This window comes from Ursus arctos, chromosome X (assembly GCF_023065955.2).
Source record: "Ursus arctos isolate Adak ecotype North America chromosome X, UrsArc2.0, whole genome shotgun sequence".
NCBI classification, from domain to species: Eukaryota; Metazoa; Chordata; class Mammalia; order Carnivora; family Ursidae; genus Ursus; species Ursus arctos.
Genome location: NC_079873.1, coordinates 43,224,153 through 43,296,241, shown reverse-complemented (window position 1 = coordinate 43,296,241; position 72,089 = coordinate 43,224,153). Strand labels below are relative to the sequence as shown.

At 41.9% G+C, this 72,089-nt stretch overlaps 1 protein-coding gene, 1 non-coding gene and 1 pseudogene across 3 annotated transcripts; 1 reads left to right on the top strand and 2 right to left on the bottom strand.

The window, feature by feature from the left end:
* Nucleotides 1-27,031: 27,031 nt before the first annotated feature.
* LOC130544748 (60S ribosomal protein L26-like) lies at nucleotides 27,032-35,845 on the top strand (annotated as a pseudogene).
* Nucleotides 35,846-35,863: 18 nt separating this feature from the next.
* LOC130543600 (melanoma-associated antigen D4) lies at nucleotides 35,864-43,477 on the bottom strand. Of its 2 annotated transcripts, none has more exons than XM_057311581.1 (13): nucleotides 43,351-43,477; nucleotides 42,156-42,366; nucleotides 41,046-41,879; nucleotides 40,445-40,648; nucleotides 40,277-40,340; nucleotides 39,951-40,030; nucleotides 39,470-39,561; nucleotides 38,755-38,834; nucleotides 38,628-38,670; nucleotides 38,136-38,198; nucleotides 37,056-37,170; nucleotides 36,287-36,717; nucleotides 35,864-36,095 (listed from the first exon to the last, which is right to left on the bottom strand). In XM_057311581.1, the coding sequence occupies exons 2-13, from the start codon at nucleotides 42,363-42,365 to the stop codon at nucleotides 36,086-36,088; spliced, it is 2,226 nt and encodes a 741-aa protein (XP_057167564.1). In that variant the 5' UTR covers nucleotide 42,366; nucleotides 43,351-43,477; the 3' UTR covers nucleotides 35,864-36,085. The 2 variants fall into 2 exon arrangements, with proteins under 2 accessions (XP_057167564.1, XP_057167563.1); XM_057311580.1 differs by having other exon boundaries at nucleotides 42,156-42,396; nucleotides 43,351-43,458.
* Nucleotides 37,419-37,548, bottom strand: LOC130544255 (small nucleolar RNA SNORA11). The gene has a single exon (XR_008960420.1). It is a non-coding gene; the product is annotated as a small nucleolar RNA SNORA11 (small nucleolar RNA).
* Nucleotides 43,478-72,089: the final 28,612 nt, after the last annotated feature.

Sequence of the window (72,089 nt, the reverse complement as noted above, 5' to 3'; positions counted from 1 at the left end):
TAATAGTAGGAAACCTTGGGGTGCCTGGGTGTCTCAGTCGTTAAGCGTCTGCCTTCGGCTCAGGGCGTGATCCCAGGGTCCTGGGATCGAGCCCCGCATCGGGCTCCCTGCTCCGCTGGGAGCCTGCTTCTTCCTCTCCCACTCCCCCTGCTTGTGTTCCCTCTCTCGCTGGCTGTCTCTCTCTCTCTCTGTCAAATAAATAAATAAAATCTTAGAAAAAATAGTAGAAGACCTCAACACTCCACTCTCAGCAATAGACAGATCATCTAAGCAGAAGATCAACAAAGGAAGAAGAGCTTTCAACGACACACTGGAACAGATGGACCTCATAGATACATACAGACTTTCTACACTAAAACAACAGAATACTCATTCTTCTCAAACGCACATGGAACTTTGTCCAGAATAGACCACATACTGGGTCACAAATCAGGTTTCAACCAATACCAAAAGATTGAGATTATTCCCTGTGTATTTTCAGACCACAATGCTTTGAAACTGGAACTCAATCACAAGAAAACATTTGGAAGTAATTCAAACACTTGGAAGCTAAGGACCATCATGCTAAAGAATGTTTGGGTCAACCAGGAAATTATAGAAGAACTTAAACAATTCATGGAAACCATTGAGAACAAAAACACATTGGTCCAAAACCGATGGGATACTGCAAAGGCGGTCCTAAGGGGGAAATACATAGCCATCAAGCCTCACCCCAAAAAATAGAAAAATCCTGAATACAAAAGCTAACCTTACACCCTAAGGAACTGGAGAAAGAACAACAAATAAAGCCTAAACCAAGCAGGAGAAGAGAAATAATAAAGATTAGAGCAGAGATCAATGAATTAGAAACCAGAAATACAGTAGAGCAGATCAATGAAACTAGAAGCTGGTTCTTTGAAAGAACTAATAAGATCGATAAACCACTGGCCGGACTTACGCAAAAGAAAAGAGAAAGGACCCAAATTAATAAAAATATGAATGAAAGGGGAGAGATCACGACTAGCACCAAGGAAATGGAAACAATTATTAGAAATTTTTACCAGCAACGATATGCCAATAAATTAAGCAACCTGGAAGAAATGGATGCCTTCCTGGAAACGTATAAACTACCAAGACTGAAACAGGATGAAATTGGCAATCTGGATAGAGCAATAACCAGTAACGAAATTGAAGCAGTGATCAAAAACCTCCCAAGAAAGGAGAGTCCAGGGCCTGATGGATTCCCAGGGGAATTCCACCAAACATTCAAAGAGGAACTAATACCTATTCTCCCGAAGCTGTTTCAAAAAATAGAAACAGAAGGAAAACTTCCAAGCTCGTTCTATGAGGCCAGCATTATCTTGATCCCCAAACCAGGCAAAGAGTCCATCCAAAAGTCTTCACTGTTGTATAATTTGTTGATTACTGTAACTTTATAGCAAGTCCTGAGGTAGGGTAACATACCCGGTCTTTTTCAGGAATGTGTTGGTGATTCCAGATATTTTGTTTTTCTACATTTTTTAGTCAATTTGTAAATTACTTTAAAAAGTTTGCTGCAATTTTCATAGGGGTCAAAATGAACCTGTAGATCAGTTTAGGGAGAAATTATATAAAAACTGAGTGTTTTAAAAAAGAGACAAACCGAAGCACAGACTCTTAACTCTAGAGAACAGAGAGTTACCAGAGGGGAGGTGGTTGGGTGGATGGGTAAAATAGGTGAAGGGGATTAAGAACACACTTACCTTGATGAGCACTGTGCATATATGGAATTGTTGAATCACTATATGTGCACCTGAAACTAATAGAACACTGGATGTTAACTACACTGGGATTAAAACCTTTTGTTTTTTTAGTCTTTCTGCTTTAGTCTTTTACTTAGGTCTTCCAAACATTCTCTTTGTGATATTTTGTAGTTTTGGTGTGGGAATATTGTACACTTTTGCTACATTTATTCTTAGATATTTGGAGTTATTTGATACTGTATTGACTGCATTATTTTTTGGAGTTAATGATCAATCATGCCTAAGTGATAAAGCCTCCATAAAATCCCAAAAGTAGGGTGTTTGGAGAACGTCCAAGATTGCGAACACTTCCACACGGGGAGAGTGATGCATCCGAACTCCACGGGAACAGAAGCTTCTGTGGTCGGGACCCTCCCAGAACTCTTCCTCCTACGTAGCTTTTATCTGGCTGTTCATCTGTATCCTTTATCATGCCCTTTAATAAACTGGTAAACATAAAAAAATAAACTGCATTATTTTTTAATTTTTTTAAATTTAAATTCAATTAGGCAACGTATAGTACATCATTAGTTTTTGATGTACTGTTCCACGATTCATTAGGTGCGTGTACCACCGAGCATTCATCCCATCATGTGCCCTCCTGAACTGCATTTCCAACTGGTTATTATTAGTATAAGAGACAGCTGCTTTTTTTAATTGACCTTCTATCCCGCAACCCTATTTTTTAAATTTAAACTTTGTTAGTTAACATACAGTGAAATATTGGTTTCTGGACTATAATTCAGTGATTCATCACTTACATACAATACCCAGTGCTCGTCATAACAACTGCCCTCCTTAATACCCTCCTGCAACCTTGTTAAACATGCTTGCTGTAGGGAGGATTTTTTTTGTAGATTGAACATGCTTTCTACGAACAAAATCATGTATTCTGTAGATAATCACATTTTCACTTCTTCCTTGCCAATATTTATAATTTTTTTATTTTAATTTTTTAAAATTATATTATGTTAGTCACCATACAGTACATCCCTGGTTTCTGATGTAAAGTTCGATGATTCATTAGTTGCGTATAACACCCAGTGCACCATGCAATACGTGCCCTCCTTACTACCCATCACAAGCCTATCCCATTCCCCCACCCCCTCCCCTCTGAAGCCCTCAGTTTGTTTCTCATAGTCCATAGTCTCTCATGCTTCATTCCCCCTTCTGATTACCCCCCCTTTCTTTATCCCTTTCTTCCCCTACCGATCATCCTAGTTCTTATGTTCCATAGATGAGAGAAATCATATGATAATTGTCTTTCTCTGCTTGACTTATTTCACTTAGCATTATCTCCTCCAGTGCCGTCCGTGTTGCAGCAAATGTTGAGAACGCATTCTTTCTGATAGCTGAGTAATATTCCATTGTATATATGGACCACAGCTTCTTAATCCATTCATCTGCTAATTTTTCTTTCATTTCCTTGTCTTATAGCGCTGATGTGGACCTCCAGTACGGTATTAAATAAAAGAGGTGTTCCTGATCCTATGGGGTAAACACTTAGCCTTTTATGATTGAGTATAATGTTACACATAGGTTTTTCACTGCTGTCCTTTGCAGTTGAGGAAGTTTCCTTCTCTTTCCAATTTTCTGAGAGTTTTTATCATGTATGTGTATTAAAGTATGCCAAAAGCATCTTTTTTATCTATTGAGAATGCCATATTATTTTTGTTTTTATTCTGTTGAGATACATTACATTACTCGATTTGTAAATGTTCAAGCCACTTAACATTTTACCTAGTTCACACGGGCCTCATAAAACGACCTGGGACATTTTCACTTCTAATCAATTTTCTGGAAGTATTTGTGTAGAATTGGCACGATTTCCTCCTTAAGTGCTTAAGAGAATGTACTGGTGAAACTGACTGGGATGGAGTGTGCTATTTGGAAAGCTTTGATTATGAGTTCTATATGGGACCATTTACATATTCTATTTTTCCATGTATCGGTTTGGTTAAGTTTGTATTGTTTTAAGGAGTTTTGCCCTTTCCATCTAACTGTTCCAAATTGTTGTTATCCAGTTTTTGTGGTATATTTAACTTTCTTTTAAATTTCTATAGGGCGTAGAGTAATGTCACTTTTGCATTTCTTATGATTTTGAGCCTTTCTCTCTTTTTCTTGATCTGTATGTCTCAGGTTATATAAATTGATTAATATTTTTAAAGAACGACTTTTTGAATTTGTTGACTTTCTGTAGTTCTTTGTTTTTGTTTTGATGATCTCCACTGTTATTTTAGGCATTTCACTCTTCTATTTACTTCGGGTTTGATTTTCTGTTCTTTTTTTAGTTTCTTAAGGCGGAAGATGATCAATTTAAGATGTGCCCCACAAATTTAACTTCTATTCCATTCAAAATATTTTATAAATTCCCTCGTGATTTCTTCTCAAGAAGATTTGTTTTGGATTGAACAAACCTGAGCCTTTTTCTATTGTTCTAATCACACACTGATTCATACAGAGGTTGGCAGATGTGGTATTTACAGTCATAAAGGGAAAGAATATGTTCTGTCTCATTTTTAAGCCGCATTAGTGAGTTGTGATTGACATACAAAATAGCTGTATATATTTAAGGTATGTAAGTCGATTAAAAATTTCTTAGAAAACGTACAAAAGGAAGAAAAGAGAATACGAAGCACCAACCTAAAACATGTCAACCTGTACAAAGATATTTAGAGGAAGAGGAGCCCATAACTAAGTCAAAGGGTAGGATCCACGCAGGAAGGGAGAAAACCAGAAGAGAGTGGTTTCATGAAATTCAAAAGATATCAAAGAAGAGGAAGTAGGCAGCATGTTTAATGCTACGAAGAAGTTAAACAGAAGCGGAGGAATGATACTTTGATGTGCCATCATGCTGGTTGTTAAAGAACATGAAAAAAACAAGTTTAGAGGGCAAAAGGGGGTGCAAGACGTGTTGGAGGGAGAGGGGAGAGAGTGGAGACAGCCCATTTATACAACTTATCATAAGGGCTTTGCTGTAAAGGGCAGCAGATATGTGCAACGATAATGGGTAAGGAAATGTAATCAAGGGAAGGTATTTGTTTAAATTGGAGTATAGTGGAGCATGATTGTACGCTGATGGGAATAACCACTAGAGCAAAAGAACATGAGGATGCAAGAGAAACTGATTACCTGCAGGGGGTTAGATCTTCTCAAGGGTCAGAATAAAGATGAGATCAACTGGAGATTCTGGCTTTGTTAAAATTATGACCCACCTGCCCCAGGCTTCATACTCTTACTTAAAGACATGCTGATACTTACACCCTTGTGTGTATGGCCAAACTGAGAATGAAGGTATTAGCAAACCAGTATTGGCCAGAAGATCAGGGAATGAGGTTTGAAGTCTATGAGATCCAGACTGAGTACTGGAGGTTAATGTAGAACGACTCATTTAAATGTTGAGAAGCGTATTGGTTCGGGGTTACTGTGTGCCACTGCTATTTCTGGGACGTGTGTGTGTGAGTGTCTTTGTGTGTTTGTATGTTCAGAGTCAGGGGGTTGGAGACGTGGAAAGATCCCACTGTTAAGAAAGAAAGAAATCCCTACAATGAAGGAGAGAATGGAGGGGACTTTCTCTTCCTCAAGGAGACAAAAGGGCAGTCCTTAAGACAGAGAAGAAAAGCTAGGAACAGGGATCCACTCAGAGTGGATTCTCCCCAGAAGGCATAACGTTTTGTGGGGGAAGCAGGAGATGGGCGATTTTCTGTGGGCTCTAAGAACATTGATATTTAGCCACCATTTCCTAGTAGTTTTGTTCCATATTATAATTGTCTCTAGTTCCTCTAGTTACTTTTCACCTGTCATTAAAATCTGCTGCTCCGAAAAAGTCTAGAGTGGTGTTTGGCGGGGGGGGGGGGGGTGATTTCAGGAGAAGGGCATCAAGAAAAGCATTGCTTTCCTTGAACTACTGTTCCACTTTGGTCCTACTCCAAGGGAATCTCCTGCTGGACATCCAGACAGAGACCAGCATCCAAGCAGATCTGGAATCCCCTGAGAGGGGTTTGAGACATAGAGGAGTGGCTGGCAGGTGGATAGTGGCAGTGGATATGAAGCAAACTCCCTTTATAAACATAAACTGGGTGTCTCAAAAAGACCCTGAGGTCAGTGGAAGGGGCAAGGCTTTGGGTTTTGTCCCCAGTGTGCGTTATTCAATAGGAGTGGAGATGAGATTCCTCAGATTTTTTTTTTTTTTTGACTGAGGGATTCCAGGACATGGGAAATGGTGGACAGCCGGGACCCAGGAAAAGAGAGTGAGGCTGGACAAATGGACTTCCAGAGATACCTAAAATACTGGGAAGGAAGGGAGGGGCAGATGGGACATTCCTTCAAGTTTTGTGCTGTCTCTCCTCACAAACTGGTGCCCCGGGAAGTCTCGTGCCTGCCTGGCACCATGCTCGCCCAGCCTCTGAAATGGGGAGATAATGCAAAGGAAGAAGTTGGCTACTCCGGAGAAGGGGAAAAGGAAGAGGCGTTTCGGTGCTTTTGCTATATTCCAAAATCGGGAGACTGGCAGAGACCTCCCTCCTCTGAGTCTCTCCAAGGCCCTGGTAGAACAGGGGCAGTGGGGCAGGAAGTAGGAGCCTTATTAACAGGTCTCATGGTCTGGGTACAGGTCTCCCAGGCCAAAGAAGAGAGGAGGAAGTTGTCTTTACTGAGTGACTCCCCTACTGTGGATCATGGATCTTTTCTGGAAGCAGTACTTCTGAAATCTGGTGGGAACTGAGGTTCATGTCAGAAAATGGGGCTACTGGAACCCCCCGTCCCCCCATAACGTGATAGAGGCTACAGGGTAGGATGAGGAGAAGTAAGTTGTGGGGCAGGAATCCTGGACTTCACAGGCATGGTTTGGAGGTAAAACAAATTATTGGTAGGGCGGCGGCTAAGGGGCAAGGAAGCCTAGGTCTCCCAACCATGTGGGTGCATTATGGAGAGGTAGAATTTCTGAGTTCATATTGGGACTCTGCAATTTCTGTTCTCCTCCACCAGGCATGGGCGCAGGGAAAGATGGAACTAAATAGACTGCACTTTTAAATCCCTGAATAGGGGCTTATGTACCTCCGAGGAAGACACATTTCTCTGCCTTTCTCTTTGTCTCATTCTTAGTCCCTAGACGTGACAGGAAACAGCTTGGTTACCATGGGAACTGAAGCTGAGTAATGCATTGGACTGTGGGAGAAAAGCAGAGGTGGTCCTGACATAAAGGCCCTCAGGGGAAGAGATTTGAGCAAAGCACTCATATTGGAAGAATTCATAATTTCCACAGGTAGGTCGTACCCTGCAATTACTATTACAAAGAAAACACACAGGTGCGCGCATGCGCACGCACGGACACACACACACACACACACACACACACACACACACACACACACCATTCTCTGCATCATGCTTCAGGCCCACAGGATTCTTGTGGGTGAGGCAGTGTTATGACCACTTCAATATACATCAGCACCCTCTTACCTTTCCCTTCTCCTCCCTCTCTCCTACCTGCATTGTCTTTCAGTTTCTCCTCCTTCTGTCATCCTCTATCCCTTGCCTCTTCTCTCCCTCCTTGGGTTTTCATTTGGGTCCTCCGTTGTTCTGCCCCCCTTCCTTCCTCCTTCTCTCTATACTTTGTTCTTCCTTGCACCATCCCTCCCCTGCCCCCACCCAGCCACTTACAGAGTGACTAAGAATTAATTCATCCAATTATGATTGGCCTAATATGGCCATGCATATTGAGCTTTCAGCCTAGTAGGTCAGTGCATCATAAAATGAATCACAGGCATCATTGTTACATTTGCCAATTTTGATAAGTGTTATGGAATTAAATGACGAGGAGCTACGACCATGAACAATAGTGGAACTAATTTGCATGGTGGGTTCGGTGGAAGGAATGTCACTGGCATTTGGCGTTCTGCCACCCAGCATTCTCTTATTGCCTCCTTAGGTAACTAAGTGTCTTCCCCTTAATGTTGGGGGCAACTATCCTCTTCCATCATTTACAGTATGATGGGACTCTCATGATGGGACCTAGGTATCCTGCCCTCCACTACCCAAGGTGTGAACATGAAGTCCGACTGGATGCCCCCTCATTGGGATCTAGCATGCACCAAAACAGGATGAGGAGCTGTTTCATCACTTCGCTGGACGCTTGCTCCTGTTTCCAAGTGCCCTAGAGGCACCTTTGTTCATATCCATCATCCATTCTCTTTCTCATTCTTTGTTCTTCCATCTAGTCCTCCTTCTGCTCTCCCGGCTAGATCCTTTTCGTTAGACGCCTAACCCCACAAGGACGAGAAGGATGGGTGAGGAGACAGTGACTATATAGTATGAGAAGGTGGAAAGCAGACAGATGAGTGATGTCTGAATTAACCAATTTACAAGCATTCAATCCTAACCCACCAGGGAGGAAACCTCCAAAGCAATGGTCTTTAACCTCCCTCACCAGACCTTCAAACTGTTTGTGAGATTGGCAGTGGCGTGTTCCCCTGCAAGTTAGGGCTACTGGTGGGGGTTGTAAATTACATGATTGCTCTAAAGACACATTTAGACACCCAGAACCCCTCTCAGCAACCTCTGGCTGTGCAAATTGCTTTCCCCAAACCCTTGGGAGTTTGAGCAAACACTTACTCCCTGGAGGGGATAAATGGATGATTAATGGACTTTGGGATCTCAGCCTCAGGTGAAGGCAAGCATCCAAACCCAATATAGGGATTTAAGTAAAAAATCTACATAACAGTTTAATTCCTAGCCACATTCCCAACTTGTACAAACCGCTGGCATCTTGCCTCTTTCCATAGATGCCGGAGCTCCTTCCCTGAGAAATCACAAGAGCATCACAAGAGGAGAGATTTAATAATTACAGCAGGCAGAAGTTTCTGGAGTTTTCATCTTAGTCAGTTCAAAATATTTTCTAATTTCACCGTGATTTCTTCTTAGAGCCCTGGGTGTGCAGGAAGATATTTCTTTACAAACATGTGAGGGATTTCTCTAATGATTTTGGTTATTAATTTATAGCTTCATGGCATGGTGGTCAGAGACTATACAAATCACCAAAGAACCAGTTCTTTATGTACACTCCTGGAACTCTACTTATTAAACATCTTTCTGTAACTTTTCAGTGCAGTACAGCACCAAAAGGGAATTGCATGAAACACGAATGTACCACTCAGCAAATTATTATATCACAAATATCTGAGAAACTACAATCCAGGTCAAGAGATCTGGCATTGCCAGCAAACCAAAATCACCCTTATGCCTTTACCTAGTCACTGCTATGAGCCACCTCAGCAAGTCTAGCCAGTATTTTGACTTTTAACACTGTAATTGTGCATGCTTGTGAATTTCATGGCACATGATAAATGCAGTCATTATAGCACATAGTCTTATAATCTAGCTTTCTTTCGGCAACATTATGTTTTTCACTTATACCTCTTCTTTTTTTGTTGTTTGTTAGCTGAGTTCATGTATATTCATTACTGAATAATATTTCGATTTGTGTAGATATACTGCAAATTTTGTACATTCTATTTCTGATGGACACTTCAGTAGTTTCTGGTCCTGAAGTATTAAAAATGTTACTGTGGAGAACATTCATATACATGTCCTTCGATTCACATGTGTATGCATTTAGGGCTATACTGGCTGGATTATCTTTGTTACTTTTTCTTCCCTTATGGCATTGTTTGTAGTGACAGTGGATAACCTACTCTTTTTTGTGATCTCGGAGGGGGGGGGGTGGCTTTCAATATTTCATGATTAAGTGCAATGGTTTGGGTGGGCTTTTATTTTTTTTTTAATTTTTTAAAAAAAGATTTATATATTTCCTTGAGAGAGAGAGAGACAGAGACAGAGAGGGATCGCACACTCACGAATGGGGGGAGGGGCAGAGGGAGAGAATTTTCAAGCAGACTCCCCTCTGAGCCTGGAGCCCAAGGCGGGGCTTGATCTCACAACCCATGAGGTCATGACCTGAGCCAAAACCAAGAGTAGGATGCTTAACCGAATGAGCCACCCAGGTGCCCCTGTTTCTGTAGACTTTTCAAAGATATTCTGAGTGGTTTAACAGAGTTCTCTATTATTCCTAGTTTGCTTAGAGGTTTTATCATATTTTTATTTAAAATAAAGTTCCGACGTTATTGGCATATAATTGACATATAACATTGTGTAAATTTAAATAACATGATGATTTGATACACACACATATGTGAAATGATTACTACAATAAAGTTAGTTAACAACTCCTTCACAGCACATAATTACAGTGTTTTGGTGAGAAAATGTAAGATCTTTTTTTTTTTCCTCTTAGCAACTTTCAAATATATGTAACAGTATTGTTAACTATAATCACCGTGCTGAATATTGGAGCTCCAGAACTTTTTCATCTTATAACTGAGAGTGTGCATCCTTTGACCAACATCTCCCCACATCCCCCACCCCCCAGAACTTGGCAAGCACCATCTACTGTCTGCTTCTGTGTTTGGTTTTGTTTTAGATGCCACATGTAAGTGAGATCATACAGTATTTGTCTTTGCCTGTGTGATTTATTTCACTTAGCATAATGCCCTCAAGGTCCTTCCATGTTGTCACAAATGGCAGGATTTCCCTCATTGCTATGACCGAATAATATCCCACTATAAAACCTTTTATATCCACTCATCTGTCCATGGACACTTAGGTTGTTTCCAAGTTTTGGCTATTGTGCATAGTACTGAAATGAACATGGGGATGCAGATACCTCTTTGAGATGGTGATTTTGTTTCCTTCAGATATAAACTCAGAAGCAGAACTGCTGGATCATATGGTGGCTCCATTTTTAACTTTTTGAGGAACCTCCACATTGTTTTCCATAGCTCCTGTACCAGTTTACATTCCCACCAACAGTGCACAAGGCTTCCCTTTTCTCCACATTGTTGGATGTTTAGTTTTTAAAAATCAAATTCATGAAGTACGTTCTTCTGCATCTATAGGGAATATAACAAGTTTTTCTCCTTCATACATTAATTCCGTGAAATACATTTATTTTTCAAGTGCTAAACCACTCCATTTCTAGGATAGTCCTGACTTTCTTGTGATATATTATCCTTTTAACACATATAACTGGATTTGTTTTCCTAGTGTTTTATTCATGATTTTTCCTTCTATGCTTGTGTGAAAGATTGGCTTGTACACTTCATCTCTTATAATGTTCTTATAACATTAAGGCTTCATAGAATGAGATCAGAAGTGACTCCTCTTGTTTCTATTTCCTGCCAAGTTGGTAAAATTGACATTATTCCTTCATAAAAGTTTTGTAGAATTAATTGGTGGGGTCATCAGAATATGGACATTTGTTGTTATTGTTGTTGTTGTTGTTGTTTTCATCAAATTTCACATATTTGGTATTTTGAGGATAATTTGTTGTTTTTGTGTCATCTGTCTTTTCTTGAAATTTGTACATTACATCTAAACCTTCAAATTTATTTACATACAGCTGCAGGTGATTTCGACTAATGATCTTTTAATATCTTCATTGTCCATAGCTATGTCTCCTCACTTGTTCCAGGCATTGGTTTTTAGATAACATCTCTCTTTTTCTTTCAGGCCCACAAGGATGATGATCAATTGTGTTGTCCTTCTGAAGAACCAACTGTGGCTATTTTGTTTTATCTTTAACTTATTAATGCCGTTGTCCTTATTTCATTTCTTCTGCTGTCTTCGAGTTTAATCTGCTGTTCTATTAAATTTGTGAAATAGATGCGCAGGTTATCTATTTTTATTGCCTTTCTTTTTTTGTAGTATACACATTAAAGCATTATCTCACAAGTTTTCATTAATATTCAGGTAAAATATATGTATTTTAAATTTCATCAACCTTTTCTTCTTTGAGCTCTGGGTTAAATATCCTCTAAGGAAGGATATTTCTTAATTTAAAAGTCCATGGGGGATTTTCTCGTTATCACTGGTTATGAATTTAAAACTTCATGGCTTGTAGTCAGGGAATCTAGTCATTATTATTTCACTGCCTCAAAATTTGCTGAGACCCGCTTTATGGTCAACATGTGGTCAGTTTGGGGAAATATCAATAGCACGTGAAAAGACTATGTATCCTGCCATTGTTGAGTGCACTGATAGAAATGTATTCATTCAACGAGGCTAGCATTACCCCCATGCCAAGACCAAACAAAGACACCACAACAAGAGAGAATGGGTGTCTCTGATTAACATAGATGCAAAAATCCTCAGCAAAATATTAGCACACCAAATCTCACAATACATTAAAAAAATCAATCACCACGATCAAGTGGGATATATTCCCAGGATGCAAAAACAGTCCAATATTTGCAAATTAATCAACATGATACATCAAATCAATAAGAGAAAAGTTTAAAAACCATATGATCCTTTCAACAGATGCAGAGAAAGCATTTGACAAAATACAAATCCATTCATGATAAAATCCCTCAACAAAGTAAGGTTAGAGGGAACATACCTCAACATAATAAAGGGCTTATAGGACAAACCTACAGTCAACATCACACTCAATGGGAAATACTGAAAGACTTTCCCCTAACGTCAGGAACAAGATGAAGATGTCCACTCTCACCACTTTTATCCAACCCGGTACCGGAAGTCCTAGCCACAGCAATCAGACAACAAAAAGAAAGACAAGGCATCCAAATCCATAAGGAAGAAGTAAAACTTTCACATTTGCAGATGACATGATATGATATATGGAAAACCTGAAAGGCTCCACCAAAAAACTGCTAGAACTAATGAACAAATTCAGTAAAGTCCCAGGATACAAAATCAATGTACAGAAATCTGTTGTGTTTCTATACGCTAATAACAAAGCAGCAGAAAGAGAAGTTGAGAAAACCATCCCATTTACAGTTGCACCAAAGGAATAAAATACCCAGGAATAAAGAACCAAAAAGGTGAAAGACCTGTACTTCTGAAAACTACTCTGAATTCAAGTTCTATTACAGTGCAGTAGTAATCAAAACAGTATGGTACTGGTACAAAAATAAGAGACACAGATCAGTGGAACACAATGGAAAGTGCAGAAATTAACCCACGGTTGTATGGTCAAGTAAAGTATGACAAACATGGTGAGAGTATACAATGGGGGAAAAGACAGTCTGTTCAACAAATGGTGTTGGGAAAACTGGACAGCTACATGCAAAAGAATGAAACTGGACTGCTTTCTTAGCCCATACACAAAAGTAAACTCAAAATGGATTAAAGGCCTAAATGAGAGACCTGAAACCATAAAAATGCTGCAAGAGAGCACAGGCAGTAATGCCTGTGACATTAGTCAGAGCAACATTTTTCTAGACATGTCTCCTGAGGCAAGGAAAACAAAAGCAAAAATAAACTATCAGGACTACATCCAAATAAAAAGGTTCTGCACAGCAAAGGAAACAATCAACAAAACTAAAAGGCAACCTACTGAACAGGAGAAAATATTTGCAAATGATCTAGCCAATGAGGGGTTAATAGCCAAGCTCTATAAAGAACTTCTACAAATCAACACCTGAAAACCAAATTTAAAAATCCAATTTAAAAATGGTCAGAAGACATGAACAGACATTTCTCCAAAGAAGACATCCAGATGCCAACAGACACGTGAAAAGATACTCAACATCCCTTACCATCAGGGAAATGCCCATCAAAACTACAATGAAATATCACCTCACACCTGTCAGAATGGCTAAACAACACAGGAAACAACAGGTGTTGGTGAGGACGTGGAGAAAGGGGAACCTTCTTGCACTGTTGGTGGGAACGCAAACTGGGGCAGCCATTCTAGAAAACAGTATGGAGGTTCCTCACAAAGTTAAGGGTAGAACTACCATATGATCCAGCAATCAGACGACTGGATGTTTACACCAAACATACAAGAACACTAATTCAAAGGGATCCTTAACCCACAGTTATAGGTGTTATAAAGCTATGTTTATTGCAGCATTACTCACAATTGCCAAATTATGGAAGCAGCAAAGGAGCAAAGGAAACAAAAGAGCAAAGGAAAAAGCGAGCGAGTGAGCAAGAGAGAGAGAGAGAGGAAGAGAGAAACCAAGAAAGAGACTCTTAACTATAGAGAACAGACTGATGGTTACCAGAGAGGAGATCAATGAGAGGATGGTAAAAATAGGTGACGGGGATTAAGAGCACACTTATCATGATGAGCACTGAGTAATGTACAGAATTGTGGAATCACTATATTGTACACCTGAAACTAATATAAGAGTGCATGTTAACTACACTGGAATTAAAATTACAAAACTATATATATATATATGTGTGTGTGTGTGTGTGTGTGTGTGTGTGTATATATATATATATATATAGCCAAGTTTCTTCATTGTATTTTTCAAAATTTTATAACTTGGCAATTTTTATCAAAATGTTCTGTCAGTCACTGAGAAAAGTGTTTGAAAACCTCCCACTGTGATTAGGGATTCACATATATGTCCTAGCAGCTCTGTCAAGGTTTGCATTATATTTTGAGACCATGTTATTGAGTGCAAACAGGCTCATAACTTTTATTTCCCTGGTGAGTTGGAACTGTTGTGATTATTAAGTATCCATCTTTACCTATTGTAATGCTTCTTTGCCTAAAAGGTCAAAGTTTCTGATGTAAATAGAGGTACACCAGCTTGTCTTTATTAATATTTTAAGGTGTATGTTTTTCTAATTTGCAATGTTGAAATTTTCCGTATAGTTATAGCTGAAGTACATCCTTGTAAGCAGCATGTGGTTGATTTCCGTCTTCTTCTCCTCCTTACCCCTCCCTCATCCTGCTCCTTTCCCTCCTCCTCATCCTTCTGCCTCCAGACTGTTAACCTTTGTCTTTTAATTGGAGTATTCACCTTTAAAGGGATTATCGACACATTCAGGTTTATATCTACCACCTTACTATTTTCTATTTCTCCCGCTTGTTTGTGCTCTTTTATCTCTTAGGTTTTGCCTTCTTTTGGATTAGTTTTAAAATTTGTCTATTTTCCACCTCTATCACCTTGATAGACATTCACCTTTTCATTGTTCTTTTAGTGGTTATATGGAGACTACTACATGCATTTTATTTATTTTATTTTATTTTTTATTTTTAAAGATTTTATTCATTTATTCGACAGAGATAGAGACAGCCAGCGAGAGAGGGAACACAAGCAGGGGGAGTGAGAGAGGAAGAAGCAGGCTCATAGCGGAGGAGCCTGATGTGGGGCTCGATCCCATAACGCCGGGATCACGCCCTGAGCCGAAGGCAGACGCTTAACCGCTGTGCCACCCAGGCGCCCCACTACATGCATTTTAACTTGTCAAAGTCTAATATAAATTGATCCTTTATGTCATCACAGAAAATGTAACTACCTTAGAACACTTAGTGCACATTTACCCTCTCCTTACTTTAATATTATGGCTGCCAATTTCATCACTCGTAGTTAGACACACACAAACACACATGGTTTTAACCTCAAAAGACATTATTATTTTGAGTATCATTTTATAAAACCAGTATCATTTAAATATACCCACACATTTATCCTATACGTCACTCTTCCTTACTTCCTTTTCTTTAAGTTTGATCAGGGGTGGTTCTTTTTCTGTTTAGAGAGTACACGTTAAGTACTTCCTTTAGAGCAGATGTGCAGGTGAAACATCCCTTTTCTAATTTAAATTAATAGATTTTAATGTTTACCTCAGTTTTGTGCTTAGAACAGAATTGTTTGGAAAGCAGAGGCTTCCTGCACACTCCTTCTCCCCACCACCTGCAGTCTGCTCTTGGTTTCCGCTATCTTCTATTACTGTGGTCCATCCGTTACAAGTGATGAATCAATCAATATTGATTCATGATTGTTAAAATCCATAGTTTACATCCCGGTTCCCTCTTTGTGTTGTATTATGACAAATGTATAATGACGGATCTATCATTACTGTAACATAGAGAATACTTTCACTGTCCTCAGACTCCCTTTTGCTCCATTTATCCTTCCTTCCTTCACTCCCCCCAGATCCTGGCAAGCATTGATCTTTTTAGGGTTTCCATAGTCTTGCCTTTTCTGACATATCATATGTGGTAGTTGGCATCATACAATAGGTAGACTTTTCTTCTTCCATGCTGCAATGCGCTTTTAGGTTCCTGAATGTCTTTTTGCAACCCGGTAGCTCTTTTGTTCTTATCCCTGAACATGGACATTATATGGGTGTGCCACAGTTTATCCACTTAACTCTTGCAGGTCGTCTTCTGTTTCAGCTTTACTGAGCTATGGTTGACAAGTAGTAATTGCATATATTTAGGTGATATAATGTAATGTTTTAATAAATGCAGTGGAATGACTACCATCACCAAACTAAGTAGCATATTTACTTTTTTTTCTTTTTAGTGGTGAGAACACTTGGTATGTACTCTCTCAGCAAATTTCAATTATATAATACGTTGTTATGTACTGTAGTCACCATGCTGTAAATGATTGCATTCATGTTTTAACAATTATGAATAAAGCTGCTATAAATTTTTGTGTGCAGGTTTCAGAGTGGACAAATGTTTTCAACTCACTGCGGTAACTACCAAGAAGCATGATGTCTGGATCATATAATAGGAATATGAAACATTCATTGTTTTGTTTGTCTGAAAATGTCTTTATTTCCCCTTTATTTCCCCTTCATCTTGAAGGGTATTTTTCCAGGTTATAGAGCCCTAAGTTGGCAGTTATATTCCTTCATCACTTTGAATATATCATCCTGCAGACTTCTGGACTTCCTTGTTTATGTTGAAAGTGAATTGTCACTCCCATTGTCCTGTTCTGAAGCCCATGCCTTTATTTACCCTGGTTGCTCTCATGATGTTCTCTTTCTTTGCTTTTGTTTGTTTGTTTGTTTTGTTTTGACAATGTAAGTTTAACAGATGTTTACTTTAGAATTATCTTGCTTGCGACTCTTAGTTCTCCTTGAGTCTTGAGCAAGCTGTCATTCATCAGCTTTGGAAACACCATTCCCTTATCTGTTCAAATATTGCCTAGGCATTTTTCTCTGTTGTCTCATCACTTAACTCCAGTTAAAATATGTTACACCTGTGTTAGCCTCTGCATGCACTGATTCTCTTCCTACCCATTCTGTATATTCCATCATCTTTTCTCTATATATTTTATTCTGGATATTTTTATTTGATCCATCATCTAATGCACCAATCTTTCTTCACCATGTGTTACCTTTTGAAAATGTATCCAATACAATTCTTGCTTTCAGATACTTTCTATATGTAAAACAGCTATTTATTTTTTGTTCTGTTGAGACACACGTTACGTTCAATAAACTATACCTACATAAGTGTACAGCTTGGCGATTTTTGACAAACTGAAACATGTGTATAACTACCACCAATGTCAAGATAGAGAACATTTCCAGTGCTCTAGAGTTCCCTCCTGTGCCTTCCAAGTCATTCTCCTTGCTCCGCCTCCAGCCCTGGGCAACCACCAAGCTCCCCTGACTCCTTTGAGTTTTAACTTCTCAAGAATTATATGCCAAATGAATCAGAGAGCATGCAGTACAGTTTCCAGTCTTCCATGTAATACTTTTGATACACCCAAGCACTGCGTATGTTGGCGGTTTGTTCCCTTTTGATACTTTGTATGGATATTCCACAGTTTGCTGTCCATTCACCAACTGATGGACATTTGGGATGTTTTTGGTTGGGGGTCATTACGAATAAAGCTGCTACAAACATTCACATATGGGGTTGGTGTGGACATATGCTTTTCTTTTTCTGAATTGAATGCCTAGGGGTGAAATGACTGGACTACGTGGTACTTGCATGCTTAACTTAGTAAGAAACTGCCAAACCTTTTGAAAAGTGCCTAGACTTTACACTAACATGGATGAAAACCATACCTTACCAGGCCTTGTCATCATTGTCAGCCATTTGGATGTAGCCCTTCTAGTAGTTGTGGTATGCTATCTCCTTTCGGTTTTAAGTTTCCTTTTCTTGTTGACTAGTAATTTTAAACAATTTTACATGTGTTTAATTACCTTACATGTATCGTCTTTAGGGAAATGTCTGTGCAAGTATTTTGCCTATGTTTAGAACAAGTTATGTGTACCCTTGATTGACTTGAAAGAGATTTTTATATATACGGATATACAAGAATGTTCTGTATTATGTAAGTGTTTTCCCTCTCTGGGACCAGATTTTCTTTTCTTTTCTTTTTTAATTTAAATTCAATGAGCCAAGGTATAGAACATCATTGGTTTTTGATATCATGTTCAATGATTCATCCATTCAGTGTAACACCCAGTGCTCATCACATCACGTGCCCTCCTCAATGGCCATCACCCAGTTATCCCATCCCTCTGTCCATCTCCCTTTCTGCAACCCTCAGTTTGTTTCCCAGAGTCAAGAGTCTCATATGGTTTGTCTCCCTCTCTGATTTCTTCCCATTCAGTTCGCCCCCACCCCTATTGTCCTTATGCACTATTCCTTAATGTTCCACATATGAGTGAAACCATATGATAATTGTCTTTCTCTGCTTGACTTATTTCACCTAGCATAATACCCTCCAGTTCCATCCATGTTGATGTAAATGGTAGCTATTCATCCTTTCTGATGGCTGAGTAATATTCCGTTGTACATAGGGGCCACATCTTCTTTATCCATTCATCTGTTGAAGGGCATCTCGGCTCCTTGCACAGTTTGGCTATTGTGGACATTGCTGCTATGAACGTTGGGGTGCATGTGCTCCTTCTTTTCACTACATCTGTACCTTTGTGGTAAATACCCAGTAGTGCAACCCTACGACCCAGCAATTGCACTATCGGATTTTATTTTCTTAACAAGATCTTCCAAAGGGCAAGTTTTAATTTGCCTTTTGAATTTTTTTATAAAGGCAGTTTACCACTGTTTTCTTTTTTTGTTCATGCTTTTTGTGTTGTAAGAAGTCTGATTTAACTCCAGTTAACAGAGGTTTTTCTCCTGTTATCATAACAAGTTTTATACGCTTATTATCCATTTTGGGTTATATTTGCATGTGATTTGAGGTAATGTGAAATTCCGTTGTTTTCCACATACATATTAAATGTTTCTTAAATTATTTATTGAAAGCCAGTTTTCCCTCATTGGATCACGTGAGCTCCATTGTTGAAAATCAATTGCCCATACATGTGTACATCTATTCCTGGACTTCCTATTTGTTTTCCATTTATTTATATGCCCATATTTATGCCAGTACCACACTATCTTGATGATTGTAGCTTTATAGTAACTTACGAAGTTAGGCAGCATGAGAAATCCAAATATATGCTTCTCTTTCTCGATTGCTTTGGCTATTTGAATCCTTTGTATGGCAGCAAAAGTTGTATAATCACCTTGCTGCTTTTTAGTCATTTGAATTGCTATGAATCAATAGGTCAATGTGGGGAGAATTTACATCTTGGCAATATTGAGTCTTAAAATCTATACACATCATCTATCTCTTCATTCATTGAGATCGTTTCAAATTTCTCTCAGCAATGCTGACTGTGTTACGTTTTGCAGCTTCACATGTATTTTGTTATAGTCACCCTAAGAAGTTCATGTTCTGCATGTATTGTAAATGATATTTTTTAATTCCAATTGTTTATTTTTAGAATAGATAACTATAATCCATTTTTGTTTATTGACCTCAGGTTCTGCAACCTTGCTTATCTCACAAGCAGTTTCTAAATATTTTTCAAACGAGTGTTCTTTTAGGACTTTCTATGTATATGATCATATCACCCATGAACGAAGTCAATTCTACTTCTTTCTTTCCACCTTGTATGCCTTTTTAAATTGATTTTCAAATCCTGCCTTAATGCACTAAGTCAGACTGCCAATTGGTGCTGATTAGGAAGAGTGAGAGATCTTAGAGGGGAAGCTTTCAGTTTTTAACAATGAAGTATCTTTTAGGGGTACTGGGGTGGCTCAGATGGCTAAGCATCTGCTTTCGGCTCAGGTCTTGATCTCCAGGTCCTGGGATTGGGCTCCTGGCTCAGGCTCAGCGGGGAGTCTGCTTCTCCCTCTGCTTCTCCTCCCTGCTCTCTCTCTCTCTCTCTCTCTCTGTCTCTCACAAATAATTAAAATCTTTAAAACAAACAAACAACCCCCCCCAAAAAAACAGTGAAGTATGTTTTAGATGACCTTTATCAGGTTGAGGAAGTTTTTTCCATTCCTGGTTTCCAGATAATTTTTAATCTGAATAGGTGTTAAACTTCGTTGAATGCCTTTTCTGAATTATATGAATCACATATTGCAGCTATCATAAATGACCACATACTTTATGGCTTAAAACAACACGAGTGTGTTATCTTACAGCTCTGGAGGTCAGAAGTCTAAAACGGGTCTTACAAGGCCAATGGCCTGTATCTATGTGTCTACGGTGTTATGTTCGTCTGAGACCCCTAGGGGAGAAATTGTTCCTTGCCTTTTCTTTTTTTTTTTTTTTTTTTAAAGATTTTATTTATTTATTCGACAGAGATAGAGACAGCCAGCGAGAGAGGGAACACAAGCAGGGGGAGTGGGAGAGGAAGAAGCAGGCTCATAGCGGAGGAGCCTGATGTGGGGCTCGATCCCAGAACTCCGGGATCACGCCCTGAGCCGAAGGCAGACGCTTAACCGCTGTGCCACCCAGGCGCCCCGTTCCTTGCCTTTTCTATCCTCTAAAGGCCACCTCTATTCCTGGGCTCCTGCCCCTTTCTCTATATTCAAGGCCAGCAGCATAACACCTTCCAATCACTCTCCTCTCTGACCCCTGCCTCTGTTTTCACATCTCCTTCCCTTCACTGTCAGGTTCCTGCTCCCCCTTTCTAAGGACCTTTGTAATTCATTGGTCCACCCAGGTCATCCAGGATAATCTCCACACCTCTCCACACCTCGAGATGCTCAACTTAATCACATCTGCAAAGCACCTTCTGCCATGGAAAGCAACAAATTCACAGTTTTCAGGGGTTAATGCATGAATATATGGGGATGCCATTATTCTGTCTATGACCTGCATCCATTTAGATGATGCTACGGTTCTCTTACTAGATTACACATCCATTAATAACGCTATGTTTGAGAGAACCTACATTTTAAGAGACACCTCATTTTGTCATAAAGAATTGCTTTCATATATGGCTGGTTTCAATTTACTAACGTGTGCTAACATTTTTTGTGTCTATGTTTTCGAGGGATATTGATTCGCAGTTATATTTTCTTGTAATGCCCTTGTCTGGTTTTGGCACAAGGACACTTCTTTTAATTCATTCATTCATTCATTCATTCACTCATTTATTTACTTTAATTTATAATAATATTTTTATTATATTATGTAAGTCACCACACAGTACATCCCTGGTTTTTGATGTAAAGTTCCATGATTCATTAGTTGCGTATAACACCCAGTGCACCATACAATACGTGCCCTCCTTACTACCCATCACCAGCCTATCCCATTCTCCCACCCTCCTCCCCTCTGAAGCCCTCAGTTTGTTTCTCATAGTCCATAGTCTCTCATGCTTCATTCCCCTTTCTGATTACCCCCCTTTCTTTATCCCTTTCTTCTCCTACCGATCTTCCTAGTTCTTATGTTCCATAGATGAGAGAAATCATATGATAATTGTCTTTCTCTGCTTGACTTATTTCACTTAGCATTATCTCCTCCAGTCCCGTCCATGTTGCTGCAAATGTTGAGAAATCGTTCTTTTTGATAGCTGAGTAATATTCCATTGTATATATGGGCCACATCTTCTTAATCCAGTCATCTGTTGAAGGGCATCTCGGCTCCTTCCACGATTTAGCTATTGTGGACAATGCTGCTATGAACATTGGGGTGTCTATGGCCCTTCTCTTCACTACGTCTGTATCTTTGGGATAAATACCCAGTAGTGCAATGGCTGGATCATAGGGTAGCTCAATTTTTAACTTTTTAAGGGACCTCCACACTGTTTTGCAGAGCGGCTGTACCAATTTGCATTCCCACCAACAATGTAGGAGGGATCCCCTTTCTCCACATCCTCTCCAACAATTGTTGTTTCTTGCCTTGTCCATTTTTGCCATTCTAACTGGCGTAAGGTGGTATCTCAGTGTGGTTTTGATTTGAATTTCCCTGATGGCTAATGATTTTGAACATTTTTTCATGTGTCTGTTAGCCATTTGTTTTTTTTTTTTTAAAGATTTTATTTATTTATGTGACAGAGAGACAGCCAGCGAGAGAGGGAACACAGCAGGAGGAGTGGGAGAGGAAGAAGCAGACTCCCAGCGGAGGAGCCCGATGTGGGACTCGATCCCGGAACGCTGGGATCACGCCATGAGCCAAAGGCAGACGCTTAATGACTGCGCTACCCAGGCGCCCCTGTTAGCCATTTGTATGTCTTCATTGGAAAAGTGTCTATTCATATCTTCTGCCCATGTTTTGATTTGTTTATTTGTTTCTTGTGTATTGAGTTTGAGAAGTCGTTTGTAGATTTTGGATACCAGTCTATTATCCGTAGTGTCGTTTGCAAATATCTTCTCATATTCCGTGGGCTGCCTCTTAGTTTTTTTTGACTGCTTCCTTGCTTTTGCAGAAGCTTTTTATTTTGATGACGTCCCACAAGTTCATTTTTTCTTCTGTTTCTCTTGCCCTTGGAGATGTGTCATGAAAAAGTTGCTGTGGCCGATGTCAAACAGGTTGCTGCCTATGTTCTCCTCTAGGACTTTGATGGATTCCTGTCTCACATCGAGGTCTTTCATCCATTTAGAGTTTATCTTTGTGTATGGTGTGGGACAGTGGTCAAGTTTCATTCTTTTGCATGTAGCTGTCCAATTTTCCCAGCACCAGTTACTGAAGAGACTGTCTTTTTTCCACTGGATGTTTTTTCCTGCTTTGTCAAAGATTAGTTGTCCAAGGAGCCGAGGGTCCATTTCTGGGTTCTCTATTCCGCTCCATTGGTCTATGTGTCTGTTTTTGTGCCAGTACTATGCTGTCTTTGTGGTCACAGCTCTGTAGTACAACTTGAAATCTGGCATTGTGATGCCCCCAGCTTTGTTTTTCATTTTCAACAATTCCTTGGTGATTCGGGGCCTTTCTGGTTCCACACAAATTTAAGGGCTGTTTGTTCCAGTTCTTTGAAAAATGTCATTGGTATTTTGACCGGGATAGCATTGAAAGTGTAGATTGCTCTGGGTACCATGGACATTTTAACTATGTTAATTCTTCTGATCCATGAGCACGGAATATTTTTCCATCTTTTTGTGTCTTCTTCAATGTCTTTCAAGAGTGATTTGTAGTTTCTAGAATATAGATCCTTTACGTCTCTGGTTAAGTTAATTCCAAGATAACGTATGATTTTTGGTGCTATTGTAAATGGAATGGATTCCCTAATATCTCTTCCTTCAGTCTCATTGTTTATGTATAGGAATGCAGCTGATTTCTGAGCATTGATTTTGTATCCCACCACATTACTGAATTGCTCTATAGCTTCTAGTAGTTTGGGGGTGGAGTCTTTTGGGTTTTCCATATAGAGTATCATGTCATCTGCGAAGAGAGACAGTTTGACTTCTTCTTTGCCGATTTGGATACCTTTTATCCCTTTTTGTTGTCTGATTGCTGTTGCGAGGACTTCTAGTACTATGTTGAATAATAATGGCAAGAGTGGGCATCCTTGTCGTGTTCCTGATCTTAAGGGAAAGGCTTCCAGCTTTTCCCCACTGAGAATGATATTTGCTGTAGGCTTTGCATAGATGGTTTTTATGAGATTGAGGAATGTACCCTCTATCCCTACACGCTGAAGGGGTTTAATCAGGAAAGGATGCTGTATTTTGTCAAATGCTTTTTCTGCATCTACTGAGAGGATCATATGATTCTTGGCTTTTTTCTTGTTGATATAATCTATCACACTGATAGATTTGCGAATGTTGAACCTCCCCACAAGGACACTTCTAGCTTCACAGAATGAATCGTGAAGTGTTCCTTCTTCATTTTTCTGACCGAATCGTATAAATTTGGCGCTATTTCTTCCTGAACTATTTTGTAGAACACACCAGTGGGGCCAACTGTACCTGGAGTTTCCTTTGTGAGAAGGTTTTTAGGCACAGATTCTATTTCTTTAAGAGATATAAGGGTATTCAAGCATTCTGTATTTTCTGGTATGAGCTTTAAGAGATTGCATCTTTGAGAGAATTTGTCCATTTTATCTATGTTGTCAATTTTTTGGTAATGAAGTTGTTCATAGTTTTCCCTTATGATCGCTTTAGTGGTTCTGCACTCTAAAGTCATGTCCCCTCTATTATTCCTGATACCGGTCATTAGCGTCTTAACTGTTTTTTCTTGATTAGTCTACGCAGAGTTGTATCAATTGTATTAATCTTTTCAATAAACCAGCTACTGGTTTCATTCCATTCTCTCGGTTGTTTTGTTTTCTATTTCATTGATACCCTTAAATTTATTTTGATTTAAATTCAATTTAGTTAACCTATGGTATATTATTAGGTTCAAGGGTAGAATTCAGTGATTCATCAGTAGCATATAACACTCAGGGATCATTACATCAAGTGCCCTCCTTAATGCCCATCACCCAGTTACCCCAACGCCCCCCCTCCTCCAGCAACTCTCAGTTCCTTTCCTAGAGTTAAGAGTCTCTTATGGTTTGCCTCCCTCTCTGTTTCTGCTTGTTTTATTTTTCCTTCCCTTCCCCTGTGTTCATCTTTCAATTTCTTAAATTCTACATATGAACGTCAGCTTCTGGTAGCCTTTTTGCTTCCTTCTTTCTACTTCCTCTCAGTTTATTTTTATATGTTTTTGTAGCATCTTAGTTTTGTATTTTATTGATGATAAACCTTTCTTCTTTCCTAATATAAATGCAGAAAGCTACAATTTTCTCTCTCAGTAGTGCATTAGCTGAATCACACAGAAGTCGACAGGATGTGATTACGTTTCTCTTCAGTTCAAATGCCTTTCAAATTGCCCTAAGTGCCTCGTCTTTGGCCGTGTGTTATTTTGAAGTCCGTTGGTTAATTTCAAAGTTTTGTGGATTCTCTAGAAATCTTCTTGTTATAGATTTCTTGTTCAATTCCATTGTTCCCGGAGAACAACCTTTACATGGATTTTGGTCCCTCTTCTTTGATGAAGTATTATTTTATAATCCACGATAGGCTCTTGCTTGGTGCATGTTCCATGTGCTGTTAAAGCAAGTGTGTATTCTACTGGTATTGGGTGGAATGTACTATAATTAAGTCGAGTTAGCTGAGAGTGTTGTTAAAGTCTTCTTTATAATTATCAACCTATCTATTTGTTATATCAATATCTGAGAGAATTTTTGAAATTTCCAACCATTAAACAGATTTGTCTGTATGTCTTTTAAGTTCTATCAGTTTTCACTTTATGAAGTTTAACGTTCTATTTTCCAGGGCCTCTGATGATTGTTAGGCCTTCCTGATTAATTGGTGCTTTTATTGTTATTAAATATCCCTGTGTATCATTAGTAATACTTCTGGTCACGTTGCCTGATTTCAAGCTACATTACAAAGCTGTGATCACCAAGACAGCATGGGACAGGCACAAAAACAGACACATAGGTCAATGGAACAGAAAAGAGACTAGTAAGGAGGGCACGTATTGCATGGTGCACTGGGTGTTATACACAACTAATGAATCATCGAGCCTTACATCGGAGACCGGGGATGTACTGTATGGTGACTAACATAATATAATAAAAAATCATTAAAAAAAAAAAAAAGAAAAGAGACTTCAGAAATGGACTTTCAACTCTATGGTCAACTAATCTTTGACAAAGCAGGAAAAAACATCCAATGGAATAAAGACAGTCTCTTCAATAAAGGTGCGGTGAAAATTGGACAGCTATATACAGAAGAATGAAACTGGACCATTCTCTTACACCATACACAAAGATAAACTCTAAATGGATGAAAGACCTCGGTGTGAGACAGGAATCCATCAAAATCACAGAAGAGAACATAGGTAGTAACTCCTTTGACATCGGCCACAGCACCATCTTTCATGACATGTCTCCAAAGGCAAGGGAAACAAATGCGAAAACGAACTTTTGGGACTTCATCAAGATAAAAAGCTTCTGCACAGCAAAGGAAACAGTCAAGAAAATGAAGAGGCAACCCACGGAATGGGAGAAGATATTTGCAAATGACACTACAGATAAAGGGCTGGTATCCAAGATCTATAAAGAACTCAAACTCAACACCCAAAAAACAAATACTCAAGTCAAAAAATGGGCCGAAGACATGAACAGACACTTCTCCAATGAAGACATACGAATGGCTAACAGACATATGAAAGAATGTTCAACATCATTAGCCATCAGGGAAATTCAAATCCAAACCACATTGAGATACCACCTTAGACCAGTTAGAATGGCAAAAATGGACAAGGCAGGAACCAAAAAATGTTGGCGAGGATGTGGAGAAAGAGGAATCCTCTTACACTGTTGGTGGGAATGCAAGTTGGTACAGCCTCTTTGGAAAACAGTGTGGCGGTTCCTCAGGATGTTACAAATAGAGCTACCCTATGACCCAGCAATTGCACTACTGGGTATTTACCCCAAAGATACAGAGGTAGTGAAAAGAAGGGGCACTTGCACCCCAATGTTCATAGCAGCAATGTCCACAATAGCCAAACTGTGGAAGGAGCCAAGATGCCCTTCGACAGATGAATGGATAAAGAAGATGTGGCCCATATATACAATGGAATCTTACTCAGCCATCAGAACGGATGATTACCCAACATTTTCATCAACATGGATGGAACTGGAGGGTATTATGCTAGGTGAAATAAGTCAAGCAGAGAAAGACAGTTATCATATGGTTTCAGTTATTTGTGGAACATAAGGAATAACAGGGAGGACATTAGGAGAAGGAAGGGAAAAATGACAGGGTGGGAGAAACAGAAGGGGAGATGGACCATGAGAGACTATGGACACCGGGAAACAAACTGAGGGTTTTAGAGGGGAGGGGTGTTGGGGGATGGGCTAGCCTGCTGACGGGTATTAAGGAGGGCATGTATTGCATGGAGCACTGGGTGTTATACAATGAATCGTGGAACACTGCATCAAAAACTAATGATGTACTGTATGGTGACTAGCACAACATAATTTAAAAAATGAAATTGTTCTCAGGAAAAAAAAAAGTAATAATCCTGGTCCTAAAATTTAACTTAGCCATTATTAGAACCTTTTTTCTTATAATTTATGTTCACATGGCATCTCTTTTTCAACCCTTTTACATTTAACCTATCTCTGTCTCCATATTAACGTGAGTTTCACTCTTCCCTTTTGCAGCCATCACTGAAGTGCCAGCAGCCATCATGAAGTTCAATGCCTTCGTAACTTCTGACCAGACCGAGAACCAGAAAAGGCATTTCAGGGTACCTTCCCACATTCACAGGAAGATTATGTCTTCCTGTCTTTCTAAAGAGCTGAGACAGAAGTACAACCTTCAATCCATGCCCACCTGAAAGGATGATAAGGTACAGGTTGTGCCAGGACACGACGAAGGCCAGCAAATTGGCAAAGTAGTCCAGGTTTACAGGAAGAAATACGTTGTCTACATTGAATGAGTATAGCGTGAGAAGGCGAATGGCATGACTGTCCATGTGGGCATTCGCCCTAGCGAGGTGGCTATCACTAGACTAAAACTAGACAAAAAAACACAAAATGATCCTTCAAAGTAAAACCAAATCTCGCCAAGTAGGAAAGGAAAGTTGCAAATATGAAGAAGAAACATTGACAAGATACAGAAATAAAGTAATCTTATATAAGACTGTAAATAAAAACAAAGTGAAAAAAAGTGAGTTTCTTTTTTTTATAATAAGACTTTTTTTTATTATATTATGGTAGTCACCATACAGTTTCTATTCAATGGCATCTTGTGGTGTCTTGTAGCTCTCCTGCCTAGCAATCACTGCCTTTTATTAGGAAAGTTTAGAACATATACAATTAGCTTAAGTATAGGTATGATTGGTTTTAACTTCATCCTCTTATTTTGAGTAACTTTATTTCTCTTTTTCTTTCCTTCTTTCTAGCTTCCTTCCTTCCTTTCTTCCTTCTTTTATTTCCTTCTTTCCTTTGTCTTTTCATTCTTTCTTTAACCCAATTCTCTCACCACCTCATGTATAACTGAAGTATTTATCGTTTCCTTTTCTTTTTTTGAAGTATTTTTCAGTATTCCAATTTTAATCCACATCTTGGTTTAATACTTATTCCTTTTGTTTTATATGTAAGTGGTTCCTGTAAGGATTATATTATACATAGTTAAAATTAGGCATTTCACCTTCAATGATAAAATTTTTCTTCATGTACAAAGTGAAAACTTATATAGTATGCTTTTATTTCTACACTCTCATCTGTTTGCTTTTGTTTCCCTAGACTTTCTTTATACATACCTTGTATTCCCCCACAATGCATTGTTATTGGTTTTATAAACATTCAGTTAACTTTTTTTTAAAGATTTACTTATTTATTTATTTATTTGACACACAGAGAGAACTAGCACACCCGAGTAGGGGACTGGGCGGGGGGGGGGGGAGGGGAAGGAGAGGGAGAGAGAGAATCTCAAGCAGACTCCCTGCGGAGCATGGCGCCTGATGCAGGGCTCAATCTCAGGAGCCTGAGATCATCATGACCTGGGCCAAAATCGAGAGTTGCACACTTAACCAACTGAGCCACCCAGGTGCCCCAACACTCAGTTAACTTTTAAAGAAAGTTTTTGAAAAGTAAAATAATTAACCCTCCCTACATTTACGATTTCTATAGCTATTCATTCATTTGTGTTCATCTGGGTTGACATTTGGTATGGTTTTCCTTAATGCTAAAAATATGTATCAATATTTTCTGTAGTGGAGTATACTACTGTTCAATTCTAATAATTTTTGGTTGAAGAAAACGATTTTGCCATTATTTCTTTAATTGTGTTTTTAAATTCAGTGACATAGACTTTTCTGGACCTCCAGTTCCAGGGATTTGAACACATGTATAGATTCCTTTTTTTTTTTTTAATTTTATTTATTTATTTATTTATTTATTTGAGAGAGAGAGGGAGCAAGAAGGAGATCATAAGTAGGGAGGAAGGGTAGAAGGCAAAGCAGACTCCCCACTGAGCAGGGAGCTTGATACAGGAGTCAATCCCAAGACCCTGGGATCATGACCTGAGCCCAAGGCAGACCCTTAACTGACTGAGCCACCCAGGTGCCCAAACATATGTGTAGATTCTTGTAGCCACCATCACAATATGATTCAGAACACTTCCATAACCTCCAAGAAGTCCCTGTGCTATCCCTTCATAGTCACACTCTCTCTCTACACCTAACCAGGGCACCACCAACTTGCTCTCTTTTAGAATAGTTTTGTCATCTCAAAAAAGTCATGTAAATGGAATCATTAAAAATGTAACCTTCTGGGACACCTGGGCGGCTCAGTCAGTTGCGCATCTGCCTTCGGCTCAGGTCATGATCTCAGGGTCCTGGGATAGAGCACTGTGTCGGGCTCCCTGCTCAGGGGGGAGTCTGCTTCTCCGTCTCCCTCTAACCTGCTCGTGCTCTCTCTCTGTCTCTCAGTCTCTCTCTCAAATAAATAAATAAATAAATAAATAAATAAATAAATAAATTCTTTTAAAAAATCAATTAAATGTAACCTTCTGAGCCTGGCTTCTATCACTAAACACAATGCTTTTGTGTTTCATCCAAGTCGTTGACTGTATCGATACTTCATTCCTTTAGACCACTGAATAGTATTTAATTGTATGGAAAGAATACACTTTGTTGCAGGGTATTTGAGTTGTTTCAAGTTTGGGGTGACATGAACAGAGCTGCTACAAACATTCACTTACAGGTTTTTGTATGAACTCAAGTTGAAATTTCTCTAGGAGAAATACTTCAGAGTCAGATTGCTATGTCCTACGGCTAAGCCTATGTTTAACTTCATAAAAAGCAATAACATTGTTTTCCAGAGTGGTTATACCACCTTGCATTCCCTCCAGCAACATGTGGTGAATCCAGTTGCTACCCATCCTCAACATCATCTGATATTGTCACGTGTTTGTGTTGTTTTTACTTGCTTTCTTTTTGTAATTTCGGCAATTTTAATATAGGATTACCAGTATCTCACCATAGTTTTAGTCCCTATCCCAGCCAGTGAGTGTGCTTATCTGTTTATGTGCTCAATTGCCACCTGTATATCCTTTTTATTGATGTATCTGTTCAAATATTTTCTCCATGCTTTTCTTACTGTTGGGTTTTGACAGTTTCTCATCTACTCTGGATACAAGCCCTCTGTTGTTTAGGTAATTGTAAATACATTCTCCCAGCCTGAGATTTTTCTCCTCAAACCCTCAATAGCATCTTTCACAGAAAAACAAAAACAAAAACAGGGTGGGGCAGGGGGGTGGGTGGTGGTGGTGGCAGGGTGGAGTTGTTCTTCTACCTCGAACATCTTTCTAAAAACCAGGTTGAAGATTTTGTTGTTTCCTTTTAAAAGTTTTACAGTTTCATATTCTTGATTTATATCTAAGATTTATTTTTAGTGAGTTATAGTATAAGATGTGAAATCCTTTTCTTTTAGATGGACATCCAGTTTTTTCCACACATTTGTTGAAAAGTTCTAAACGTAGGTAATGTGATTCCTCCACATTTATTCTTTTTTTTTTCATACTTATTCTGGCTATCTTTTTTGTTTGTGTGTTTGTTTTTAGTATCCATGTAAGCTTTAGGATCAGCTTGTCTATGTCTAGAATGCATCCTGCTGCTGGGATTTTTATTGGAATTACAGTAAGTCCAGAGATCAATTTCAGATGAATTGACATCTTTACTATGTTAAATATTCTAATCTATGACCATGGTCTGTTCCTCCATTTACTTAGGTCTTCTTTTGGTTTTTTTTTCAGCGTTTTTGCTGTTTTTAGCATATAAATACCCTGCATCATTTGTTAGATTAACATCTAAGAATTGACTTTCTTTTTTGAGTGGTAAACCTCTTTTCCAACACTTCTTCGGTAGTGTATTGAAATATGGTTGATTTTGGTGTTTTAATCATCTACCCTGCACTCTAGATTAATTCACTTATGAGTTCTAGGATATTTTTGTGTAACTGTATTTTAACAGAGACAATCAAGTTGTCTGTGAATAGGGGCCATTTTGATTTATATTATTTGCTTACCTTTTTTTTTTTGTATTTTGTTTTTGTATTTTATTTTCGTATTTTTTAAACAATATTTATTTTGTTATATTAGTCACCATACAGTACATCCCCAGCGTTTGATGCAATGTGCCATGATTCATTACTTGCATATAACACCCAGTGCACCACGCAATATGTGCCCTCCTTAATAACCATCACCGGCCTATCCCAATCCCCCACCCCCCTCCCCTCTGAAGCCCTCAGTTTGTTCCCCAGAGTCCATAGTCTCCCATGGTTCATTCCCCCTTCTGTTTACCCCCCCTTCATTCTTCCCTTCCTTCTCCTACCAATCTTCCTATTTCTTATGTTCCATAAATGAGTGAAACCATATGATAATTGTCTTTCTCTGCTTGACTTACTTCACTTAGCATAATCTCCTCCAAAAGATCTTATTTACTGACTTGAGATAGAGAGTGAGAGCTAGAGAGAGGGCGAGTGCGGGGCGGGGGGCCGGGTAGAGGCAGAGGGAGAGGGAAAGGGAGATGCCCTGCTAAGCACGGAGCACTGACCTGGGGTCTATCCCAAGACCCTGAGATCATGACCTGAGCTAAAGACTCATGCTTACCTAACTGAGCCTCCCAGGTGCCCCGCCGTTTTGATTTAATCGACTGATTCCTGCCACCCCATGAATGAATATCCAAAGCATTGAAGCAGGGGAAAAGAAGGCTGACATGAAAGATTACGTACTGCATGTTTACATGTATAACAGACTCTAAGAAAGAGAATTCTAATCCATAGTGTTATAGAAAGAAGGTCAGTGGTGGCCTAAGGCTGGATGTGGATGGTAGGAATTCACTGGGAAGGGGTGCAAGGGAACACTATTAGACGGTGGAACTGTTCTTTTACTTGATTGAGGTAGGAGTGACAAGGATGGTAGGTAGCATTTGTCAAAGTCCATGGAACTATCCATTAAATGGGCATGATTTTGTTTGTGAATTAAACCTCGGTAAAGCTGATAAAGAGAACCCGTTGTTAGGTTGATTTGGAGGACCTCAGGTTGCTAAAAGGCAAAACAGAGACCTGTGGTAATGAAAACTTTCAGCACCTTATCATCATTCATAGGTACTTGTGAGCACCAAGCAGAAGGCTCTAGCCAGCCTCTCTCCCTGCCCCCCCCCCCCCCGCCACCACACAGATGAACAAAGCGTGCTTCAGAACAAGAATTTGGACTCCATCTCCTGGGAAACGTCCTTCTGCATTGATTTTTGGCCTTAACCTTTGACCCCACTGCATTCCAACCTTGTGCCTTGTGCCCTTTTTTCAGATTGAGGGGGGAGAAAGCAAGAGCAGGAGATTTGCGAGGGTGGCCTGATCATAGGGGCCCTTCCTCCATGGTGTCCCCGTTCCAGTTGCTAGGACCCCAAAGTTTTCTAGACAGCTTCAGTGACAGGCTAAAGCATCATTTGCAGGTGCTGCTCCCCCACAAGGCACATGTTTATCCAGCTCTCAGGTATCTCAGATTCCTGGCTAAAGGCAATGAATGGGCTAGTGGTAGTAGAGCTCCATCTTTCTATTTCTTCCCTCTCTGCTTTCAGAAGGCTCACTTTCACCCGGACCTTGTCTCTGACATCCCCTCCCCCGAGGCAGCATGAGGTAGCAACATGCTGTAATTCTCTAATGTTTTTCAAAGGCCGTGTACAAATTCAGACTTCCATGGACGGTACAGGGGAGTTGCTTGGTTCCACATCCTCTTCAACTCTAGCCCCACCGTCTTTGTAATTTTCTTCTTTCCTGTGGTCATTGGGTGTGTACACTGCTTTGTATTTCTGGAGCTTTGCAACCCATAGATATGTCAATTACTGCCAAATAAAATGGCATGTGTTGGCTGAACCATAGACTAAGTCAGGAAGCCTGGCAAGGAACCGTTGTGTCACCTTCAGGTGTGACAGCCCATTTCTGACATGGATGCTGAAGCGTTGGCATCTTGGGAAACTGTGAGGCTGTGAGAAGAGTGTTCAGAGTCATATTTGAAGTGTACGATGTCCTGCAGGTTTGTATCATTTCTACGATGCTTGTTTCCAAATAAAGGGCACGTGTAATATGGAGTCATCCCAAATTCAAACCCGGGGAACTTGAGAACTTGACACTGGTCAAGTCATTTCTGTCTGCCTGGTCCTCAGTCTCCTCTCTGGAAAAGGGGATGGGGTTTGGGGTGAGGGTTCTTGTGCTACTAGATTCCTGATAACTTCCAATCTCTATCGCTCGGTATTGTCCTTGAGACCGTGAGGCAAGCGCTGTAAGTAACCCTACCTGCGCAGATGAGGAAATGGAGGCTCTGAGAGGTGAACTGACTTGCCCGAGGTCACGGGGCTCAGAGGGTCAGGGAGGGGTGTCAAGCTCAGGTGCTTTCTGGAGGACCCCCACCTCAGACATGCATAGATTGGGGGAGGAGGGCATGCACCTGTCATTCTCACACTGCTTTACCCACTTCCTACCTTCTTTCATGCGCAGGCCACACCAGGTGCTCCCGGCTGCCCTGGGAGCTGGGCCAGGCAGTACTGGGTCCATGCTTTTACCCCTATTACTCAGTGAGGACACTTGAGGCCCAGAGAGATGATGTGACTGGGAAAGCAGACCCACAGGACCTCAGAGCTGGGGCACCCTCAGAGTACATCTGTCTAGCCCAATCCTGTGCTGTGAGAGGTGGGATCTCTGAGGGCCAGGGAGAGAAAAGGCTGGGCCAAGGTCACTTGTCCAGGTGGTGGCAGAGCTAGGTCAGGGACCTCAGGCAAGTCACTTCCCTTCTCTGAGTCCATTTTGTCATGTGTGCCATGGGGGAACAGTGACCCCTGCAGAGTATCAACGAGGATGGAGTGAGATCTTGCACCCACAGCACCGGGCCCCAGGGCCTGACAATGATGATGACAAAGACGAGGGGGAGGAGCAGGATGGACGCCTAGGATATCGCCAAACCTGATGTCTCAGGAGGCTGGGAGGATGGTGGGAGCCTTAAAAGCCCAGGATGAACCTGGGGTCAGAGAAGCCCTGGGGGGGTTGGATCTGGCCCAGTGAAGGGAGATGGGAAGTGGTAAGGGCAGCCTGGGTGGGAGAGAGTGGTGAGAGATGGGGGTGTCGCTCCCACGACACTGTGAGCCCCTCCAAGGTGGTGGTAGCCGGCTACAATGGACAGAGCACGCATTTAGCCTTGAAAGGTCTTGGGTTGGGGTCCCAGGAAGGGACCTATGCTATGGTGTCACATTTGCCCTGTGAGTGAGCAGGTGGGAAGCCTCCCAGGTGACCAGCCTGACAGTCAGCCTGACAGCAGTCCCCTGGGCGCTCCCTCCTCCCTGTCCCAGAGGCCACCTCACTGCTTTCTTCCTCCCTGCCCACCCTACTCTCAACTACCTTGTGCAGTATGCAGCTCCTGGGAAGCCCCTCCCCCTTCCCCCAACCTGGAGAGGCCAGCCAGGGGAAAGGAGGATGGAAGAGGGGAGTGCTGCAAGCCCACAGGCCTGGGGAGGGGACACCCTCACCAGCACCCTGTCTGTCTCTGAGAGCTGCTTTCTGCTCCTTTCCAGGTGACCTCTGCACACGGTGCTCCAACTCCTGCCTGTGGCTTTGAGTGAGTGCCTGCACCCTCATCCATGAAAAGGCATGTGCTGGCTGTGTGCACAGCAGATTCCCAGGGTGAGAGTACCAGAAAAGTCTCGGATCATTCATCACCCCAGGACTGGGATCCCAGGCATCCTTCATCCCGCTCACATCCCAGACCGTGTGTCAGTAAAGCCAAAGTGAAGGGGACTCAAATTCTGTCGGAATCACGGTGTCCATGTGGCCAAGCAGGGATCCAGCAGCTGGGCAGGCAGAAACCACAGCAGTGGCCGGTAAGGCAGAAACCCACCTGAAGCTTGACTTTGGGGGAGGAAACCTTACATAGCTAGCTGCCTGGTGGTGTGACCTATGCAGCTCCACAGGACCCTGTGCTCGGAGGGGCTGCACACCTAGTTCGAGACTAAGCCATCACTCTCTTGGAATTCTTAATCATTTTTGGGCAAGGGGACCCAAGTTTTTCATTCTCCACCGGGCCTGTGATATTGTGTGCCTGGATCTGGGTCAGGAGCCAAGTCTGGGGGAGAGAAGGGGACCTCTTCTCGGGGAAGAGGCAAAGGCGTGCAGAGGCCCTTACACGATTCACTCCTTCTTCTCAACCTTGGACCTCATCCTCCCAACTGTGGGCATCACTGAGGGACCCGAGAGCACTCCGGACACTGTCCCAGCCTGCCACTGAGCCCTTCCCAGGCGTCTCTGCTCTCACTGTCGTCCGCTGGAAGAATTGCAGTCCCAGCCCCACTCCTGTGGGAATCACCCAGGCCTTGAAGACACCAGGACACAGGCCCGGCCTTGGCTTCACTGGGAGGGCCCTGTTTCCAGTGAAGAAGAGCTCCGGAGCCCACCAACAGGCCTCGGGTCAGGGTTACAGGCTGTCGAGGTCTGTTTTCATTGGACCCACTCTGTGGGCAATAATGGCTCCTCCTTCAACCTGCTGGAGGGGTGAGAATGTCGCCGAGGCCTAGCTCATTGTCCTTAAGGCTCCATCTGAGGGAGCGGTGAGGTGCTGAAGTTGTGTGTGGAGGATGAGGGAAGGGTTCCAAGATGGCGCCTCCAAAGATGGGGTGGAGGAGGTGGGTCTTGGTGGATGTCTGTGGACCCCGTTCCTTGGTGAGAGGGACGGTGGCACCAACCCACAGCCTTCTACTCCATCCCTTTTCCTGCCACCTCCCCCACTATTGGCGTCTAACTGGGGTTGTCCCATGTAGGAAATCAGGTCACTATGTGGACTGGAGCCTCTTGAAACTCATGGTCTAGACACTCAGCTGGTACCTCTCCACATCTTCCCAGCACCCTACCCACACCTGCTGCCTTCCAGGCAGAGGCGGGGAGTGTCTATGTCAGAGCCCGCAACCATGTGGCACTCGGAGCACCACGTGCACAGGTACGTGCGCAAATAAAGGAGGAAACGGCCCAAGTAATTTTGCAACTTTACTGTAACACTGATACCAAAAACATGAAAACACGACAAAAGCGCACAACAAAAGCGCACAACAAAAGCACACAACAAAAGCAGGAAGGGCAAAGAGAGCTTCATCTTGCATGCCATCTTGGATGGGCAGGTAGAAGCTGCCTAGAGTGCCGTGTGAAGGAGGGATCCGAGGAGGCACTCTGGCTTGGCGAGGGACTGCCGCGGTTCATCAGCGTTGTCTGTAACACAAGACACAAAAGCAGAAACAGAACTGTCAATAGACACGAGGTGGGGGGAGGGACACGAAAAACACAAGGGTCTCTCACAGTCTTTGCCCCCCCACTGCACCCAGGCCTGTCCCCGACTTGACTTTTCACAGCCCCTTCCCACCCCCTCCTTCTGAGTTTCACGTATCCCCTGAAAATCTTACTGGATCCAGGAGAAGAAGTTGGCACTCGTTCTGGCAGCATTTCTGGTCCGGATGGTGGAGCTGGTGCTGGGCCCATCTAGAATGCTGGTGCTGGCCCCACCATTGGTGCCACTGCTGACGCCAGCTCTCCAAGTGGCCCTCCGGTTGGCACGGTTGCTATTCAGAATGTACTGATGGTATCTGGCCCAGAAAGCGAAGGGAATCCTGGCCCAGGCGTCGCCAAAATCTCCATCCTCATCCCAGGTCAGGAGCTCCACCTGTATGTCATCCCAGCTCCAGCGTCCAATCAGAGCTTCATCCCCGATGTTCATCTGGGCTCTCATCTGGGCCCTGGCATGTTCCTCAGCCATATCCACATCCATCGTCTTGAAAGCATCATCCACAGCCTCCAGGAAATGAGCCTTCCATTCCCGGGGGTCTCGGTTCTGATTCTGCAGTAGAGTCACAGACACCATCCACACAGCTACCCCACGTTCGCTGAGCACCTGCTTCCTGCCACATACCCTCCCGTGGGCTGTGCACGGTCATAATAAAAGTCAAGAGCACTGGAATCCGACTCTCCTGTGACTCCGTGCCTCCCTGGCACCTCACCCCATCCCTCACACTTACTACACCTGTGAACTTGGGTACGTTCCCAACTTAGGAAACTGTCCGGATCCTCACTGGACCAACAGCCTGAGGAGGAGGCTGTAGCCAAGAAACAGAGAAGGTAGGGCAAGTACCAAATCCACAACCCACCGCCTGGCCCCAAACAGAGGCTCTCTGTTACCTGGGCGATGAATCTCAGCACCCGCATCTTGCTGGTCTCGTGGCGGGCTCGCAGGCCCCAGAGGAATTCATACTCGGGTGGGCTGCTATTGGGGATCTTCTTGTATTCCAGGTACCTCAGTGCAAGAGGAAGAGAAACGTTTGCTTCCAGCCAGGCAGACCTGTCGTTGCACCAAGGGCTCCCAGGTAGCCCCTCCCCAGCCCAGAGACTGCCGCTCAGCTCCTGCGGGGGGGCTGTCCCGGCCCTCCAGCCCATGCCTCACTCCCACGCTCACTCCCAGGGTTTCTGCCTCCTGGACTGAGGCCTACAAAGCCTCGGGCCGCTGGTCCTGCCCAGAAGCCACGTGGAGGTGCGCGGTGGGACACGTGTCGGGTATCTGTTCATCGGAAGGCCGCAAGATTCATGCCCCTTGTCACAATGAACCCAGGTTCCTGTTGGGTGTGTTGCAAACACAGGAGCCATTTCTTCAGGCCCCCCGCTATGCGCACACTCCATCGCAGGCACCCGTCCATGGCCTGGCGGAACCCTGGGACAGCCCACCATAGAAGAGGACGGTAAAGGGGAGAAAAGCGGCACACTCCGAGCGTACTCCCCACTCTGCGAGTGCGCGCATGTCTGTCTGTGTACACGCGGACGCCTGGTAGTGTGCCTGTGTGACGCACACATGTGTTCTCCAAGGACCGAGCACAGGGTGGGCCTAACCAGAAAGTTAGGAGGGCCGGGCTCCAGGACCAAACGGGCCCCTTACCAGCCGGGGCCATACTCAGACTTCCACTCTCTGAGCCCCAGGTTCTTGGGATGTAAAGCAGAGGAATTCTCCTGCAGCCTACGAGGCAGGTACCAAATGTCACGGTGGTTCTAAGACACCCTGCACGTGTTCTCTGTCAACTTCGACTCCCTTTCCCCGGGGCTGCACTGGAATTCTACTCGCCGCCAACACTCACATACCCCACCCACCCTCGCACCAGAGACACCTAGCCCTCTGGTGCTAAGATCTGGCACGGGGAATGGCTTGCTCAGCCAGATCAGCCCACGAGGAATGCACGAGTGTGAGACGAAGTTAACTTGGCCACTACTTACTTCTGCTTCACAAAGTCCTCCGTAATGAGCTTCCTCAGATCTCCGAGGAATGGGTGCCTCACCCTGAGGGCCAGGAAAGGAATCCATAACTACAGACAGTGGCAGTACCCGGGTGCGGGCAGGAGCAGTCCCTAGCAGGATGGAGAGCTTCCCAGCCTGTGCGGGGCGGGAGTGGGGGGATCCCCATGGAGGCCTGGGGTGGCAGCAGGGGCCACAGGACCACATGTCAGGGTTGCCCTCGGCAAGGGTGTGACTGGAACCCCTAATTCTGATGGGTTCTCTTGGATCTCATCTGGGGACAGAGAGGGGATATGGAGCAAAGAGGGGCTGAGGGTTCAAGACCATTTCCCCGTGCACCGTGGTGAGACCCTCTGCACTTTCCCAGGCCAAGACGTCCACTCCCCTGCACTAGGCCCCCAGGCTAATCCAATCCCGGGGCCACTGGTGCCCAAAGACAACACTGAGGAGCGGGAGCCAAGAGCCCCGTCATACCCAGGGCGCAGTCCCATCTTGCGTAGTGCCTCCCAGAGGACAGCTGTGAGGGGAGAAGAGTCACAACAATTCAGCACACGATGCTGAGACTGTGGGCAACCCCCCAGCTGGGGGTCCAGCCACTCACCCTCGCTGGCACGGTTGCCATTCATGAAAATGACTCCCAGAATCACCAAGAGGAGGCTCAGCCTGGGAGTGTCCTTGGTCCTAAAGGTGTAGAAAGAAGGATCCTGTCCAGCAGCCATTTGCCCGAGGGACGAGGGCTGGCTCACCCAACTAGCTCTTCCCAGATGGCTGGGCTACCACGCAGTTCTTCCCACTCTACACACGGCTTGCTCTCTCATCCAGACCATTCATTCATTCCCCTGTCTGAGACTGAATCGCTTCACGCCCCAAATGTGGATGCAAACACTCCCTCCCAAAGTTCCGTCCAGGATGGGGTCAGGCGGGGAGCAATCACTTGGTAACAGTGTGTCTGGAGGCATGTCCAGACCTTCCCTGCCCTTTGAGCATCAGGAGTTACACTGGACGGGAAGCTTCCTTCCCCCACGACCACTCTGCCAAGCCCAGGCCAGGCACGTAGCAGGAAGAGGCAGGCAACAAGGAGCCTACTTTCCTAGGAAGATGGGGTGGGTAGGTGGCAGCTGGGGAGGGGGTGGAGCCCTGAGAGCAGCAAGGCTTCACCCCAGGCCACTTCCCCTTTCACCCCCTAATCACTGGGCACCACTAACTGTGGGTGGGAGCTGTGCCAGGCACCAAAGCCCTGTCTTCCCGTTTCTCTGAGACGAAGGGGAGGGGGAGGCACCAGTGAGGAAGGCCACAACCCTCCTGCCCTTTCTTACTTTCCCAGGAGGCGAGCTGAGGAGTCCCGTGTGCACACCAGAATATACAGGTGTTCTTCCTTGTCAATTTCCTTCAGGTGGATCCCAAACTTCTACGTGGCGGAAGAAACAACATGAGAGCAGAAACCCACACTGCCTGTCCTGCAGGCAGACCCTCAGTTCCCCGTTAGAACTTTCCCTCAGCAGGGACGCCGAAGTTATGGAGAAGGCTCAAGAAGAGACGCTGCAGAGGGACTGCCCTGCGGGAGCTCTGGCACTGGCCAAAGCAGTAGGACCCATTTCAGGAGACAAGGGACGCTGAAGGAATCTGAGGGACAGGAACCCTCCGGGGAAGGAAGTATGCAGTGGATGCTCTCAAGAGGAGAAGCGAGGGAAGCCTTCCCAGAGCAGGTGGTACTGAAAGGGGGCCTCAAGGGGCTGCAGGGTGCAAGGCTTCTCTGCAGCTCTTGTACCACAGTGAGCTGCCCGGGCACTCGCCCACCTTTTCCAGAGTGTATGTTGCTCGTTCGATGATCTCAGGGAAATGTTCGTCGTATTCTCGGATGACATCCTTCATCATGTCTGCAGGAGGCGAGAGAGGTGGAGAGAGCACCTGGACTGAGCTGGGGCCAAAGAGCTGCAGCAGCCCCTCGGTCAGCCCTGTTGAGGGGAGCACCGTTGGGACCCCCCCCACACCCCCGTACTGTGCAAATGGAGTGATCAGTGGGGCATGCTGCATAGAGACATCTGATGCCAGGCCCCTTAGGGTAGGGATGGGGACGGGATGATGGAAGGGCAGAGCTCGGGGAGGGGGCCCAGGCTGCCCACCTGAGCGCTTGATGGGGATCTTCTTGTAGTCCTTAATCATCAGATATTTCACCAACTTATTCGCCTGGAGAAGGAGGAGCACACAGGGAGACCAAGGCACGGGTGACCTCCAAGAACTGGCCCACAGGAGAGGAGAGGAGGGAGATGGGGGAAAGGCAGGTTTCTCACCCTCTCTTGCAGAAGGGTCACGTTGCGGGGTGGCAAGCACAGTACATGTCTTGAGGGTACCTGGGACCTCAGGGCCATTGGGGGCCGGGGAGCCATCTGAGCCCGCACCGTCAATGGGGGCTGCGATGCTCTCCAGGTCGGTGGGACCGCAGGAGGCTCTCTCTCCTCCTCGCTGCTCTCATATTCGTCATCCAGGTGCTTGGACTATAGAGTGAGAGAGAGGAGAGACCCAGGGCTACCAGGCTCGCCGTGCAAAAGGGCCCAGCACACATCTTAACCAGAGCAGGTACTTGGAAATCAAGTAGTACAAACAGCAGATGACGTGTGCTGAGTGCTTACTACGCGCCCGGCACCGAGCCAACCTCTTCTCCCTCCAGGCCTGAGGACAGAAACTTCGTGCAGCCAAAGCATGCTATTGCATTTGTGTTGGACAAACATGCACAAGCTGAAAGAAGGGAGGGGAGGGGGGAAGGGGGGAGGAGGGGAGGGGAGAGGCGAGGAGAGGAGGGGGAGGAGGGAGGGGGAGGAGGGGGCAGAGAAGAGGACTGAGCAGAGAAAGGAGGGGAGCAAGGGGGGGTTGGAGGGAGCAAGGAGGTCTCACCTTCTTGGTCCTCTTGCCTCCCATCCTGACCCAGGGCTCAGCACTGTGCTGAGCGGTGGCAGCTGCACCCTCGGGCTCAGGGATGCTTGGGGCCATCTTGGCCTTGGTGGCAGCTGCTGCCACAACATTCTGAGGCTCCACCCACCGAGTCTTGGCGAGAGCCTTTCCGGACTTGGTCGTCTTGGGCCGGGTGGCTGCCCCCTCCCTGGCAGGTGCTGCCTGGGCCACCCCCGAGGAGGCAGCACTGGGGCCCTCTGGGGCAGCCTCTTGGGGTGGGGCGGGTCTCTTGGGGCGTGGGAAGGCCATGCCACTGACACCTGCCGGCTGGGTGAAATCAAAGACATCGTTCTGACCCAGGAAGGCTGTCTTGGGCCGGGTGGCCTCCATCTCGCTAGCACATGGAGCCTGAGCAAAAGCACAGGCAGTACTAGGGCCCTCGGTAGCGGCCTCCTGGGCCTGGGAGGCTGTCTGGGGCTGTGGGGACGTAGCTGGAGCCCCCGGGGCGGCCATCTCACTGTTGACTAGCATCTGGGAGATGTGCGGAGCAGCACGGGTTGTCTCAGGGGTGGCTGCTGGAGCCTGGGCCGCATAGGTCATGGGCTGGGTATCTTCTCCTGAAGCCTGGTCTGTGGCCACCGGGCGGTTAGTGACCACCTGATTGTAGGTGGCACGGGCAGCAGCGGCGGCGGCCCTAGCAGCACGGTTGGAGGCGGCCGCGCGGGCTACGTTGGCAGCACGGGCAGCAGCCTCATTGGCAAGTGTTTCTGGATCCAGCTGAAATGCCTCCATCAGAGTCCTAGCCAGCATAGGGTTTTCCAGTTCCCAAGGCTCGTTCTGTAAGGCCAGAGAGAAGGGTAGGGGAAGGCAGACAGCTCTACATGCTCCCATCATGCTTCCCTGTGCTGGCCAGCCTCCCCCCTGCAGCCAGCTCCCACCCCCCCCCAGACCTTCCCAAGCCCCCTTTCTCTGAGTAGGAGAGGGAAGCCTGGGGAAGCTGGGCAGTCCTTCCCCACTCAGCCCTCCCTTTCACCCACCGCTCCCCCCCCTCTCCACAGCAGCTTCACGGGGGAGAAGGCCCAGGGCCAGCAGGTGGTCCACAAGGGGCCTCACCGATAAGATGCGAAGGCCTGGACCCAAGCTCCCAAAGGCTCTGAGGATACGGATGTCAAAGCTGGTGAGGGTGCCATAGCCTCCAAAAGCACCGAATTCTTCATAGTCGTTTCCTTCAACCATGTCCTCCTCCCCGACTTCATCACTACCCTCATCCATGTCTTCAACGTTGTAGGTTTCCGATTCCATGCGGTAGCTTCCCTCAGCCATGCTGGGGGTCCCAAGGAAAAGAGAGCTCAGCCTGGGAGGGAGGGCGAGGATCAGGGGGAGAGGCCGGGATCCAGTGGCAGGTGGAATCTCTCAGGAGGTGGGGGGGGTCGGCAATCATCAGGTTACTAGGCAGTACATGGCGGTGGAGGGGGCGGGGGGGGGCGCCGTGGGGGGGGGTAGGGGGTATCTGTTGGGTTAGATTCTGTCAGAGACAGAGCTCTAGGAGAGGGATAGAGAGGTGGTCGGAGGAGACCCCGCACCTAAAGGGGAGTTTAGGATGGGCAGGCTCTCCAGCCCAGCGGCTAGATTTGAATAGGGGGTGGACTGGCGGGCTTGGGTCTGAAGAGTCCCACAGGGGATGTGCATTGAGAGAGGGAGAAACAAAGGGCTTTGATTTAATGATGAAAGGCGAGCAGATGACATGAGAGGGCTCAGACAACAGGGGCCCCTGGAAAGCTTATGGGAAACTGAATCCAGAGACCCTCTGGCTAGGTCCGGGCGGGGGCATTCAGCTGATTCAGGTCTGGGCTGGGCTCATACAGGAGGAGCTCTAGGGGTGGGGGCGGTGGGGGGTAGGGACTCGGACTAGGGGAGGCATGGATTGGAGCGCTGGAGGTCTCAAATCCCAGGATTGCAACTCCAGGAAGGGAGCAACGGGGTCAGCTGGTTGGGAGTGATCTAGGAGTGGTTGGGGTGGGGGTAGGGCCTCCTCTCTAAGGAAGCTCAGCAGGGAGCACACGGGTCGGCTACAGGGGTTCGGATCGTGGGCTCCGGTGTAAGCAGGGCTGGGCTCAGAGAGCCCTGAGCCTGCTGGCGGGAGAAGGCGGCGGGGTGGGGTGGGGGGTCCTACCCAGACCGTGGGTCTAATAGGGCTCGGGTTCTGAGCGCCCGGGCTTTGTTCAGATCCGGGTGTGGGGGTGGGGAGGGCGCAGCGTGCCGGGTTCCACTCGCCCTCTCCCGGTCCGGTCTGAGGCTGGATCCTTACCTTCCCTGGGGCTCCAATGGCGTCCGTCCTCAGCACCAGGAACCCCGCAGCCGCGCCCTCGCCTACTGCTGCCAGCACAGCAGCTCCGACCACCCCGCCCCTTTTCTCCGCGCACCCCCCGCGGCTGGGCAGCCTGCGCATGCGCGGACCCCTCCAGCCCGCCCGCTTTCCCAACAAAAGCCCTCTCCACCAGGTCCCCAGTGCGCATGCGATTCCGCGAGTGGGTGGGCGGGGTGGGGGGCTTTTTCTCCTTCCCGCTAGATACCTCTCACCCCCTCCTCTGACCGGAGGCGCGCGCACTCACAGCCTGTGTGGTGCACTTGGACCACCCAATCATCTACCCTCGATCCCTGCACTTCTGCACAATGCTTCTCTTCCCTGCCCTCCCCGTTCCCCCCAAGCTCCTCCAGTGTGGTCTGGGGAACACACTCTGCCGGGCTTCCCCAACATGACCCGCAGGTCACAAACGCAGAGGTCTCTAGCTGGGTCTCTAACTGTAACAAGGGGAATGGAAATGGCCAGAGGATGCCACTTACCTTTGTGGTCCCCAGCACTACCCATCTCTATGGCCCCCAGACACACTGGGAACATCTGCTTCCCCAGCTACTCTTTATGCAGCTTGGGCATCACAGCGCTATCTGTGCTGGGGCTGGTCTTCCTCTCACAGCAGCCCTGGGAGGTGGATGTCAGCATCCCCATTTTACAGATCAGAAAGCTGAAGCGCAGACACACCGCATGAACAGACAAGGCCACAGAACCAGTCAACAGAAAATGAAATAATGTGGGCCTGAATCTTCCTGACTCCAAACCCCATGTCCCAGTAGTGCTGGCCTGGGGACCGAGACAGGCTCCCCTCTCCAGTTTGAGCGACAGATCCACTGCCGCCGCCCCCCCCCGCCCCCGCCACACACAAACCTCTCCTGCCCTGCCAACACCTGTCTCAAACAAGCAAAGTTTGTGCTCTCTGAGACCCAAGCTCAAGCTCTGCATCCAGGACACAGGCAGAGACACCCCCCGCAAGTCTCCACCCCTCACGTACTCTAGGTGGGTCCATCCAGGTGTGGGAATTGCTCCTTGGGGTTCACTCCCTGCCCCAACCGTCAGGCCTCTTCGCTGTGAGTGGCACAAACACGCTGCCCCTGAAGCCTTCCCGGTGCCTGCTAGAGCAGCCAGGACAATCAGGCACTTGTGTGTCTGAACCATGGCAAGCCCCGATTCAGAGTAAATGTTTGCCCGGGGTTCCTTCCAGGGCAGGGGCCTGGGGCAGCTGTGGTCTTGTGGAAAGAAGCTGGGCTGGTCTTCAGAATTCCAGGGATGGAGTGCTGGGCCAGTGTGTTGCTAGCTGTGTGAGCCTGCTCAGGTCACTGGACATCTCTGAGCCGGGGTTCTCAATATGCAAAATGGGAAGCACAGGAAGCACTTACCCACCCCAACACATGCTGCTATGCTTCCAGAATAACTGGAGGAACTGCTTTGGAGGGAGAAGATGCTGTGTCCAACTCAAATCGAACCTGGGCTTTTTACAAAATCCATGTGGACTTTTATATTTGTTTTTAATGTCAGCCTCCCCGGGGCTCCTGTGCATGAATGGAAGCTATTGCTAGGACCACAGCTTTTACTCTCCAGTGACCAATATCAATTCTGGCTGGTTGGATGGCTTTCCTCAGCTGTTGCATAGCAACCCACTGTCAGCAGCCTGTGTCTCTTCAGCCCTTCCTGTGTAACACGTTTCTGTGGGAGGTGACCAGACCCTAGAAGTGAAAGCCTTGACAAACTGCTCAGTACTAATAGAAAACACTATGTTCCCATCTCAAATTGAACCTGTGCTTTTTACGAAAAAACGTAGTGGACTCTTACATTCTTTTTGTTTGTTCGCTTTATTATTTAAAATTTTTTTTCTTTCTTTCTCCTTTTTAAAATTGAGATACAATTGACATATAACCTTATGTTAGTTTCAGGTGTACAACATAATGATTCAAAATTTTTGTATATTGCAAGGTGATCACCACAGTAAGTCTAGTTAACATCCATCACCATACATAGCTACATCTTTTTTCTTATGATGTGGGCTTTTATTACATTCGTTTTTATATCAGCCTCTCTCTCTCTCTCTGCTATATAACTATTTATGCTAATATGCTAATAACTCCAAAATCTACAGCCCTAGAATGAACTTCACCTTTGAGATCCAAAGCCATATATTCATTCTCCTACATGACATCTCCGCTTGGATGTCTCGAGGGCTCTTCATAGTGAGTCTGTCTAGAACCAGTCACTTAGTGAACCTATTCCACCCACACGCTCACACTCCCGTCTCTCTTGTTTTTAAAACTCCCATCTTCACCATCTCAGTAAGTGGCACCATTATCTACACAACTACACACTGCAGAAAATGGAAGTCTGCTACCACCGCTCCCCCTCGCTCATACACTGCACCCTGATGGGAAACCTCCGCATCTCTCTGGAACTACCTCTCTGTGTGTCTCTCCCCTCCCTTGCTTCCAGCAAATTCTAGTCATGTTGGCCTCTCGAATTCTCAACTCTGTCTCCTTCACTCAGGTTCTCCACTGGGCTCTGTTTGTGTTCAATCTCCCCGTGCTGTAGCCTGTAAACTCTATCCAGGCAAGAAGGTGGCGGAGTTGGGCGATCTGAGGGCTCCCCATGTTAGTTTCCCTTCTCTCAGGGACCACTGTCCTGTGTTGCCTGTGGTGCCATGAGGTAAGGCTTTATAATTGTTTTGGTTTACAGATATTTAGGTGGGAGAGCAAATCGGGTTCCTGTAAATCCATCATGGCTAGAGGCATGATGGTATAAAATTTTTCTTAAATCTGATTTTTTTTTCACTGAGCCATATGGTTTTAAGATGTGTCGACTTTGCTATGCATGCATCGAAGTTCTACTGAAGTGACTACGCGCAGATATTGCATGGTGTGTATTCATGACATTCTTCCAATCTGCTCCCCCTCACCCCTAAGGAAGTGGGAAACCAGAAAAAACATAGAATCATTCAGGACCAGAGGTAAGAATTACAGAAAACTTCTCATCAGAAACAATGCAAGTTATAAGAAAGTGGCATACCATCTTTATAATAGTGAAATAATGAATAACTATCAACTCAGAATTTTGTACTCAATAGATATCTTTTAAAAGTGAAGTTGGGGAGGGGTGCCTGGGTGGCTCAGTCGGTTAAGCTTCTGCCTTCAGCTCAGGTCATGATCCCAGGGTCCTGGGATCAAGCCCCACATTGGGCTCCCTGCTCAGCGGGGGGTCTGCTTCTCCCTCTGCCCCTCCCCCTGCTCATGCTCTTGTGCCCTCACTCTCTCTCAAACAAACAAATAAAATCTTTTTTAAAAAGTCAAGTTGAATTAAAAGTTTTTTTGTACTTACCAGAGTTGAAATAATTCATCATCATTAGGTATGCACTACAAGAAATATTAAAGGATGCCTTTCAGGTACAAGAAAAATGGCAGTAAATGTAAATATGTTCTATAGAAATGAATAATCAATACTGGAGTTGCTAAATATGATGATAGTAATAGAATATTTCTTATTTATAAAAAATTCCTTATGAATTAATTAAGAGTGTAAACAGAAATTCATAACAATGCATTGTGGAGCATAAATGATGTAGAATTATTAATTTCTTGGACAATAATAGCGTAGGGACTGGGGGGAATATAAGTATACTGTTGTAAGATTCTTATTCTACATGTGAAGTAGTACAATATTACTTGACGGTAGACTGTTGCAAGTTAAAGAAGCGTCAAATATAAACCCAAATGTACCTATCCAAAAGATTATGGCTATAAAGCTACACGGGAGATAAATGGTATCACGAAATGCTCGCTTTGTTATTCATTCATTCATTCATTTTGAGAGAGAGAGAGAGCATGTGTGGGAAGGGGGAGGTGCAGAGAGAGAGAGAGAGAGGGAGGGAGAGAGAGACTCTTAAGCAGACTCCACACCCAGCATGGAGCCCCACACAGGGCTGGATCTCATGACCCCGAGATCATGACCTGAGCAGAAATCAAGAGTCAGGCGCTTAACCGACTGACTCACCCAGGCGCACCCTCGCTTAATTTAAAATAAGGCCCAAAAAGGGGGAAAAAATAAGACAACAGATGAGCAAGTAGAAAACAGGTAGCATGATAACTCTAAATCCAACCTTATCGATAACGGTATTAAATAAAATTAGTCTAATTCACCAATTAAAATGTAGAGATTGACAATTTGGAGTCCTTTTTCTTAAATAAACTTTATTTTTTTTAGAGCACTTTAAGGTTAATAGCACAATTGAGCAGAAAGTACAGAGCCATCCCATAAACCTCTTGCCCAAAACAGACACAGCCTGCCCCACTACCAACATCCTGCACCAGACTGGTATACTTCTTACAATCAATGAAATCTATATCGACACATCATTATCACCCAAAGCCCACAATTTACATCAGTGTTTATTGCTGGTTTTGTGCATTCTATAGGTTTGGACAAATATAGCTCATTTCTTTTTCATGCTGAATACTATTCCATTGTCTGGATGTGCCACAGTTTATTTATTCATTCACTTACTGAAGGACATCTTGGTTGTTTCTCAGTTTTTGTAATTATGAATGAAGCTGCTATAAACACAACATGAGATTTTTGTGTGGACATACATTTTCAGCTCATTTGGGTAAATACCAAGGAATGATCCATATAGCTGGATTGTATGGTCAGAGTAGATTTAGTGTTGTAAGAAACTGTCAAACTGTCTTCCAAAGTGGTTGTACTATTTTGCATTCCCACCAGCAATGAAGGAGAGTTCCTGTTGCTCCACATCACCCCCAGCATTTGGTATTGCCACTGTTCTGGATTTGGGCCATTTTCATAGATGTGTAGGGGCATCTCACTGTTTTAGTTTGCATTTCCCTGATGACATATGACATGGATTTAAAAAATAAGATCCAGCTATATGCTGTGTACATGAATTCCACTTTAAATATAAAGGTACATAGAGGTTAAAAGTAAAAGGATGGGAAAAGATATATCATGCTAACAGTAATTAAAACAAAGCAGTAGTGGACATATTAATATCAGACAAAGCAGATTTCAGAACAAAATATATTACCAGGGATAGAGAGGATCGTATATAAGAGGATCCTTTATATTGATAATCGCCTAAACGGCCAATTCATCAAGTGGATGTAAAAATTCTAAATGTTTATACACCTATAAACAGAATTTGGAAATATGCAAAAGGGAGAAAAATTCACAATTAGGGTCAGAGATTTTAAGTCTTTCCTCCTCATCATTGAACAAACGGGCAAAAAAAAAAAATTCAGTAAGTGTATAGACTGGAAAAACACTATCACCCAAATTAATCTCATTAACATCTTTTTTCAAAAATTTTTTTAAAGATTTTATTTATTCATTTGACAGAGAGAGAGACAGCCAGTGAGAGAGGGAACACAAGCAGGAGGAGTGGGAGAGAAAGAAGCAGGCTCCCAGCGGAAGAGCCTGACATGGGGCTCGATCCCAGAACTCCAGGATCACACCCTGAGCTGAAGGCAGACGCTTAACGACTGAGCCACCCAGGCGCCCCCTCATTAACATCTTAAAACACTCTCCCCAACGACAAAGAACACATGCTATTTTCGTATGTACATGATAAAATTGACCAAGATAGACAATATATTCCGGGCCACAAAAAAGTCTTACTAAGTTTGATAGGATTAGCATCACCCAAAGGATTTCCCTAGAGGACAGTGAGATTAAATTAGAAGTAGATAACACAAATGTGTCTGTAATATTTCAAAAATACTTGGAAAGTATGTAATACATTCTTCAATAACAGATGGGTGAAAGAGGAAATTGAAAGAAATTTAGGAAGTAATTTGAACTGAATGAAAATTAAAGTACAGCGTATTAAAATTAGTAGGCTGTATCTAAAGCAGCCCTTGGAAACAAATTTATAGATCCTGTTTTTATATTTAAAAACAGGAATTCAAGCCAATGGCCTTAACTTCAGTACTTAGAAACAAAAATGCAGAAACAATGAAGACCAAAATAGCAGAAGCAAGGAAATAAGGGAAAGTACAGAAGTCACTGACCTAGACAATAGAGAAAAATAAAAGTTTTTAAGTCTGACCTTTAAGAATATCAATACAACTGGGGTGCCTGGGTAGCTCAGTCAATTAAGCATCTGCCTTTGGCTCAGGTCATGATCCTGGGAGTCCCGGGATAGAGCCCCAGATTGGCGTTGGGCTCCCTGCTCAGCAGGGAGTCTGTTTCTCCCACTCCCTCTGCTCCCCCTGCTCCTTCTCTCTCTCTCTCTCAAGTAAATAAATAAAGTCTTTATCTTTTTATTATGTTATGTTAGTCACCATACAGTACTTCATTAGTTTTTGACATAGTGTTCCATGAATCTTAAAAAAAAAAAAAGTATCAATACAACTGACAAGCCTTTATCTAGAATGATTAGGGGAGCAAAAGAGAGAAGACACGAGCTACCAATTTCAGGAATGAGAGCATTGTCATCAAGGATCCTTCATTAAAAGTTTGTAAGTGCATATTATCAATAACTTTATTGTAGTCAATGGAATTTTGTACAACAAAAATAAGTAATCAAGAAAACAAAACTTAAAATACCACTTGCAACAGCAAAAATACCATTTACAATAGCCTAAAACTATGAATGGTTTAGGTGTAAATCTGGCAAAACATGTGCAACATATTACCTGAAAACATTAAAATAGTGCTGAAAACCGTTAAAGAAGACCCAAGTAAATGCAGAGATATACTATGTTCATGACATCAAAGACCAGATATTGTTACAGAGTTAATTCTCGGCAAATTCATCAATAGACTCAGCACAATCTCGATAAGAATCCCATCAGGGTTTTGGTTGGAATTGAAAAACGGATTCTAAAATTTATAAGGAAATGAAGAACATCTAGAATAGCTAAAACAATTTTTGGAAAAGAAAAAGTAATTTGAAAGATGTGTACTATCATATGGTTTTTGGTGCTATTATAAATGGAATCGATTCCCCAATTTCTCTTTCTGTAGCTCCGTTGTTCGTGTATAGAAAGGCAACTGATTTCTGTGCATTGGTTTTGTATCCTGCCACATTACTGAATTGTTGTATGAGTTCTAGTAATTTGGGGGTGGGGTCTTTTGGGTTCTCCACGTAAAGAATCATGTCATCTGTGAAGAGAGAGAGAGAGTTTAACTTCTTTGCCAATTTGAATACCATTTACTTCTTTTTGTTGTCTGATTGCTGAGGCTAGGACTTCTTAGCACTATGTTGAACAGCAGTGGCTAGAGGGGGCATCCCTGTCGTGTTCCTGACCTTGAAGGAAAAGCTCTCAGCTTTCCCCATTGAGAATGATATTCGCTGTGGGCTTTTCATAGATGGTTTTTATGAAATTGAGGAATGCTCCCTCTTTCCCTAACTCTGAAGAGTTTTAATCAGGAAAGGATGCTGTATTTTGTCAAGTGCCTTTTTTGCATCAATTGAGAGGATCATATGGTTCTTGTCTCTTCTTTTATTAACATGTTCTATCACACTGATTGAATTGCGATTATTGAACTGCCCTTGCATCCCAGGAATAAATCCCACCTGGTCGTGATGGATAATCCCTTCAATGTACTGTTGGATCCTAGTGGCTAGGATCTTGTTGAGGATTTTGGCATCCACATTCATCAGGGATATTGGTCTGTAATTCTCCTTTTTGATGGGGTCTTTGCCTGGTTTGGGGATCAAGGTAATGCTGGCCTCATAGAACGAGCTTGGAAGTTTTCCTTCTGTTTCTATTTTTTGAAACAGCTTCGGGAGAATAGGTATTAGTTCCTCTTTGAATGTTTGGTGGAATTCCCCTGGGAATCCATCAGGCCCTGGACTCTCCTTTCTTGGGAGGTTTTTGATCACTGCTTCAATTTCGTTACTGGTTATTGCTCTATCCAGATTGCCAATTTCATCCTGTTTCAGTCTTGGTAGTTTATACGTTTCCAGGAAGGCATCCATTTCTTCCAGGTTGCTTAATTCATTGGCATATAGTTGCTGGTAAAAATTTCTAATAATTGTTTCTATTTCCTTGGTGTTAGTCGTGATCTCTCCCCTTTCATTCATAATTTTATTAATTTGGGTCCTTTCTCTTTTCTTTTGCATAAGTCCAGCCAGTGGTTTATCGATCTTATTAATTCTTTCAAAGAACCAGCTTCTAGTTTCGTTGATCTGCTCTACTGTGTTTCTGGTTTCTAATTCATTGATCTCTGCTCTAATCTTTATTATTTCTCTTCTCCTGCTTGGTTTAGGTTTCATTTGTTGTTCTTTCTCCAGTTCCTTTGGGTGTAAAGTTAACACGTGTATTCGAGATTTTTCTATTCTTTCTATTTTTGGAAAAGAAAAAGTAATTTGAAGGTTGTGTACTATCATATGGTTTTTGGTGCTATTGTAAATGGAATCGATTCCCCAATTTCTCTTTCAACTTTTTTTATACCACATCTCCAAAGGCAAGAGAAACAAAAGATAAAATGAACTTGTGGGAATTCATCAAGATAAAAAGCTTCTGCACAGCCAAGGAAACAGTCAAGAAAACTAAGAGGCAGCCCACGGAATGGGAGAAGATATTTGCAAATGATACTACAGATAAAAGACTGTTATCCAAGATCTACAAATTACTTCTCAAACTCAATACACAAGAAACAAATAAACAAATCAAAAAATGGGTAGAAGATATGAAAAATTTTCCTATGACAACATCCAAATGGCTAACAGACACATGAAAAAATGTTCAAAATCATTAGCCATCAGGGAAATTCTAATCAAAACCACACTAAGATACCACCTTATGCCAGTTAGAATGGCAAAAATGGACAAGGCAAGAAACAACAATTGTTGGAGAGGATTAGGAGAAAAGGGATCCCTCCTACATTGTTGCTGGGAATGCAAGTTGGTACAGCCACTCTGCAAAACAGTGTGCAGGTCCCTCAAAAAGTTAAAAATTGAGCTACCCTATGATCCAGCCATTGCACTACTGCGTATTTACCCCAAAGATACAGACGTAGTGAAGAGAAGGGCCATATGCACCCCAATGTTCATAGCAGCATTGTCCACAATAGCTAAATCGTGGAAGGAGCGAAGATGCCCTTCAACAGATGACTGGATTAAGAAGTTGTGATCCATATATACAATGGAATATTACTCAGCTATCAAAAAGAACGATTTCTCAACCTTTGCTGCAACATGGACGGCACTGAAGGAGATAATGCTAAGTGAAATAAGTCAAGCAGAGAAAGGGAATTAGCATATGGTTTCTCTGATCTATGGAACATAAGAACTAGGAAGATCGGTAGAAGAAGAAAGGGATAAAGAAAGGGGGGTAATGAGAAGGGGGAATGAAGCATGAGAGACTATGGACTCTGAGACACAATCTGAGGGCTTTGGTGGGGAGGTGGGTGGGGGAATGGGATAGGCTGGTGATGGGTAGTAAGGAGGGCATGTATTGCATGGTGCCCTGGGTGTTATACGCAACTAATGAATCATCGAACTTTACATCAGAAAATAAAATAAAATAAAATTTGAAATCTTAAGAAAAATAAAATAAAATAAAATAAACTTTTCATTTTGGAAGCGCTTTATATTTACAGAAAAATTGTGAAGATAGTACAGATTGTATAGAAAGTTTCCTTTATGATTAACATCTTACATTAGTATGGTAAATTTGTCACTATTAGTGAACCAATAGTAAAACTTATTACTAAAGTCCACAATTCCTTGGTTTTACCTACTCTTTTTCTGTTACAAGATCTCATCCAGGATACCACATTAAGTTATCATGTCTCCTTAGGTTCCTCCTGTCTGTGACAGTTTCTTAGTCTTCCTTTGTTTTTGATGACTTTGACAGTGTTGAGGAGTATTGGTCAGATATTTTGCAGAATGTCCCCAATGGGTTTTGTCTGATGTTTGTTTCATGATTAGACTGGGGTTTTGTCTGATGTTTGTTTCATGATTAGACTGGGGTTATGGAAGATCACAGAGTTGTTAAGTGTCATTCTCATCACATTATATTAAGGGTACATACTATCAACATGATTTATCACTGTTGAGGTTAACTTTGATTGCCTGGCTGAAGTATAGTTTGTCAGGTTTTTTCACTATAAAGTTACCCTTTTTTTCCACTTTTCCATACTTTACTCTTTGGAATGAGGTCACTATGAGCAGCCCACACAGTAGTTGAGATTATGTTCAACCTCTTTGAGTGTGGGGTTTCTATAAAGTGTTATTTGGAATTCTTAACCATGGGTAATTTGTCTACTCACCTCCATTTATTTTCTTCAATCACTTATTATCATGGGTATATACTTTATATTTTGGATTATAATTCAATACTGCTTTATTTATTTTGTTCCTCAAATTGTTTCCATTTTGGCCATTAGAATATCTTTCAGCTGGCTCTTGTGTCTCTTTGACTTAACTCCATCATTGATTTTTTTTCAGTACTCAGTACTTTAAGTACTTCTTCACTTTTCTGGTACCGCAAGATGCTCCATACTCATGTTTTCCATTTCTTGCCTCTATCCTAGAATTAGTCATTTCTTCAAGAATCCCTGATTCTTTTTATCAGAGAATGATATTAGAAATCAAGGCCTGTAGAGAGCAAACAGATGGTTACCAGAGGGGAGGTGGGTGGTGGGATGGGTAAAACAGGTGATGGGGATTAAGGAGTGCACTTGTTGTGATGATCACTGGGTGATGTATGGAAATGTTGAATCACTCTATTGTATACTTGAAACTAATATTACACTGTATGTTAACTACCTGGAATTTGAATAAAAACTTTAAAAAAGTAAAAGAAATCAAGGTCTGGGTATGAGGTAGCTGATGTTATTACTTACTTTTTTCTTTGTTGCTTTTCTTCTTATTTCTAATATATTTGTTAGACTTACAATGGTGTTTTTTAGGTCCGTGGTTCATTTCCTAAGCTCAGAAATTTTTTCTTTCATCACATTCTATTATTCTAATTTCCTTTCTTTGAGCTCCTATTTAATTGAATGTGTATTATGGATAAGTTCTTCTGTATTATGAAGTACTTACATAGAATAGTTGATTTTTTCCTTTGGGTAATGCATCTTTCTTGACTCTTCTATTCCCTACTCCTTCTTCAAGGATCACCAATATATTGATTTCCAAACAGGATAGATTAGTTTTGCCTGTTTTAATAATTTATATAAATGGAATCAGACAGGTTGTATTATTTGATGTCTAAGTTCTTTAATGTTATACTTGTGTGAATCATCTTGGTAGATGTGTGTAGCTGTAGATCATTAATTTTTATATAGTGCTATAAGAATATAACATAATTTATGTATCTATTTCACTATGACATTTGATTAGTTTCAAGAGAGTTGAGAAAAAGAGAGAGCAAGAGAGATTAGTAATAGATCTATCATCCCTTTCTTCCATTTGCTCTTTTATACACAAGTTTCCCATCTTATCTAAGAGTACTTAGTTCTCTAGATGAAAATCTGCCCACATGCAGAAGTCCATGAAGAAGAAACCCGAAAGTCAAAAATCATACGAGTGTTGGGAATCCAGCAGTGATTTGAGGACATGCAAGTTAAATACTTGACCTGATTGTGTGAGGATAGTGTCTGAATGAACGTGTGTGTCATTTGAACAAGTGTGAGATATATAAAGGAGTGTTTTGAATATCTCATTATAGGTATTTTACATCTGATTAAATCTGTGCAAAATATAGAGTGAACATGTATAACATTGTTAAGGTGTAGGTTATCTAGTGTGTGGGTTACATTTTAATAAATATATTTTAATCTGAGAAGGGGTTGTGACCTCTAACCAAACATTTAACATTAGAAAAGATATATTCTGCCTTACTGAGTGTGAGCAACACTTCAAGTAGTATGCATATGTATCATCTGGATGTGACCTTTCAAATGTGAGTGACATCTGACTGTATAGATTAAAACAAAATAAATGTTTGTGTCATCCGAATGAATGTATAAGACTACTCAAGGAGGGGTTCACAACTGAATGAATGCAATGCCTGAAAGCATTATAAATTCTCAATGAGTATTTGACAACTGAAAGAGTGTGTGTTGTATTTTGTTGAGTGTAAGTGGTATAATGATGACTGTGTAATAGTTGAGAGTAATATCTGTGTGTATAATATCTGAATATTTCTCATATCTCAGTTAGTCTATAAATATTGAATGCATATATTTGCCACCTGAGTAAGCAAGCTAATCATCTGAACTTTAGTATTAAACATCTGAATTAGGGTGTGTGACATCTGAAAGTGTAAGAAATATCTAAAAGAATATTAAATAGCGAGTACATACCTATGATAGCTAAGGTACTATGTATGATATGTGCAGGATTGTGTGCCATATCTGTAAAGTGTATGGGAAATACCTGAGCCTGGCTTTAACATCTGGATCATTGAATGGGCTCTGAATGAGTGTAATGAAATAATAAGTAGATGAACATTTAATGTATGATGTAACTGAATGTGTGAAAAACAATTATTTCCTTCAGAATATGTGTTGTATTCCTATTGTATATCAAGCACTGTAGAAATGCTGGGGATGTAGCAGTAAGCAAGAGAGACAAGAAAATGAGTTCATGATAACATCTGAGTGTGATATCTTCAGGAATAATTGTGACCACAGGGAAAAGTTTGTAATATTTTGAATAAGTGAGTTCTTAACATAAACATTTAATTTTGGAATGGCCTAAGATTTAAAGGAAAATTGAAAGATGGTACAGAGTTATCATATACCCTTCATCCAGTTAATTTTAATGTAATAATTTTGCATAACTATTAATACATCACATTTGTCAAAACTAAGAAATTAACCTTGGCACATTACTAGTACCTAAATGACGGACTTTATTCAGACTTTGCCTGTTTTTTTTTTTCTACCAACATTCTTTAACTGTTCAAATGCCCAATCTGGAATTCCACACTGCAATTGATCGTCATATCGCCTTCGTCTTCTGGAATTAGCCATTACAACCAAAAAGCTCAGGTTCCCTTCATTGGAGCATGTATTTAGAAACCAAGGTATGGACAGTGGGTGTGCACTACAGCATCACTGCTTCTATGCCCTCTCAGTGGAAAGAATTATGTAATACATGCATATATAAATCCATGTATACACACATCTATAAATATAGATGAAGATATATAGATATATGTATACAAATATGAGTTTATATTAATGTTTCTAACTCCAAAGGCTTTATTCTAGCCTTCCACCCTTGCTTATTTGTAACTTCTTTCCTAGATATTGAGAGAGATGGATATGTATAATACAGTTTCAGAATTGCTAACCTATATCTCCATGATAAGTTAACAGAATATGGTGTTTATGTACAATTATTAGGTTCTTGTTTGTTTTGTTTTAGCCATTCTAATACACATGAGGTGGCATTTGATAGTTTTAATTTCCATTTCTCTGATGGAAAACAATGTTGGCCGTCCTGGCAAATGTTTATTTGCCATTTGTATCTTTTAATTGGGTTGTTTGATTTCCTGGTAAATTTTAAATGTTCTTTGTATTTTCTAGACACGAATACATTGTTAGATATAGGATTTGCAAATCTGTGGCTTTCTTTTTCATGTATTTAAAGGGTTCTTTAGAAGGGCCAAAGTTCTTAATTTTGATGAAGTTCAATTTATTAATATTTTTCTGCTGTTTATGTTGTATCTAAAAAAATCATGGCCTAACCCAGGGTCACAAAGATTTTCCTCTGTGCTTTATTCTAAAAGTTTAATAGTTTTAGGCTGTAAATTTTGGTCTGTAATTAATTTTTCCTTTTTGTCCTGGATTTAATTTTATTTATGTATTTTTAAAATTTCAGTTTCAATATAGTTAACATATAGTGTTATACTAGTTTCAGGTGTACAATATAATGATTCAACAATTCTGCACATCACCCAGATGTACTCATCACAACAAGTGCACTCCTTAGTCCCCACCACTTATTTCACCCATCCATCCCCCCCCCTCTCCTTTGGTAACCATCAGTTGTTCTCTACAGTTAAGCGTCTGTTTCTTGGCTTCTCTCTGTTTCTCTCTATTCCCTCCAACCCTTGCTCATGTGTTTTGTTTCTTAAATTCCACATGAGGGTGGATATGATATTTGTCTTTCTCTGAATGACTTATTTCACTAAGCATTATACTCTCTAGCTCCATCCATGTCTTTGCAAATTTCATTCCTTTTGATGGCTCAATAATATTCCATTGTATGTATATACCACATTTTCTTTATCCACTCATCTATCGATGGACATTTGGGCTGTTTCCATAATTTGGCTATTATAAATAATGCCGTAATTAATTTTCAGTATATTTCTGTATATGGTGTTAGGTATGGATCAAAGCTGGGTTTTTTTCCATACAGATGTCCAATTTTTCCAACACTAACTATTATATAGACTATCCTTTCTCTGTTGATGACCTTAACACATTGTCCCAAATCAACTGACAACATCTATCTGGAACAATTTCTGGGCTCTCTATTCTGTTCCACAAATCTATGTGTGTATACTTAAAAAAAAAAAGATTTTATTTATTTATTTGAGAGAGAGGGAGCAGGAAAGAAAACATGAGCAGGGGGAAGGGGCAGAGGGAGAGGGAGAAGAAGACTCCCTAAGAAACAGGGAGCCCCACTTGGGGTTTGATCCCAAGACGCTGGGATTATATGTGTATCCTTTTACCTTGATTAATTACTGTAGCTTTAGGGTAAGTCTTGAATTGGGTAGTGTGAGTTCTCCAACTTTACTTTTTTGTAAATTTTCCTTACATGAAGTTCTTTGGCTAATAACATAAATGTTAGAATCAGCTTGCTGCTATCTAAAAACAAAAACCAACCACTTACTAGGATAATAAGTGGGGGATTGTATTGAATTTATAAATCAAATTGGAGAGAATTAACATCTTAACAACATTGGGTATTTCAATCCATGAAACGGAATATCTCTTTATTTTTTTAGATATTCTTTAATTTCTTTCACAGATTTTGTAGTTTTCAGCAAATCCTGAATGTGTTGTTAAATTTACACCTAAACACTTCATTTTTTTTTGCGCAGTTGTATTTTTTGTGCATATCATATTTTTTACTTCAAATTTAGATTTTCCTTTACTAGCATATAGGAATTTAACTGAATTTTTCCCAAGTTTTTATTCAAATTTCAGTCATCCAACACAGTGTAATATTAGTTTCAGGTGTAGAATTTAGTGGATTTCTTTATATTGACCATATATCCTCCTTTCTTGCTAAACTAACTTGTAGTTTCCAGACGCTTTTTAAAAAAATGGCGGGGGGCGGGTCGCCTGGGTAGCTCAGTTGGTTAAGCATCTGACTCTTGGTTTTATTTATTTTTTATTTTTTATTTTTTAATGATTTTTTATTATATTATGTTAGTCACCATACAGTACATCCCCAGTTTCCGATGTAAGGCTCGATGACTCATTAGTTGTGTATAACACCCAGTGCACCATGCAATACGTGCCCTCCTTACTACCCATCACCGGTCTATCCCATTCCCCCACCCCCCTCCCCTCTGAGGCCCTCAGTTTGTTTCTCATAGTCCATCTGACTCTTGGTTTTAATTTGGGTCGTGATCTCAGAGTAATGAGATTGAGCCCTGTGTGAGACAGTTTGCTTACAATTCTCTCCTTCTCCTTCTGTTCCCCCTTCTCTCTAAAATAAATAAAATCTTTGAAAAATTTTGAACTTTCTACATAGACAATCATATCATCAGCAAATAAAATTAAGTTTATATATTTCTTTCCAATTGCATCTCTTTTTTCCTCCAAGTTTTTATTTAAATTTCAGCTAGCTAACATATAGTGCAATATTGGTTTCAGGTGTAGAATTTAGTGATTCATCACTTACATATAACACTTGGTACTCATCACAAGGGCACTCCTTAATAGCCATCATCCCATCATCTATTCAAACCATTCCCCCACCCACCTCCCTTCCAGTGACCATCAGTTTGTTCTCTATAGTTAAGAGTCTCTTTCTTGGTTTGCCTCTCTTTTTTCCCCACTATGTTCATTTATTTTGTTTCTTAAATGAGTGAAATCATATGGTATTTATCTTTCTCTGATTGACTTATTTCATTTAGCATAATACTCTCTAGCTCCATTCATGTCACTGCAAATACAGGATTTCATTATTTTTTGGTAGCCAAATAATATTCCATTATATATATAACATATTATATATTAATAATATATAATTGATTTTATGATATATAATTATTAATATATTAATCATGTATATCTATATATCTACATCTATCTATATATACACACACATAAACACCACATCTTCTTTATCCATTCATGAGTCAATGGACATTTGGGCTCTTTCCATAATTTGGCTATTGTTGATAATGTTACTGTAAACATCGGGATGCATGTATCCCTTTGAATCAGTATTTTTGTATCCTTTGGGTAAATACCTAGTAGTGCAATGCTAGGTCTAAGGTAGTTCTATTTTTCACATTTAGAGGAACCTCCATACTGTTTTCCAAAGTGGCTGTACCAGTTTGCATTCCCAGCAATGGATGATAATGTTGATTTTAGCCATTCTGACTGTGTGAGGTGATATCTCATTGCAGTTTTGATTTGTAGTTCCTTGATGATCAGTGATGCTGAGTTTCTGTTCCTGTGTCTGTTAACCATCTGGATGTGTTCTTTGGAAAAATGTTTATTCAATGTCTTCTGCCCATTTTTAAACTGGATTATTTGTGTTTTGGGTGTTGAGTTTGAAAAGTTCTTTGTAGATTTTGGATACTAACTTTTCTTCTCTACAGGAACACAGTTATGCCTGCTGGGCTCCACACCTGCCATTGCTCAGACTTGCTAAAACTTCAGTCTTTTATAATCGGTCTCTGCTGATTATAAAAACTCAGGATAATTAGTCCCTCTCATTACCCCAGTCAATAGTTTTGGGGGAAGTGTTTTTCTTATGCAATTCCCTGTGTGTTGCTGCCCTCTCTCTCCCTCTCTCTCTCCTCTCCCTGTGATCAGGACTCTTTGCCCTCTGCACCTATGATTCTTTTCTCCCCTGAATCAGGAGTCTGCACCTCGTAACTTCCATTGTGTGGCCTCTTTTCTCCCTCTAGTTGTGCAGTTTATTGTCTTAATCCTCAGATCTATTTCTTGGGTCTTCAGAATGATTTGATATTTATCTAGCTGTGTCTAGGGACAAGTGAAGCATAGATTTCCCCTACTACTCCTCCATTTCTGTGACTTATTTATTTTATAACAGGAAGTTTCTCTTTTTTTAGATATTTGTTTATTATATTATATTAGTCACCGTACAGTACATCCCTGGTTTTTGATGTAAAGTTCGATGATTCATCAGTCGCGTATAAGACCCAGTGCACCATGCAATACGTGCCTTCCCAACCACCCATCACCAGCCTATACCATTCCCCCATACCCCCCCTGAAGCCCTCAGTTTGTTTCTCAGAGTCCATAGTCTCTCATGCTTCATTTGCCCTTCTGATTAACCCCCCTTTCTTTATCCCTTTCTTCTCCTACCGATCTTCCTAGTTCTTAAGTTCCATAGATGAGAGAAACCATTTAATAATTCCCTTTCTCTGCTTGACTTATTTCACTTAGCATTATCTCCTCCAGTGCCATCCATGTTGCAGCAAAGGTTAGAAATTGTTCTTTTTGATAGCTGAGTAATATTCCATTGTATATATGGAATACATCTTCTTAATCCAGTCATCTGTTGAAGGGCATCTCGGCTCCTTCCACGATTTAGCTATTGTGGACAATGCTGCTATGAACATTGGGGTGCATATGGCCCTTCTCTTCACTATGTCTGTATCTTTGGGGTAAATACCCAGTAGTACAATGGCTGGATCATAGGGTAGCTTAAATTTTAACTTTTTAAGGGACCTCCACACTGTTTTCCAAAGTGGCTGTACAAACTTGCATTCCCACCAACAATGTAGGAGGGATCCCCTTTCTCCACATCCTCTCCAACAATTGTTGTTTCTTGCCTTGTCCATTTTTGCCATTCTAACTGGCGTAAGGTGGTATCTTAGTGTGGTTTTGATTTGAATTTCCTTGATGGCTAATGATTTTGAACATTTTTTCATGTGTCTGTTAGCCATTTGGATGTCGTCATGGGAAAATTGTCTGTTCATATCTTCTACCCATTTTATGATTTATTTGTTTCTCGTGTATTGAGTTTGAGAAGTTCTTTGTAGATCTTGGATACCAGTCTTTTATCTGTAGCATCATTTGCAAATATCTTCTCCCATTCCGTGGGCTGCCTCTTAGTTTTTCTGACCGTTTCCTTGGCTGTGCAGAAGCATTTTACCTTGAAGAAGTCCCACAAGTTCATTTTCTCTTTTGTTTCTCTAGCCTTTGGAGATGTGTCATGAAAAAGGTTGCTGTGCCGATGTCGTAGAGATTGCTGCCTATGCTCTCCTCTAGGATTTTGATGGATTCCTGTCTCACATCGAGGTCTTTCATCCATTTAGAGTTTGTCTTTGTGTATGGTGTGAGAGAGTGGTTAAGTTTCATTCTTTTGCATGTAGCTGTTCAATTTTCCCAGCACCATTTATTGAAGAGACTGTCTTTTTTCCACTGGATGTTTTTTCCTGCTTTGTCAAAGATTAGTTGCCCGAAGAGTCGAGGGTCCATTTCTGGGTTCTCTATTCTGTTCCATTGGTCTATGTGTCTGTTTTTGTGCCAGTACCATGCTGTCTTTGTAATCACAGCTTTGTAGTACAGCTTGAAATCTGGCATTGTGATGCCCCCAGCTTTGTTTTTACTTTTGAATAATTCCTTGGCGATTCGGGGCCTTTCTGGTTCCACACAAATTTAAGGGCTGTTTGTTCCAGTTCTTTGAAAAATGTCATTGGTATTTTGATCGGGATAGCATTAAAAGTGTAGATTGCTCTGGGTAGCATGGACATTTTAACTATGTTAATTCTTCCAATCCATGAGCATGGAATATTTTTCCATCTTTCTGTGTCTTCTTCAATGTCTTTCAAGAGTGATTCTTAGTTGCTAGAATATAGATCCTTTAAGTCTCTGGTTAATTCCGAGATAACGTACGATTTTTGGTGCTATTGTAAATGGGATGGATTCCTTAATTTCTCTTTCTTCAGTGTCATTATTCGTGTATAGAAACACAACTGATTTCTGAGCATTGATTCTGTATCCTGCCACATTACTGAATTGCTCTATAACTTCTAACAGTTAGAGAGAGAATTCTTTTGGGTTTCCCATGTAGAGTGTCATGTCATCTGCAAAGAGAGACAGTTTGACTTCTTCTTTGCTGATTTGGATATCTTTTATCCCTTTTGTTGTCTGATTGCTGTTGCAAGGACTTCTAGTACTATGTTGAATAATAATGGTGAGAGAGGGCATCCTTGTCGTGTTCCTGATCTTAAGGGAAAGGCTTCCAGCTTTTCTCCATTGAGAATGATATTTGCTGTAGGCTTTTCATACATGGCTTTTATGAGATTGAGGAATGTACCCTCTATTCCTACACTCTGAAGGGTTTTAATCAGGAATGGATGCTGTATTTTGTCAAATGCTTTTTCTGCATCTATTGAGAGGATCCTATGATTTTTTGCTTTTTTTTTTTTTTGCTGATAAAGTCTATGACACTGATAGATTTGCGAATGTTGAACCACCCTTGCATCCCAGGGATGAATCCCACTTGGTCATGATGGTTAATCCTTTTAATGGACTGTTGGATCCTATTAGCTGGGATCTTGTTGAGAGTTTTGGCATCCATATTCATTAGGGAAATCGGTCTGTAATTCTCCTTTTTGAGGGGGTCTCTGCCTGGTTTGGGGATCAAGGTAATATTGGCCTCATAGAATGAGTTTGGTAAGTTTCCTTCTGTTTCTGTTTTTTGAAATAGCTTTAGGAGAATAGGTATTATTTCTTCTTTGAGTGTTTGGTAGAATTCCCCAGGAAAACCATCCGGGCCTAGAGTTTTGTTATTTGGAAGGTTGTTTATCACTGACTCAATCTCTTCATAATTAATTGGCCTGTTTAAAAAATCAATTTCTTCCTCTTCAGTCTTGGCAATTTATAGGTTTCCAGGAAGTCCTCCATCTCTTCCAGATTGCTTAATTTATTGGCATATAGCTTTTGATAAAAGTTTCTAATAATCCTTCAAATTTCATTGGTGTTGGTTGTGACCTCTCCTTTTTCATTCATAATTTTGTTAATTTGGGTCCTTTCTCTATTCTTTTCAATAAGTCTTGCCAGCGGTTTGTCAATTTTATTCATTCTCTCAAAAAACCAGCTTCTAGTTCTGTTGATCTGCTCTACTGTACTCCTGGTTTCTAATTCATTGATTTCTACCCTAATCTTGGTCAACTGCTTCCTCGTGCGTGGATTAGGCCTGTCCTTCTGTTGCTGTTCCAGCTTGTGGAGGTGAGAATATAAAAACTGCATTTTAGATTTTTCTAGTCTTTTGAGTGAGGCTTGGATGGTTATGTATTTCCCTCTTAGGACTGCCTTTGCAGTATCCCATAGGTTTTGGACCGTTTTGTTTTCATTCTCGTTGGTCTCCATAAATTGTTTAAATTGATTTTTGATTTCCTGGTTTATTGAGTCATTCCTGAGCAGGATGATTCTTAGTCTCCAAGTGTTTGAGTTTCTTCCAAATTTTTCCTTGTGGTTGAGTTCCAATTTCAGAGCGTTGTGGTCTGAGAATATGCAGGGGATCATTTCAGTCTTTTGGTATCAGTCGAGACCTGTTTTGTGACCCAGAACATGGTCTATTCTTGAGAATGTTCCATGGGCATTAGAATAGAATGAATATTCTCTGGTTCTGGGGTGTAATGTTCTATATATATCTATGAGGTCCAACTCTTCTAGTATGGCATTCAAAGCTCTTGTTTCCTTGTTGGTTTTCTGCTTAGGTGATCTGTCTATTGCTGATAGTGGAGTGTTGAGGTCCCCTACTATTAACTTATTTTTATCTATATGTCTCTTTATTGTGGTTAAGAGTTGGCTTGTGTATCTTGCTGCTCCCCTGTTGGGGGCATATATATTTATAACTGTCATATCTACTTGTTGGATTTATCCTTTAAGAATAATATAGTGCCTTTCTGTATCTCTATCTATAGTTTTTAGTTTAAAATCCAATCTGTCTGATATGAGAATTACTACCCCAGCTTTCTTTTGAGATCCATTGGCATGAAAGATGGTATTCCATCCCTTTACTTTCAGTCTGGATGTATCTTTAGGCTCAAAATGATTCTCTTGTAGACAGCAAATGTGTGGGTACTGTCTTTTTATCCAATCTTCAACCCTGTGGCACTTTATGGGAACATTTAGTCCATTTACATTGAGACTGATTTTTGAGAGGTATGATTTTAATGATGCCATGTTGCCTGTAAAGTCTTTGTTCCTATAGATTGTGACTTGCTGTTCTGTATCACTCTTGGGGCCTTTTTACTTTTATAGAACTCCCCTTAATATCTCCTGTAGGGCTGGTTTCATGGTTATGAAATTGGTCAATGACTGGCGATACTGGAAGGTCCTTATCTCCCCATCAATTCTGAATGACAGACTTGCTGGATAAAGGATACTTGGCTGCATGTTTTTCTCTGAAAGAGCTTTAAAAATGCCCCCCTAACCCTTTCTCTCATTCGAGGTCTGTGTAGACAGGTCTGTCGTAATTTCATACCTTTGCCTAAGTACATGAGAAATTTCTTTGCCCTGGCCACTTTCAATTCTGTATCTTCGGATCTAATATTTGTGAATTGCACTATGACATGACGTGGTATAGGTTTGTCATGATTGAGCTTGGGAGGGGTCCTCTCTGCCTCTTGGACACAAAAGGTTGTTTCCTTTGCTAGATTAGGGAAGTTTTCAGGTACAATTTGTTCAAATATCTCTTCTAGACCTCTGTTTTTCTCCACACCCTCGGGGATGCTGTTGATTCTGACATTGCAATGTTTCATGGAGTCAGTAATCTCCCGTAACCTACATTCTTGAGATTGGATTTTTTTGAGCCTAGTTTCTGTTTAAGCTTTCTCTTCTACTAACCCATCCTCCAATTCACCGATTTGTTCTTCTGCCTCATTTACCCTGGCCATGAGATCATCTAGTTTTGACTGCATTTGATTCATAGCATTTTTAGTTTCTGCCAGTTTCGCTCTCGTTTCCATCCTTAGAGATTCTATAGTCTCATTAATATTTTCGTTAATTTTTTTTGAAGTGTACACATCACCTTAACCATTGTTACTCTGAACTCCATTTCTGATAATTTGGTTATATCCTTATCCATTAGTTCTGTGGCAGAGGCCACAGACTCATTGTCTTCTTTGCCGGGGGTATTTTTCCTTCTCGTCATTCTGATGAGGAAAGGTTGCGGGGTTGTCCAGAGCCCAAATTATTGACGAGGACCCATGCAGTGTGCACTTGTTTTATAGGGATCTTAGGGATATGAGCTTCTTGATTTTTCAGCCTGCCTTCTGGGGGAGGGGCCTGCCACGCTGATATTCAGGCAACCCTATTTGGGTAGAGTCTCCGTGTCCCCTGAGAGGGGTGATGGGCACACTGTGAGCCAGTATTTCCAGGCTTTTGTTCTCTGGCAGCTTTTCCTGGTTGTTTGCCGTGCCTCTTCTGAGAGTCAGAGCAGCAGTGGCCGAATCCCAGCGTCTGTCTCAGAACAAAGAGATCGCAGTCCGCTCTCCACTGAGCTCTTCTGGCTACTTTAACTCTGTTTCTGTTGGTGCTGCTAAGTCCTATAGCGTCCCGGGATGTGCAACCCACACCCAGCTTCCCAGACCTCAGTTCCAGGGCTGGCGCATCTCTGTCCTTTGTTTTTCTAACACCGCCAACCGCCAGCTGCCCCCACGCGCTGGAGCTCCGTTTCAGTGTGGTTCGCTAGCATTCTGGAGCTCTGGATTTCAGACTGGTCAGGCGCGTTCCCTGGCTCAAGGTCTCAGTCTGCTCTCTTGCGGGTGCTGGTCCGCGAGTCCGCTGGCTCCCCCGTACAGGTGGCTACTGGTTCCCGGCGACCGATCTCGGAGGCTCCCTCCCCCTTCTCTTTATCTTCCAATATCTGTGCGCTGATTCACGGCTCCCCGCTTCATACCTCAATACTCATCGCTGGAGATGTTCATTTGTAGAGATCCAGATGTATCTTCCTGCGTCTCAGGCTGATTCTGTGGGTTTTCAGGATGGTCTGTTACCATCAACTCAGGGGACCAGCTGAAAATAGGGACCCCTACTCCTCTGCCATCTTAACTCCCCCTCCCAGTAGATTACATTGTAATAAGGAGAGATAGATAACAAACAATAAACACAGAGTAAATGAATTATATGATCCATTAGATGGTAATGAGCCAGGAGGAAAGAAAACATAGAGTGGAGGAAGGGGTCAGGAGCGCAGGTCAAGGCCAAGGAGGTGAGTAAAGAGGGAACATTGCTGTATTAAATGGAGTAGGCCTCCTTGAGAAAGTGAGATTTAATCAGATTGAAAGAAAATTGAGAGAACGTGCCAAGTGCATGTGGGGCAGTATTTCAGGCAGTAAGAAGAGCTGGATTGCAGCCATGAAGCAAGAAGGTGTCTGGCCAGGAAGGTGAGATAACAGTAAGGTAAAAGGTTAGAGAGATGAACAGGAAGGGAGAAAAATTAGGTCAGCCTTACAGGCATGATTAGGACATTTGAAGTAAACTAGGAAACTTGACAGGGTTTTGAGTAGAGATATAATATCATTTGACTTATAAAATACTCACTGGTGGCTGAGTTAAGAATAAGCACTAGGGAATTTCCTGTTGATAGTGCAGCTTTATTGGACTAGCCCTTCTACAGATAACGTTATAAATGCAGGGCAATATAGAAAAGCTAATTATTTGAAGGCCAAAAGCAGATGGCAAAAAAAAGCAAAACAGCAGGCAGGAAAGTATCCCATTCAGGGAACAGAATCTGACCTGTCTTCACATCTGGGAGAGTGAAGCCAAGACTGGTAAAGTAGGGGAAGTGAAATACAAGCATGTAAATCACAAAACATATCTTTATTTTGGTGTAGGTTTTCTTATGTAGACAAGTAGTACTTATTAGATATTAAAAGTAAGAAACATTTCTATATTATTCTTTATATATTTCTATCTGATAAGAATATATTAGTAGATTAAAAAAATGTTTAATAACATTTACCATGACTCTGACTAGCAACATGTCAGAAATGCTCTTTCCTTTCTTCAGCAACTTTTCTGATTTTGCACCAAGCTGTAAAAATAAACAGTGAATGGTAGAGTACAGCTAATTTAAAAGTCAGAATCCATGGAACTTTACAACAAAAACTAGGGATGTACTGTATGGTGACTAACATAATATAGTAAAATAAAAAATATTATTTAAAAAAGTCAGAATCCAAATATTTGGGGGGCAAATTAAACGGGCATACTCTCTGGTGAAGACACTGATCATCTGGCACATTTCTGGAGTCAGCCAAGCATTTAGGGGAAATGTGTATGCAGATTTTGAGGCTCCTCTGTTGTGCCTCCCTCATTTCCAAGATCTTCCTCTTTTCAGCTGCTCTGACGTCCCTAACCTTCATTTTCTAATACCTTAAATCAAAACAATTGAAGATTTCTGCTTGAGTTCTGGCCACTCTCACGCTGTACAGACATGGAGTTTCTCTGGCATAAACTGTACAAACATGTCTCTTGCCCAGGGGCGTTCCCTTCCTTCAGTTGTCCAGTTCCACACAATTCCCACCAGGTTTATGCTGATATAGCTCACTTTTTATCACTTTTGTTTTTGTAGCATATTTATTTATTTATTTTCTTTTTTAAAAATTATGTTCAATTAGCCAACATATAGTAGATCATTAGTTTTTGATGCAGTGTTCACTGATTCATTAGTTGCGTATAACACCCAGTGCTCATCAGATCAAAAACCTATTGTGTAACCCAAAGTCATAAAAATTTACTCCAACATTTTCTTCCAAAAGTTTATAGTTTCAGATCTTACCTCTAGGTTGATGATCCACTTTGAATTGAGTTTTGTGTACAGGTAAACTTCACGTTTTGCATGTGGATATCCAGTTGTCTCAGTACAATATTTTGAAAAGATTATTCTTTCATCATGTAATTGTCTTGCCATCCAGGTAGAAATTCAATTGACAATAAATACCAGGATTAATTTTAGACTCTTAATTCTATTCTATTTATCTCTGTCTATTCTTGGGCTAGTATAACACTGTCCTGATTACCACAGCTTTGTAATTAAATTTTGATGTTGGGAAGTATGAGTCTTCCAAATTTGTTCTTCTTTTTTGAGATTAATTTGGCTGTTTTGTGTCCCTTGTATTACCATAAAATTCTTAGGATCACCCTGTCATTTTTTTTCAAAATTGTCAGTCTTTGAATTATTAAAAATTATTCTTATTTTTGAAACTACTATAAATGTAAAACAATTTTTGGATTGTTCATTCTTAGGTTATAGGAATACAAATTATAATTGCATTGATTTTGTATCCTAAAACTTTAAAGAATTTATTATTTCTAGTAGTTCCTAGTGATTCCTTAGACTTTTGTATATCCAAGATCATGTCACTGCAATGGAGATAATCTAAATTGGCTTTCTAATCTGGACATTTTATTTCTTTTTCTTGCTTTATACTATCTAGAATCTCCAGTACAATTTGTTTGTTTTTTATTTATTTATAATATTTTTTATTATATTATGTTAGTCACCATACAGTACATCCCTGGTTTTTGATGTAAAGTTCGATGATTCATTAGTTGCGTATAACACCCAGGGCACCATGCAATCTGTGCCCTCCTTACTACCCATCACCAGCCTATCCCATTCCCCCACCCCCTCCCCTCTGAGGCCCTCAGTTTGTTTCTCAGAGTCCATAGTCTCTCATGCTTCATTCCCCCTTCTGATTATGCCCCCTTTCTTTATCCCTTTCTTCTCCTACCGATCTTCCTACTTCTTATGTTCCATAAATGAGTGAAACCAGTACAATTTGAAAAAAAGAAGTGGTGAAAGTGGATAACCTTGTTTGTTCTTAATAATAGGGGAAAGTATTCAGTTTTTGATATTGAAGTATGATGTTAACTGTGGGGAGTTTTTGTAGATGGCCTTTATCTGGCTAAGGAAGCCCTTATCTATTCCTAGCTTTTTGAGTGATTTTATCATGAAAAGGTGTGATATTTTGTTACATACTTTTTTTTCTGTTTCTATATGATAATCATGAGGTGTTTATCCATTAGCCTGTTAATGTGGTATATTACATTAATTGTTTTTGGGATGTTAAACCCACTCTCCATTCCTGGGATAAATCTCACTTGGACATGTTGTATAAACCTTTTTATATGTAGCTGAATTTAGTTTGCTGGTATTATGTTCAAGATTTTTGTTCAGATTTTTGTTGAAGGATATTGTTCTGAACTTTTCTGTTTTTGTGGTATCTTTGTCTGGATTTGGTATAAGAGTAATACTAGCCTCATAGATGAGTTAGAAAGTGTTCCATCCTCTCCAATTTCTTTGAAGATTTAATGAAAAATTGGTAATAATTCTCCATTAAATTTTTAGTACAAGCACAAACTGTGCCAGGGCTTTTCTTTGTGGGTGATTTTTAAGTTATTATTTCAAAGACTCTATTTGCTATATATCTATGCAGATTCTGTATTTCCTCTTGAGTCCATTTTGGTAGTTAATGTTTTCTAGGAATTTATCCATTTTATCTAAGTTATCTAACATGAAGGCATGAAATTGTTCATAGTATTCCCTTATAATTATTTTAGTATCTGTAAAGTTATTACTGATATCCCCACTTTCATTTTTTGCTTTAGCAATTTGAGTCTTCCTTTTAAAAATTTGTCATTATAGCTAGAGGTTTGTCATATTGTTGATCTTAAAGAAACAACTTTTGGTTTTGTTGATTTTACTTATGTTTTTCTATTCCTTATTTCATTTCTTTTCTCTCTAGTATTTATTGTTTTCCTCTTTCTGCTTACTTTAGGTTTTATGTGCCCTTTTTTTTTCCTGTACTTAAGGTCAATAGTTAGGTTATTGATTTGAGATCTTTCTTCTTTCTAATATAATTATTTAGAGCTATAAATTTTCCACTGAGCATTATTTTAACTTCATTCTGTAAGTTTCATTATGTTTCATTTTCACTTTCATTGAAGTATTTTCTAAGTTCCCTTGGAATCTCTGCTTTGAGCCAATGTTATTTAGAATTTGATGATTTGTAGCAGTGCAGTGCTGACACTGGCTGCCTAACTTGCATACACCAAGTCCTGGTCCCCTGTGCTCTGGTGGGACTGCATTTCTTAGTCATACTAGCTTCAGTCCCAGCATGGTGGGCCCCTCCCCCCAGAAGACTGGAACAAACCACTGCCCACAGCATGTCTCCCAACCAGAGAGTTCTTCAGGGCCTTAGTTCTGAAGGAGGTGGTGACAGGTTTCATTTCACAAACAGACCATAGCACATGTAGTTAAAACTCACCACATTCATGCCAGAGACCAAACACTGCCCACAGCAGGAAAGGAGAGCCTCTGCAAACAACCAGCATGAAGGATAGAACAGCCACATACAACAGCAGAGCACATGCAGAACACATTTGAGAGACTCCCTAAAGCTCTAGGCCCTGGGCACTGCATGATCTCTTCTTCATAAGGCCATTACTTTCAGGAGCAGGAGGCATAACTGGCTTTTTTTTTTTAAGATTTTATTTATTTACTTGACAGACACACAGCGAGAGAGGGAACACCAGCAGGGGGAGTGGGAGAGGGAGAAGCAGACTTCCCGCTGAGCAGGGAGCCCGATGTGGGGCTCGATCCCAGGACTCTGGGATCATGACCTGAGCCGAAGGCAGACACTTAGCGACTGAGCCACCCAGGCACCCCTTATAACTGGCTTTTCTAACACAGAGGAGAAGGCAGAAACTTAGACAAAATGCAAAGGCAGAGGAATTTATCCCAAATGAAAGAACAAGATAAAGTCATGTCTAGAGACCTGAGAGAAACAGATACAAGTAACATGCTTGATGGAGAATTCAGAGCAATGACCATAAGGATAGTCACTGGGCATGAGAAAAGAATAGAAGACATCAGTGAGACCCTTACCACAGAGATAAAAGTTAGAAAAGAAGTGATTGGAGATGAAAAGTGCAATAAATGAGATTGGAAATAAGCTTGATGTTGTGAACAGTGGGCTGGAAGAAGCAGAGGAATAAATTAACAACCTGGAAGACAACATAATGGAAAGCAATGAAGCAGAACAAAAGAGAGAAAGAAGAATTATACAACATGAGAATAGACTTGTGAACTCAATGACTCCATCAAGTATAATTAACATTCATATTACAGGAGTCTCAGAAGAAGAAAAGAGAAAAAAGGGGGCAGGAAATTCATTTGAGGAAATCATAGCTGAAAACTTCCCTAGTCTTGGGAAGGAAACAGGCATCCAGATCCAGGAGGCACAGATAATTCCCATCAAAATCAACAGAAGCAGGCAACACCAAGACACATTGTAATTAAATTTGCAAGATAGAGTGATAAAGAAAAAAATCTTAAAAACAGCAAGACAAAAGAAGTCCTTAACTTACAAAGAAAAAAACCATAAGGCCAGCTGGAGATTTCTCAACAGAAGCTTGGCAAGCCAGAAGAGAGTGGCATGATATACTCAAAATGCTGAATGGGAAAAATCTGTAGTAGAGAATACTGTATCCAGCAAGGCTATCATCAGAAT

Excerpts from the sequence above, each read along its gene's own strand:
- LOC130543600 (XM_057311581.1), bottom strand. The coding sequence starts at position 42,365 with ATGGCTGAGGGAAGCTACCGCATGGAATCGGAAACCTACAACGTTGAA. Across the intron at positions 40,031-40,276 it reads GATCCCCATCAAGCGCTCAG|ACATGATGAAGGATGTCATC; the intron begins GTGGGCAGCCTG and ends CGCCTCCTGCAG. Across the intron at positions 39,562-39,950 it reads CAACATACACTCTGGAAAAG|AAGTTTGGGATCCACCTGAA; the intron begins GTGGGCGAGTGC and ends TCCGCCACGTAG.